We start from the raw sequence: 58,335 nt of genomic DNA on the forward strand, positions 1-58,335 counted from the left end.
AGCCTAGCTTTTAGATCTGTTTTTCCCTTGATTTTTTTAGCTCTTTATGTTTTGAGAAGAGAGAGATATAAAAGAGTAACAAAAATACAAATTTACCTATGTTTTTAATAGAGGTGGGTAACGGAAGACAAACGGAGCTAACCTTAAGTGGGTAAAATGCCAATTTTTAAACCACAGGTAGGCAAAATGTTTTTTGGGCAAACCATACGTGAGCAAAATGTAATTTCCCCATAAATGAATCATAAAAATCCAATAAAAAAAAGTAAAACCTATATATATATATATATATATATATATTTATATATGGCTTAAAACATGTGTAACTCTTACACTAGGTATAATTTGAACTCATATGTGTGTGTAATTATGATTGTTTTTAATTGTACCATACATATGCACAAGTTATACACTAGTGTTGTATTAGGACATAAACCCACTAGTTATTTAATTCAAGTTGAGGTTGATTAGGAATTAGTTGTATATGATTTGATTTGATAATGAAGTTGTCAATATTTAGTGCCTATACTATAAAAAATAGAATAGAAAAAGCTTTCAATATTGTAATTATGTCAATATTGAAGCAGCTAATGTCAAGGAAAATGGGTAGGAAAAATTTATCCAAAAGATAATGCGACCTTGAGGCATGTATTAATTAACACTATTTTTTTTAGAGAGGAAAATTAACACTATCTTTAAGGTGATAATTGTCATCAGCCATTTTCAATTTTTTTATGTAAAGAAAAATATTTTATGGTGAAATATCTTTAAGGTGAAAATATTAACACAACTCAAGGTCGCATTATATCCTGTGTTTGGTATGTAAAATATTGAGGAGTGTAAAATATTTTCAGTATTGCATTGTGGAAAATACGCTGGAAAATTGTTTCCTATATATAGTATTGCATGTAAAATCCTATTTCCAAAAAATGATTTCCTACATTTGGCTTGCCAATGTAATTTTTTTTTTCTTCTGAAAATGTAAAAAAAAAAAATCTTATAATGCAATTGTATATCCAACCATACCTCTGTGTGTGTGTGTGTGCGCGCGCACGCACATCCATTAATTCCAATCCCAAAAAGTAAACATATAAACACAACCATAATATTATCAATAATATTTAAGCCACTCTCTAGGAACATCTACCATCCAAATTCTATGAACATAACCATTACACTGATAAAATCCAAACACAACATAAAATAAACTCTACTATCACAACGCAAAAAGTTACATCATTCCCCCAAGTTTAGATGTGCCATTTGATTGAGTTGATCCTCCCCCAAGACTTGAGATGCCACTTCATTAAGCATTTTGGCATTCAACTTTGCAATTTTCATTGCATGGTTCTGATACTCAATTGTAATATCAAATTGATATTTAAATAAATGTAACATCTTCTTTACAGTAGGGGATCTTGTCTCTTGGAGGAGTACTCAAACTTGAGTTGGAATGAGTAGGACATGTACTAGATGAAGAACAATCTTGCATATTCCTATCATCATTTTGCCAGAACTTCATAAAAGCAATTTTTGCATCCCTTTTATTCTTAAATGACCTGTGTTTTGCATTGAAAATTTGATAAACTTGTTGATAGGCTTCTTCCAATGTGTCCTAAACACCAAGCACACTACCAACAAAAACCACATATGTCAAGTTTACTATTTTCAAAGTCAATTGGGTAAACAGTTTAAAGCAAATATTAATTTACAACCTATCTTTTCTAATATAAAGGGTTTGTTTGGGATCCGCTTATTTTGCTGAAACTAAAATTTTTTGCTAAAAGTACTGTAAATAAAGGTAAAAGTTAGTTGAAATAGTACAGTGAGATCCATGAATAGTACCAAAAAGTGCAGTGAGACCCATAAATAGTAGCAAAAATAAGCTGAATAGTAAAATAAGTCGGCAAAATTAAGCCATGCCCAAATGCACACAAAATCATTTCACATACCATTCTATGAGAGTGAAAACAGATGATATACAAGAAGTGTGCTTGCAACACAAGAAAGTCAGGAAAGCTATGGGTCAATGTTTATAAAGATTATAATCGTTTATATGAGTCCATTACCATACAAATTAACCATAATAAAAAAGCATTTTGTTATACACTGTCACTATCTCTAAAAAAGTTCAACAACACAACCATTCCCCAGCCAAATCAGTGTGCACATAGAACTTCAATCACTACATAAACAACCAATTATTTTGAACTATAAAAAATAAAATCTTTAATAATTAAAATCAACAAAATTGAACATTAGAAAATCAACACTATATATATATCACAATAATTTTCATAATATATAATTGAAAAAAAAATTGATCATTATAAATTCAATTCCAGGAACAAATATTATTTACAATCAAACAAAAAAAAAATCAAAAGTAGAAGGCAAAAGAGGGCAAATCAGTGAGGGAGGAAGGGAAGACGGAAGGGTAGAGAGAGAGAAGCTAGATCGGCGAGAGAGGAAAAGGGAGAAAGAAGGATGGAGAGGGAGGAAGGAGAAAAAAAGTAGGAAGAGAGAGGAAGAGGGCCTCAGAGTTTACCATGATTGGCGGTGACAGGCACGGCGACAAATGGTAGTGGACCTAAGCTCAAGTCTCGGTTAAAGTAGACTTGGAAATTGTTTGAAGGCAAAACTAAAGTGTAAAGTATTTTACACTCTAAGCATACTTATTTTACAATCAAAGAAAATAATTTTCGGTTTGACTAAATTTTCCGACCCTCCCAAACACTCCTCATGGTGTAAAATAATTTTCCAATTTCCTTTACAGCCGAAACATACACAACCTTATAGTTAAATGAATTTCATAAGTTGGCGCATTTTTGAACATTATGTTTTTTCTGCTTTATTCATAACTTTTCAAAAAAAAAAAACCATTAATCTGTTAAAAATCAGCCTTTTGTATCAAAATATAACTTCTACAAATTATGTTCTTATGTATCTCATCTTATTTTAATAAAATAAAAATCATCATCCTATCTTGATCATATGTGTCAATTGCACCACACGAAGTTCTCAATTATTTTATTTGTTGTCGTGGTGGAGTCACAATGGTTCCAAAATTTTGATATATGTTTTATTTCATATGTATATTTTACAATTTTTTCTTTCAAAAATTTTATATATATATTCAAAGTAAATAGACAACTTTTGTATGCTCATTGGAATCTAGACATAACAAAGTGTCCAAGATATTGTACTTTACACATAAAATTATTGGGTGTATATATTATATATGAGATTTTTTTTTTTGAGAAAAGTATTATATATGAGAATTGAATCTTCAATGCTATGATTTTTTGTAAAAAATGAAAAAAAAAATTACTTTCAATAATATGATATTTTAAAAAGTTTGATCTAATTTTTTTTTTTGATAAAAAGGTAAGTTGTTTTAATAAAAAGTAAACTCTGACTGGAATACAACATCCAAATCACTAGGTAGTTTTTCTATCCATATATACATCAATGTCTGTAGTTGAAATTGCTCTCCTAGCTAAGGCATGAGCCAACCTATTACCATCCCGGGAAACATGCAAGAACCTACAGTGCTGCAACGACTTCCAGGCAATCTAGTGTCTTCAATCACTTGACCAAACAAAGTATTGCAACAACCCGAACCAGCCAACGCCTGCACAACCCGAAGACAATCTCACTCAACAAACACATTGGATAGACTCAATTCTTTAGCAAAAACCACAGCTCTCCTCGCAACCAAGGCCTCTGCCATCTCCACAGATTGTGTCAAGAGAACACGTTGACTAAGAGCAGCGATGACACACCCTTCATGATCCCGAACGACGACCCTAATTCCGGTACAGTCCGGGGCCTCAAACAAGGCAGCATCCACATTAGCCTTATAACAGCCCAACGGAGGAGGAACCCAGTGAACATGTCGTTTACTTCTTGGCAATGGCGAAACCGAATTATGTGCAACAAAAAACTCCTATAGTAATTCTTTAGCGCGATCACCAATCTCATGCAAGTGCCAAGAGGGCTAATGCACCCTCAGGCGGAACTAATTTAATGTTGAGCTTTGACAATATCCAAAACTAAACCGTAGAAATAAGGAATGGCATGTTTGAAATAAAGAAATATGGAGGTAAAAGGGGATGGGGGGTCATTAGAATATATTAATTTTAATGTATTTTTAACCACCTTTCCTCTTCTATTGCCCTTTATTCATGCATAGGAGTGCATCCAAGCATAAATAAAGCAATCATACAGGCACATCATCATCAACATGAAACCCACCAAAATTTTTACTCCAAGTGTGATTTTGGTTGAGGATTGCATGTGACCTAATTTGATTTTGAAGCTATTATGATTCTAATTATGGCAAATTTAGAAGGAGTTAAATGGTTGAGGGTATATTTGAAATAAAGAGACATCAACAAAGAGAGAGGAGAGGGGATGACAAGTGATTGGAAGATACTAGTTTTAATATATTTTGTCTACCTTTCCTCTTTTTCAATTTTCCCATCCAAGAGTAAAGTAAGACAATATTAGGAGTTGATTCCAATTAGCTCAATTAGTAAAGTCTTTAATGGTTGAATAAGAGATTTGAAGTTCAATTTTCGCCTACACCAAAAACCGATTAGTGTCTTGATCAAGAGGGTAATCATCAGCAACGGACGTCATATGTTAAAAGTATATATATATTAGGTGGTGTTTGGTTTTGGTAGGGAGAAATCCACATCTCCAACATCTAAATTCCTAAGAATGAAATGTCTAACAATCTGGATGTTTGGGAATGTAAATATTTCTATATTTAGTTTGATTTGGAATCTAATAAAAATCCAGAGAATATGAGATGCTTATATTTGGTTTATTTCAAAGAATCTTATAAGAATTATTTCTTTTTCCCAAAATACCATTTGCTTTGTAAATACAATATCATGTCTTTTTTTCTTTATCTTTTTTAATTTTCCTCTAAATAAATTATGAAAAACAAAATATAAACTATAAATTTTGGAAAATTCAATAAAACTATAATATAACATTTTTTAAATGACATGTATAATACAAAAATTATTTTTTAAACCGGTAAGCAATAGGTTGGAGGATCCAGATTGGTGGAAAACTTTATCCAAAATATAATACTATCTAAATTAGAGAGAGATGGATGGATGGAGAAGAAATGGGAGGAGTGATTGGAATAGTGTAATTCTAAAAATACCACAAAATTTTCTACATAAGTTTTACAAACTAATGTATCACTAATTACAAAAAATAATTTAAATACTCATTTATTATCTTGTCGAGGTTATTAAAATTAAATTCATTATTGCATTAGTTTATAAACTTTTTTAGAGTAAAATATGTAATAATTTTAGCTTTTATCATTGTAATATACTTCAGCCACCTTCTCTTCTTCATTCATTTCCGCTCATTCAATCACAGTAATTAAGCAATTTTGCCCTATCAACATGTAAACCAACTAAATTTTTTAGTCAAAGTACAGGTGAGGAAGGTTGAATGCATTCTGATTTGATACTGAAGCTGTAAAAACTCTGGACTATGTCAACTTTTGGAGGAGTTGTTGAGCTTTACAAGACAATCTATTCTGAGTCTTTAAAGAGAAAATCAGTAGCACTATCACGAAATCTAATGTTAAGACTTTGATAAGGATGCCAAGTCAGAATTGGTTTACTTAAATATTAAGATCCAGGAAATTACAAATGTCGTTAATTCATTGGAGTTTCCAAGCACAGTTATCTCAGAAGAGGAAGTATTCACCTCAAGCTCTTATATCAGAGAACATCAGAATTCAACATGAGCCAGGCAATCAAGGGTGTCAAGGTCACAACTGCCTTGAAGTGGTAAAACTGTAAAAGAGGTTAATTACCAAGGTTTGTTATTGTTAGGACACTTGGCAGTGGAGGTGCAATCAGAAAATGACACGCAAGATCGAGTGTAAGTATCAAAGACTCAAGTAAATAGCCTACAAGAACAGTAATAGGCACAAACCAGAGCGCTTCTAAGATTAATTATTTTAAATTCTTTAAGTGATCAAGTTCTTTGTAACCAAATCAAGTAATCCTTGGACTTGTAGATGACATTATTCTTATAAGTTCATTTCCTTTGTACTTGTGTCATATTCAATCAAGTATTCAAGTAGTTTGATGCAAAATTTAGTTGTTTATTGAAATTTGATCTGATTTATTGCTTACTTTGAATAGAATTACTGTTAGAATAAACAATTAGGCTTGAATCCTGTACATTTCTTGCAATCTACTTTATTTCTAGATGAATTGCTTTGGTATGATTTACTTCACACTAGGTTACTTTGAGACTTCGAATTAATTCTCTTCATGTAGGCTTGATAATTTATGCTCAGTAACTTAGTTTTGGTAATTCAGGCTCGATAGACTTAAGTCATTTAGAAACTTAGTACGCGTTTGGATATGTGTTTCATTGCTCATGTTTGCGTTTTCTTCTTTTATTATTAGTATTATTTTATTTTAAGGACCAGCGCTTTTTGCATTGTTCATAGAACATGAAGAGTGCAAACAGGTAAATGAACACTACCTGTGCGTGAACAGTAACTTATTTTTATTATTTTTTATTGTTTTCAGTTTTCAATTATCATCAAAATAAGCGGTATCTACACGGACCCTAGTCACTTAGGATTTTTTAGTCTCATTGTTAATTTGCACATTTCTCAAAAAATCCTATTAAATTAAGTGTTTTGGAACACCATACCTTAGTCTCTTCAAAGACGAATATTTCACAAAAGCTAGAATAAGTATCTTGACATTCACTTCGAGCAAACTGAAAACATAATTAAGGAAAATTCATTGTACTCAATTAAAGTTGTGAGTATATTTTTTGTTTTTTAAAAACGGGAAAAAAAGAAAAGAAAAGAGAAGATTAAATCAAGCTCAGTTAACTGAGCTTGATTTAATTTTCTCTTTTTATGGATCCCATTTCTTGTCCTTCCCCGACGAAAAGCACAAGAGACCAGTCTAAGTTGGGATATGTGATACAGTGGTGTAGTATTACATTGGCAGCTATAGCTAGTTCTCGATCCCCTTTATCTTGCTTTTTGACCTAAAAAATGCATGTTTTTAGGTCATAATTTTATTTATTTTTGTTAAATTTAGGTCAATTTTTGAAGAATACAACAAATTAAATTATTATCCTGTAATCCTATCTGGTTGATCAGTCAAACCAATTTCTTAGGACAAATTTCCAAGAAACTAGTCAAATCAAGAGGTCTTTAACCCATTTTTAAAGTACCGCAAATACTGGCAAAGAATCAGATCACTTGCAATACAAATATAGCACAATTATTTTTATAATTTTTTCACAACTTCTTAATATGGCAAGTTTGAATTAAAATAATATATTTTTAGACAAAGTTTAACTACAACTCCATTTAATACCTTTTAATTAAATATGGATTTTAAAAAATCTACCATTGAATTGCGTTTTTTTTCTTATATTCTTTATACTTGCAAAATTTCTAGAAGATCAAAAATCAAAAATCAATAGTTATATTATTAATCAAATATTTAAATATCAAGTTTTTATAGTTTAAATTTATGCATAAAAAAATTAGTTTATAGATTAAATAGTAAATAATATATCGATTAACACAAAATTTGACATATATATTAAAAATATAAAGAGTATGCAATCTAACGGTTATATTATCAAAATATGTAGTCATGTTAAATTTTTTTAGTGAAAGTTTTAGTTATTAACTATAATCATTTATTCTTTATTTTTACATAAATTCACCATTAACATTATTTTTATTATGTGTTAATAACAATAGACCACACCTCATAAAAAAAAAAAATACACCACATCTACAATGGTGAAAAACTTAGAGACTGTTTGGTAAGTTAGTTTAAGTAATGTTGTTTGAGAATTTTTGATATACGTGCGGGTAAAAAAGTGTATTGAAATGTGTGTAAAGTTATTTAAAATGTGTTGAAATGTGTTATAGCTGATTTGCCAAACAGCCCCTTAACGTCCTAGGCCAAGACTTACTAAAACAGATGTTACTCTCTAAAAAAAACATATGTTGACCAATAAAAATAAAAAATAAAAAAAAACACTCCATTCAATTATTCCAGAGTCCTAATTTTAGAATGTTATGACAGATTATTTTTGAATATTTTCCCTTAAGAATTCAACATACTACTTTCCATAACCATGAAGGCATTTGAGTCATCATAAGAGCATTAGCATTTGGTATTGCAAATGCTATATGTAAGAGAATTTTAGAATTAATGCGCCAAACAAGCCCATCATTTAGACTTGTAAAAACAAACTATTGCAAAAAAATTTGCAATAGTGCTACGTGCAATTCTAAAGGTAGAATTGCATTGTAGTTCAATCCTAAAAAAAAAAACTAATATTTTATTCGCTTTATCAATTCCTCTCTCTGTCTCACAAGGTTTTGGGTTTTTGTTTTTATTTGAGTTTTGGAATATATTATTTTATTGTGTAGAAATATTATTTGAATATGTTGTATTGTAAAATAAAAGTTGGAATGCTGAGAAAATTGTAAAATAGTATAATATAATTGATAAGTAACTTTTTGGAATGGTAAAATAGGTTATGATAGAATTTTGGAATATGAATGATCTAACAAATTATTATACATTGCCATTATTTATTTTCGCTTTTGAAGCAAACAAAACAAGTAAAAATAAGGATATTACAAAAGTATACTTATATACAACTTGTTTTAAATATATGTTATTCGTTGAGTGTTTGCTGTTTGTGATTGGTGTCGATAAGTGCTGGACTCATTTAAATGTAATGTTGCACAAGTTATCAGATATTGTATTTTTTTAGATTAGATTAATTTTTCTCTACATATGTTAATATTAATTCGCATGTGCCTTTTGTAATTTTTCTACATATATTTCACATGTGACTATTGTAATTAGTTAGAACTAGTTAGTTTGTTAGTCTTCAATAAGTTAGTTTTAGTTGTATTTCTTGTGCTTCCTGTTATAGATGTAAGAGAAGTTGGTGGTGTGATTTACATAAAATCAATAACGCAAGAAGTTTATTTATCACACCCTCTATCTTCTTCTTCTTTTTTTAATACCAATCAAACTTTTCCACCTCTACAAATTTTTTTTTTTTTTAAGTTGAGAAATTTGTTATATTTATCGCATTACTTTTAAAAATCCAAAGCTCAAGAGATATTCAAGGTCATCCACACACTATCCTTGTCTACCTGTATTTAGTATATACTTACTGTTTACAATAATTTAGGTGTCAAAAAATCTCTATACTCACATTAATTAGTTGGGAAATTTTTTTAAAAATAGCTTAATTAAGTGCCACACCAGTGTCAAAATTTCTTTTCTCACATTAATTAGTAGGGAAATTTTTTTAAAAAATAGCTTATGCCACCCCAGTGTCAAAAATCTCTATACTCACATTAATTAGTTGGGAAAAAAAATAGCTTATGCCACCCCAATCACATAAAGCAATTTAAGACAGCTTAAACTGTCTTTGTTTCTCCAACAGGCACTGCAATCCTTGCTGTAATTCTCATACTTCCTCACAAAACCAAACCAGGTACTTACTGTTTCTTTATTCTATTGTTCTCTTAATTCCTTCTCCTCCCACATAAAGGCACATAGAGTCACATATATATATATATATATATATATATATATATATATATATATATATATATATATTCACCCAAGTCTCCCTAATCTCTCTCTCACACACACACACATGCACACACACATAAAACCCAATACCTACATTTATACAGTCCAAGTCTCCCTCTCTCTCTGTCTCTCTCTTTCTCATGAACTACAGGGCAGGAAATATGAGAGCGAAGGACGAGTTCCCAGGGTATAACAAGCCATACAGAAGGAATGGCGAATGGAGGCTCGAAAACAAGCCCGGCACAAACCAGATGGTCATGGTACGTCACTGCTTGCCAGAACAACCGCGGTTCAATAGAACATCAAAATCCACGAGGTATTCTCATTTCCACACTTCCTCGTTATGGGGCTTCAATGACCAAGAAACAAAGAGGAAAAGGCGTGTGGCCAAGTACAGGTCCTTTGCGGTTAAAGGGCAAGTGAAGGCCTCCATAAGCAGAGGGTTTCGTTGGATCAAGAACAAGTATAAGCAGCTTGTGCATAGATACTAGCTAGCTACGAAGGAGGCAGATGTGCAATAAGACTTTGTGTATGATGCATTTGACATACGCATAATTTTTCTATATATGTCTTCTCGTTTTCTCGAAGAGGGCATTGCATGTCCTCAGCTTTGTAAATCGAGGTTTCTGTTTTTTCTCATTATTATTGGGTTGAAATAATATGAGCATTTGTGTTGTGTCTTCATCTTTCTCATTTGCCTGAATGTTAATTGTGGATTAAACAGAATGTGAGGATTTTCAAAGCAATTGGGGAACATTTGAGATGACATTCGTTTAATCTATAAGATTTTCTACATTGGGAGACTAATGGAGACTTAATGTGATCCATATTGAGTTTATTTGAATCATTTAATTATCGCATATACAAATTTATTTTATTTCTCTAAAAATAAAAGTGATAGAACGAAACTCATAATATTAGTAGTCTTTTTGTGAACAAACACTTATATTTGTTTGGTATATAGATGCTTTTTGGTGAATAAACATACTTCTTGATGAAATGAGTATAGATAAAGAAGCAATGTTAAAATTGAGAGAGTTTGTAATCTAGCCTTGAAAAAGTCTGTGTGTTGGATAAAAAAGTTTCTAAGAAGAAGACCAAAGGTTAGAAGCATTCCTTCGTAATTCTCTGATTTGTGGTAAGTTTTACTCTAAGAATCACTTGAGTAACCATTACATGAGGTATGTTAATTTCTTCCGGTGTTTAAGATTTCTCACATAATCAATAAAAATAGAAAAATAAAAATTTTACAATTTTTAGTTAGGATTTCTTATTCTTTCTATTACTTTTATGATCATTTGGATTGAGTAGAAGTAAAATAAAGTTAACTGAAAATTAGTCTCTTTAATTGTCACATGGTAGGTTGGAGAGAGAGAAATACCTCCAATTCTCCAAATCAGTTTGAATAAATTTATTTTGAGCTTTCATGTCATTGATACTGAATTCAATAATTCAAAATTAATCCGATGCCTACATTTGGTCTCATGATATACTTAATTTGAAAAAGAAACTAGTTTCCATTTTGTATGTATCAATTAATCAGATTCTTCATCTAATTTTTCTCAATGCCATATTCTGTTGCTGCTTCATAGCTTGTAAACGTAAGGATGAAATTAGTAACAATAGAAATTAACTAGATATAAAATATACAGCCAATGCCTACTAGAATTAGGATGAATAATTTGTTTGGAGAACATTTTTTTGTTATTGTTAATACCTTTTTCCCCTTTAGATTTCTCAGTATTGTTTATTCGTTGGGGGAAAGGGGTTAATGGGATATTTGATTATTGGTTTGGGATTTTGAATCCACAGACTTTACCTTATGGATTTGCTGCTGGAGGAGTTGTGCCTTGATAAATTCTTTGCTTCGTTTGATGATGACAATCGGTGTGCTACCTGGAAAACACTCAGATTTTGTGTGAGTGAGTAGAATTCTATGGATTGTAATGGATTTGCATGCTGCCATAGTTCCATGCTGTATGTGTCGTATTTGGGTGGTGAAACTGTGAAAGTGCAAAAAAAGAATGAAAATTCGTGGTTTGAAATGTTTGGTATGCTAACTTTGCATTAGGGTTCTCACAAGTACCGTTGGTGAAGATTTTGAACCCCCTTTCAGCAGTTTGGATACATCTTTTATTTATAGAGAGAGGCATTTTCTTGGTTATATATTAAGGTTGAGACTTGTGAGTTATGTATTTAATGATAAAAACTGATGTCTATCCTTTACAAAATGATAATATATACGAACATAACGTAATCCAGCTGGTGGATTTAATTAAAAATATTTGATTAAGAAATATTTAGTGGTGTAATATTACTTAAAGTTACACTGAGTGTGTGGTTTCTGGCTAGCTCAACTGGTAAAGTTTCTGATAGTTGAATAAGAGATCTAAGGTTCAATCCCCGCCTACACCATCTTAGTCTGATAATAAAAAGCTATCATCAGAAGTGGACGCTATAAGTTGCAACTCTCTCTAAAAAAAAGTTATACCGGGTATAATTTAAACCCAACCCATATATAAATTAAGTTCAAATTACACATTTTTAACATCATTGATTTGTAGGAAATCTAAGGTTAAAAAAAACATATTGGCCACCTCAGTGATCCTAATTAATATAGCATCTTTTACGTTTCTCTTCCTAATTTATGACAAATTAATAATATCCTAATTTCTCTCTCTTTCTTACTTAATATAAAATGAAATTCTCTTCTTCTTTTTCTCACATATTTTCTCTCTCTTGCTTACCTAGTAAAAATCAAAATTCTTTACTTTTTTCTCTCATTGTGATTTGGGTAGAGGAAGAAAAGATAAAAACAAAATGATTTTTTATGAATTAAAAAAAATACAGAATTAAGAAGCTTGGCCAAAACTTTGCAAGAAAATAAATCCCACTAGGTCTTTTAAGCTTTAATTTTGAGTTTTTTTTTTCTCGTTTTGGAGACTTGGTTAATTGGTTTTGAGTAGAAATGTAATTAAGTATGATTTTTGAGTTATGTTTTAAATGAGGCTTTGCTCTACCGCTAGCACCTCTAGCAACACAAGCACGGTCTTGGTGAGCTGGTATGATTTTTAAATACACTAATTTATATAAGGACAAAATTTAGTTACAAAATTGGACTCAATATCTTTTTATTGGAGGTAAATTTTAACAAATTCACCATTGGATTAAATCTTTTTCATATATCCTCCATGTTTGCAAAATTTCTAGAAAATTAAAGATCAATAGCTATATCATCAATAAATTGTTTAAATTGTAAGTTTTTGTAGTTTAAAATTATGCATAAAATATAAGTTTATAGATCATATAATAAATAATATCCGATTGATACAAAATTTAACATATGTATTAAGAGTGTAAACTGTAAAGAACATGCAATTCAACGGTTAGATTTTCAAAATATGAAATAATATTTATTTTATTAAGTAAATTTGTAGCCTTAGGTTACAACCAATTTTATAGTTAAATTTTATCCTTGATATAATCATTTCATATCCATAAAGTTTTCTATCAATTGCTTTTTTTAAAAAGAGAGTATGAGAATTAGGAGATTAGGAAAACTGAAAACCCTAAAACCATTTAAAACATAGAACAAGTCTAACAAAGAAGAAGAAACATTGTCTAATAACACCCAACCAGAAAAATATCCAGCAATTTTAGGAAGAAAGGGACACCGTTAAACAACACCCTATTAGATCTATGAAAAGTAATAAATGAGGGTAAAGAAAAACAATTATTAATTAGGTAAATAAGGTGGAAAACTTCCAACCATTGGATCTATAAGAGTTATACTCGGTATAACTCTAAGCAATATTATACCACCCAATAACTTGTTATAGAATTCATATTTTGAAAATCTAACCATTGAATTATATGTTCTATATGTTTTTAATATTTATGTTAATTGAATGTTATTTACCATTCGATTTTTACGCTCATCTTTTATGCATTATTTTAAACTATAAAAACTTAAATTTAACAATTGATCGATGATATAGCTATTCATTTTTTATCACCTTGAAATTTTGCAAACATGGAGAATATACGAAGATAATGTAATCTAACGATAAATTTGTCAAAGTTCACATCCAATTAAAAAATTTTGAATGGTGTGACTTTGCTTGTGACTTTAAGCAATGTTACACCACTCAAAATTTTGCATGCAGTTAAAGAATTCGCATAAGCTTGTTCTCTTAGGTAACTCAAAATTTTATAATTTCAATATTTTTTCCTTTCCCTGCCTACCTTTTGAAGTATGGAAAAAGAAGCATCGAGATCTTACAAGTTACCTAACTTGTAACTAAAGGAATTAGTGGATAATTATTTAAATCATTACATAAGAGATTGGAGGAACAGGTTTAGGAAACAAAATAATCTTCTACAAAAAAAGTTTAGAAAACAACGAAGAGAGGAAATTTATTCTTTAACCAAAAAAAAAAAGTAAGAAAGAAAATATAATAAATCTAAAAGTTGTTTCTACTTTGTCCTTAATGACAGTCTAATTGTTTTTTTTTTTTGAGAGATTAATGTCAGCCTAATTGTAATGATATCTTTCCTAGTGTTCATGTTTATAATTTGAACTCCACTTGTTATTTTCTAACTAACTACTAATATATATTAAAAAAAAAAATCGCTTTGACAATAACATTTGCTTTTTTTAAAGTAATCATCATAATGAGCAAGTGAATGCATAATTCAAAGAGAAAAAAACAAAGCAAGGAAACTTCTTGAGTGACAAAAATTGTTTATGCATTGACAATAGCATTTGCTTTTATGAAAATAACTACTAGACAATTATTTCCTGTCATATGCTTTGTGTTTCAAACTTTCAATTGCGGGCCAGAAAAAAAAAAATAATTGCTTTGCATATGATTCTTGTCACATGCATAAGTATTAAATTTTGGGAGTGATTTCAGCATTTTTTGTGGGGTCTCAAAGACAAAGAGAGGCCCACTATGGAACCAATCTTGAATTCTGAAATAAGACAAGGCAGAAACATATGGGATGGGATATATATAAAAGCACTGAAGAATTTTCCTTCACACAAATTCGGATCTTTCTGTTTGCTGATCCGACCCTCTTGAATTTTTTTTTTGTTGAAACTCGACCCTCTTGAATTTGACTTTTTAAAAACCCTTTTGCTCATGCTATCTTCCTCTCCAGCTGATACGTACCCATATCTCCTAGGTGTAAAAGAGCCACGTCATCCTCAGAGTGGCAATTAATCCTTAGGAAAAGACCTCACAATCTGCATCTCCCAACATTTAGTACATAACAATTTTGAGTCCTTAGATTCATACAAGATATATATAATTTCATAAGTAATTTTTTTGATAAGCCGATAATTAGGTGGAAGGAAAGAATTTGAATTCTCGATATGTCTAAGTTTTAGCCCTTCACTTCTTTCAATTTAAAAAAAAAAAAATAAATTAAGGGGCCCATTCAATAAACAAAAGGCCCCAAAATTGCACCCAAAATGTCTCAAATTGTAAATTGATAACTAATTTTTTATAAAGAAAATATATATGTGAATTTTGCTTTTTTTTTTCTCCCACCTTCAAGAAGACCCCAAAAATATTGAGACAATAGAAATTCAACATAATTGAAACCTTAAATTGTTTCCAATAAAAATAAAATTGTTATAAGTTAGTTATGGATTTTTTCGAATATAATCATTTAAAATCAATTTTCTTAAATATTTGTAAAAGAGATATTAATAAAACCCAAAGCCGAAAACTATATTAGTAATTTTGAATCTTTAAAAGCAAGAAAAATTATTATAATTAAAATATAAAATTCATCGCCCTAGGCCCCAAAATGTATTAAGCCGACCATGTCCATAGTATTCATTGCATAATAATTATGCTTTATATAAGATAGTAATTGCGTATGATATTATGTAAATCTCCATTTTTGATAAATTTTATGTGAAAGATTCATAATACATTAAATGATCTAAATTTATGTGACAGAAGTTATCAATAGATGTGACAAAACTACAGTTGTGTGATCTATTACTACTTGTCTAAAGTGGCAAAAATTTGGGTTGGTAGTGGGGAGGGGGGGGGGGGGGAATTGTGTTAGGGAACCTACTATTGGATTTGATGTAGCTCCTATCTTATTATGTGACTCTATCATAGTCTAACAAGAAAATGATTTTAAAAGTGGTAGAAAGTCATGGAGTTCTTTTTCTTTTCTTTTTTTTGTTGATAATTAGATAGCAAGAAAGAGAAATTTGAATCCTAGATATCTTTGTTTGAAACACTAGAAAGTGTCAATTGAATTGGAAGATTATTAACAGAAAGTTGTAGAATTACTACTCAATATGACATGACTTATAAATAAATTTGACAAAATTATTGTCATATGTAAGTGTAACCATGTTATACCTATTGGGGTTTATGCTATAAAATCTAATTTATCGACATGTCATAAATAATTAAATTGTTTAATTATATGAGACTATTTATATATAAACTAATGAGACATTATCATAGTCCATGAGATGCATAGTATGTGATTTAGTCACAAAAGATATAAATCGTAAGTTCTTTGTAAATTCAGAATTTTAGTTTGTAGTCGGTGATGAAATTGGGCATTTCATCTGCGAATGCGAAGACTATAACATATCAACTAAGATGATTTTTCTTGATCATGGAAGTAGAGACTTCTAGTTGATATGTTGATATGTTTTAAGAGTTAAGACATATTGAACTATACCACTGTGAAATTTATTATTCTACCAACGACTGTCAATTGAATAATAAATTTTACAACTTCTATTTACATGAATTCTTAATCCTGAGAGAATAATGACCCTGATCGTGAAGTGTAAGTTGCTTTTGATATATCAAGAGTGCGATCTAAAGTCATGATCAAAACTTCAGTATATTGGGCAGCAGCATTTAATGTTGATAGAACATATATTCTCAAGATGTAATTCATAATTTCTTAACGGAGATATAAAATATTCTCTTGAGATAAGTTTAATGGATTTATTTATTCAGAGTGTTAGGCCTAACCGCTTTAGTAAGAAGTTACTAAAGTATATACATTTATGAAATTGAATTTCATAAATATATGATGAATAATTCAAAGGATTAAACCGGGTACTCAAAGATTAAGATGTAATTGATAGGCCAAGAATGTATTGACCTTTTGTGATAAATTAACCAATTAATTAGTCAAGTTAATTAATTAATTCAATCAACATGCAAAGTGCGTGGTAGCACAAACAAATCACCAACTAAGTTAAATGCAGTGGAAAATAAAATTGACACAGTGATTTGTTTACGAATGTGGAAAACCTTCAAGGCAAAAACTCCACGGGGTGATTTTAAGGTCATCACTCCCGAGAATCCATTATTATCATAACAAATAGTTACAAGTAAAGGAATTCCAGTACCTTATACCAACCTACAGTTGAACTCTTACCCCAATACATAATTAGATTTGTTCTGTAGTGACAATCTCTCATTTTCAATGCACGGCTCGTAGTACATGACTAACCAATCGGTGTGCAGATTCCAGTACGCAAAATTTTTCAGTTCATCAACACGATGAAGATCACGAAACTCCTTGGTCACAAAACCCAACATCGTACAAACACAACAGCTTCTTCAAGAGAAAGATGAAATAAGGCAAATTCTGTCTCCAGTTACAATTTGCATGAACAAAACTTTGCCTTACACTCGTGCCACATTTGACGGCCTTTAAAATAATCCTTATATATATATTTAGGGTTGTGAGAAAAGAAAGCCTAAATATGTATACACGGATTAGAGTGAAATCAGATCTGAAAAACTGATTTTCATAAATCTTGATAGATAGGTTATCTATCAAGCAACTGTCGAGTATCGGCCTAAACTGCCTTTTAAACCTCAATAGATGCTATCTGTTAAGATAGCTGTCGAGTTTTAAAATCCAGCACTTCTTTACTTGTTTCTTGGACAGATTTGCATAGCTTTAACACTTGGACTTGAACTCTAGTTCCTTGAAGTATTAAACACATCCTAGATCTACCCAATTACAAGTAAAGTGCGTTTTGTCAAAGGATTAGCCAATTCTAAATTACATATGTTCCTAACATGAATCACATATGTCCTAATAGTAATCTTTAAAAGTGGCAGTCAATATTTATGATTTTGTATTATTATGAATATTTTAATGAAGGGGTTGCATGTATAATAAAGTCTTGGGATATAATTTATTAATAAGGCCTAGAGTGCAATTATATTTATATAGTGATATTAAATATAATTAATGGTAACTTTGGACTTGTCAAGAGTTGATAGATAAGCTCAAAGCTCATTGGAGCTAGAGTCTTATTTGTTCTCTTTTTAGTCCCACTCCAAGCTACATACTAGAGCCCAATTGGAATGGCCCAAAATGCTAGCTCAATTAGATAATCAGTTATATATAAGGAAAGAAACATACAAAATTTTAAGATGGATGGTAATTCATGAAATGGTGTGTATGTGGTGTAAGTCACTCTCTTATTTTGCCTTGAACACATACGTGTAAACTAATTACGAGACCACACTTCTTGGGTCGAAGTGAAATTGGAGTGAAAATTAAAAGTTTTTCTAAGTACTTCTAATCTTTGGTTTTGAATTTCACCGCATCAAGGTACGCTCTCTATTCTTTGTTCTAGAATTTAAGGTTACATGTTATCTCTCATGAATGAAGTAGATCAGTGTTTGTTGCTTCCGCTGTGTGTTTTGTATGAGATGCAAAATTAGATTTTCCAACAATTGGTATCAGAGCAGTCTCCAATATCATGCTTATATAACATGTAATTGAGTCTTAGAATTAAAGAAAAACTGTTTTCTTGGTGTTCTAGTTCAATGTTATAATTAAAATATTTTGTTTACTAGATGAAATCCTTTAATGAAATTTATTCATAATGAGATTAGGATTACATTTTCAAGGTTTCTAGCATCATTATGGTTCTTGATCTTGATATTGAAAACCCTAATGTTTGATCTGTAAATCTTTGTTGATAAAATCAAAAGGTGTTTTGATGGAAGAACAGTGAAGATGTCAAAAATGGTTACTAGAAAATGCTGATAAAAATTCAGTTATACTAGTTTCGTTCAATCGAGAATTCCTTTCGATCGATCAAATGTTCTTTTCGATTAATCGAAGAGGAATCGAGAACCGATCGATTGAGGCAGAAACTCTATGATGAAATTCTTCTTTGCCTTGATCGATCGAGAATTCATTTCGATCGATCAAATGTTGTTTTTGATCAATCGAATAGGAATCAAGAATTGATTGAATTAAGTAGAGACTTTTTGATGAAATTCCTCAATTTTTCAATCGATTGAGTAAAAGGTTCGACTGATTGAAGGCACTGAATTTTGAATTTTCATTTGTTTTTGACTAAGTGTTAAAATTTTGATAAAAGGCAATGTTATGTGTGATGAGATAACACATGCTTCTATATAAAGTGATTAATTTTTATGGTCCTTGAAAGCTAAGGACATTTATTAATCATTATCTAACTAAAAGACCTAATGAGATCAAAAATATTAGTTAAATAGAACTCTTAGTCCTAAATAGTTTAGGACTTGTCTTTTAATAAACATTCTAATAAGATTAGAATTTTTGTAAGATTAAAAGTGCTTAATTTATTTTAATTAGTAGTTTTAATGAGATTAAAGCTTTAATTAAAAGGTATATTGTTTCTAATGAGATTAGAATATTTTATTTAGTAAATTAAGGATAGAGTTCTTTATAACTAGTTCTTGATCCATTAGAGTTTAAGAAATCCTAAATAGTTTAGGACTTCCATTTTAGTTAGTGATTCTAATGAGATTAGAGTCTTCAACAAGTGCAAGGTTATTAGTTGTGATGCGATCACAATTATTTAAAGAAAAACCTAAATAACGAGTGGGAGTGTTGAAATAACCCTTTTGTTTAGTTTATTGTAATGTGAATAGGTACCTTGTCTTGGCCTTGAGCCTTGCATTCCATGGGGAGGGTATTTACTTCGCGGATTACAAGATTAAACTTCTTTGTGATTATGCAAATGTTCGTTACGCTATTGTGACGTGACTTAGTTAGATCACATCGAATTTAAACAATTAAATACATCTGATGTGTAGGGTTAAAATTGTGATGAGATCATAATGATTTCAAGACAATCCACTTGTTTTGAAATTTCTAGTGGGAGAGAGATACAAGGATTAGATCTCACGGCCTCCATTATCGGTTCATAGTAGTGTGGGTAAGCACCTAGTTTTGGTGTATATGCCTCGCGATCCCAAAGGAAGGTGTTTATTTCATAATACTACAAGATTGAACTTACCCGTTTAAAGTAGTGTGAACAAGCATCTCGTCTTGACGTATCTGCCTTGCGATCCCAAAGGAGAGTGTTTTGTTTCATCTCCAAGTTTAAACACTATAAGGGAGATGAAATGTGGCTACACATGATTCTAGATAATGGTGTACATTAGACTAAGTGTAATGTTAACCTCCCAAAAGAGCTATGTCATTATTTACTTAGAGGCTGAAGTTAATACGGCAAATTATTTTTTTGGTAAGAGTTACCATGATAGCATTAATAATGAGAGTAGTTCTCGCTTGATCATAGTGGTTGGTATTCACTTTATGCTGATGAATATTAATTGCGGGATTAGGTTGTCGTTGCACCTAGTATAATATGGTTTTTGAGTTCCATATTATATGGTTATGGATGAAAAATTATAATGTCTTTGTATTTATGTTCATAGTCTCAAAATAAAATTGTCATAAATTTTTGTTCTCTAACTACTATTTTAATTGAATCACATTAACTAAGAAATAATTTTAAACATGGTGCTTAAAGGAGCTGAAGTACATAAACATGTTTTGATTCAGCATTGTCATAATTTCCTATACATGATGCATTTATGGAAGATAGCTTATGATGTGATCATAGTCTCCATTAAAATGCTAAAATGTGACATTAGCTTCTATCTCAATTGTGCTACAACATGAGATGCAAGAGTTAGTACTAGACTTAGACTTTATATTAAGTCTAAATGAGATGTTTGGTATGAATCATATTGAATGCTAAGAAAGGCTTAAGGAGTTCCAATTTTATATCATTTTATGAAAATATTTTATTTTCAAATGAATTCAAATTCTTGGATGTAGAGATTAAATGTTAATCTCATATGAATATGATCCACAAGTCCTTATTAGAATCATTTGATCAATTTAGATTGTTTTGAAAATAAATAAATTCTTTTTATATTATCTACGTTGATAAGTGAGTTCTATGCAACGGAAGACATCCTAAAAGCTAAGGCTAGGATCAATACAAGACATTTTTCTGCAGATAACTATTCTGTAGATAATGGTAACTTTGAACTTGTCAAGAGTTGACAGATAAGCCTAAGGCCCATTGGAGTTAGAGTCTTATTTGTTCCCTTTTGGTCTCACTCCAAGCCACATACTAAAGCCCAATTGGAATTGCTCAAAAGGCTAGCCCAATTAGATAATTAGTTATATATGAGGAGAAAAACATACAGAATTTAAAGATTAATGATAATTCATGAAATTGTGTGCATGTGAGTGTAAGCCATTCTCTTATTCTCCGTTGAACACATACGTGTAAACTGATTGAGAGACCACACTTTTTAGGTGGAAGTGGAATAGAGTGAAGATTAAAAGTGTTCCCATCTTTGGTTTTGAATTTCACCTCACCAAGGTATGCTCTCTATTCTTTGTTCTAGAATTCAAGGTTACATATTATCTCTCATGAATGAAGTAGATCTGTATTTGTTGCTTCCGTTGTATATTTTGTATGAGATGCAAAACCAGATTTTCCAAAAATACCTTACTCAAATTGACAAATAAATGGGGGGGGGGGGGTGGAAAGACATAGGTTATTACATGATGTGTTGAAGTTATCATTGGGTTGACGTAAAAACTATCATACGTGCCTTTGTCATAATTTAATAAGAAAATAAAAAGTTAGAACATTGTGGAGCTATTGTTCAATGTGACATGACTGACAAGCAAATATAACAAATTTACTCGTGTCATGAGAGATATCATACCCTTTGTGAGCGAGAGAGGAGAGGGGTGGGGAAGGGGGATGGGTGGGTGTACAATGAGTGTTGCGGGGGCAGGGGAATTGTGCGAGCTCAATAGTTTGTAAAATGCTTTTCTTTTTCTTAATAAAACATTTTATAAAATTTTACAAAGGATATTACAGTTAATTAAAAATGTTTTCAATTTTGACCAACATTTTACAACAAAAATTTTGGTAAAATATTTTACAAAGAGTTTTTGGTTAATTGAAAATGTTTTTAATTTTGACCAACATTTAACAACAAAGCAAATATTGTTAAATGCATAATATTTGACGGTGAAATAAATAGGCGCTAAATATTACACAACCAAGAGTATTAATACAAAAGAACCTAACTTTTATAGTAGTAGTCTGGGATTATAAGGATTGAAATTCTAACACACAATCAACGTAGGATAAACATCTTTATTTTTTTTAAAAAGAAAATTGTACCTAACTCTAAAAATTGCAATCATTACTTAAATATTTTCATGCATTTTAAACATCCTCAAAGCTTAAATATATTGTACTTAACAGAATAGATGTGTATGTTATCCACAATGGTAATGGTATTAATATTATAATAATATTTATACTCTGGTAGTACAAATACAATGGATTGTAAAGGTAAAATAAAAGTTTTACAAAAATGAGGTTGCCTTGTTGTCTCCCCACACCAACGTACAGCCACCTGTAACTCTATCATGCTCTCTCTTCAAGGAAAGGACCACTCCGAATTTGGAATTTGAAATCTCTCCCTCTCTCTCTCCTCTCCCAGAGAGACGTTATAAACTTTTAACCTTTTAATAATACCTATCTCTCATAAAATAAATAAAAAACACATTTTAAACTATTATTGTTTTTATATATAATTATTTTGTTTTCGAAAAACACATTTTCATTCTGTCTCCATTTAATGCTTGAACTACGCACGGCCTTTCTCACTCTTTCTTCTCAGTAATAGTAGCGCTCTCTCTCTCTCTTTGAGTCTGACCCAAAAATCTCAAATTCTCAGTCTTTCTTTAAATCTCTGCAAAAGTCTTAATTGCTTCACTTGCTTCCTTTTGTGTGTTTAAAACGCAAACTCCACTACCAAAAGATTTTGGTGCATTTATAGTAGTGAGAAAGTCAAAGATTTCGGAAGAAATTTAAACAATCTTACTATTATTGTTTCAAGGTAAAGTTTTTTCTTTACCTTTCTATGTTAATGTTTGGATTTTTGAATCTGGGGTTGTGAGATTTTAGATTTGTAGTTTGGTATTGGTATTTTGTGTTTTTTTTGGCATTATTAAAATCTGGGTTTTGGAGGGTCCTGTTTGGTTGATGAGAAAATGTGGGAAAGATTGATGTTTTCTCAACGTGATGGATTGGTGAAAGTGGGACTTTTGATCTTGAATTGTGAGATTTGTGGGTTGTGCTTTGTTACTGGCTTACTGCTTTTGCCTAATTTGAAATTTAGTTAGTGAGGTGAAGTTGTTGGTATTGATCTTTCTGTTTGTTACAATTTTTTGTTGTTGGCTTTGTTAGATTCTGTGTTTTGTGGAGGGCTGTTTGGTTGATGAGCAAATGTAGGTAAACTGGAAAAGATTGATGTTCGTCAAATTCATACTTTGTTGAAATTGGGACTAATAAAACTAGAAATCTATAACGGGCTAGATTGTTTTTGTGGTTTATCTGAATAACTTAAATTTAAAAACCAATGCAATAGATTAAAAAAGGTGTTGACCTTTTTGGGTACATATAAACCTTGGAGTTTCTCAGTCAAATCAAATGGAGGATTATGCTCCATTTTTTGTTAAACTAGAGATGTTTGGAATTGGTGGTTATTTGTTTTTCTGAATTAGGGGATGCATTTAGTTTTGTTAAGTTAGCTGATCCCAAAGCTTTGGGATGCAGGCTTTGTTGTTGTCTTTGTATTTAGTTGGTTAAGTTGTTGTCTCCCCTCATTGATTTAGAAAGTTTAGTTGCATCAAGTTCATTGAATGTTGAGCAAATGCAGATCACACCGTATTGATTTTGAAGCAGATTATGGTTTTCAAATAAGGAGTATGAAAGTAGAAAAATTTATGTGCAAATCATTGTTTCCTTTTGGTGACAGTAATTCAAATTTAATAAAAATTAGGGTCCTGTTTTTTGCTTCCAATATATTTGTTTCCTCTTTCTGTGCTTGTGTCAATAGTCTCAATTTTGTTTTTGGAAAATGCTAAAGTTATTACCAATCTTATTACAAAAATCTTACAAACATGTCAACAATTGTGATTGGTTCTACATTAGCAACGTAATAAAATTTCTTATTTACCTTTTCGTTTTGTGTTTAAAAGTTAATGCATCAGTTTGTACAGCTTATGTAGTATACCTAACTTCATTCTTTGTTTTATAACATTTATGACCTATTTCCACCACCATAAGAATAGATTGGAACAAGTAGTAACAGTTAGGCCAATTGTAAAATTCTAGGCGAGCTGACAAAAGGCTATCAGTGGTTTACAATATATATGTGTGGTCTCTGAAAAGTCATGATGCAAAATTTGCCCATTGAATGGTGAAACCAATTCGATTCGAGTGTATGAGTTGTTCGGTGCATGAGTCACATTTACCAATCAGAAAAGGAAAAAAAAGTGTTTTAAGATTAAAAATTTTGTTCTGTTTGATCATGTTGCAGATGGATTTTGGTTGGCGAAAGGGGATTTGTTGCTTGCTCTTGCTTCTTCAGTTTTAAACATTGAATTGCCTTTTATTTTCTGTGTGAGAAAAATGGGAGTTGAGAAAGAAGGTTCGAAAAGTGGAGGAGGTTATGTAGGCAGTTTCTTTCACCTGTTTGACTGGAGTGCCAAATCTCGGAAGAAGCTATTCTCAAGCAAGTCAGATTTATCTGGTACAATTATATTCCATGTGACTAGAATATTCAATACCAAATTTTAGTCCCTGTGTAGATTTAATGTTGCACATATGATTAGTGTCTTCCATTATTGGTTTTGGATTTATATTTTTTCTTCATTTTGTGTAGAGCTTTCCAAACAGGGAAAGAAATGTGATGGGAACTTGCCAATGACGCGGCTCCATCTGGTGGGAGTATGGTTACTTATTGTTTCTGTATTTAAGATCTTATTACTTGGTTTGTAAAATTTAATCTAAGACATTAGTTGGATTTTTTTAACATGTCCAGGTAGATGATGATGACACCAGAGCAGGGTCAAGCATTAAAGGAAGCGATTATAGTTGTGCTTCATCAGTTACAGATGAAGAAGGGTGTGGAACTAGGGCTCCTGGGGTAGTGGCCAGGCTTATGGGATTAGAATCTTTACCCACATCCAACTCGCCTGAGCCCTACTCCACGTCATATTTTGATACTCAGTCTCTTCAAGATGCTCCTTATCAGAGGAAAGATTTTGATTATCATCATGACCACCAAATCATGTATTCTGGAAATATACTGAATAAGGTGGATGGCCCTGCCAGGAACTTTGTGGAGTCAAAACCCCTGAAGATGCTAAACAGGCCGATTGAGAAGTTTCAAACTGAAGTTTTGCCTCCTAAGTCAGCTAAATCAATTCCGATTACTCACCATAAACTTTTGTCTCCTATAAAGAGTCCTGGCTTCATTTCTACAAAGAATGCTGCTCACATAATGGAAGCAGCTGCAAAAATTATTGAGCCTGGACCTCAAGCTACTACCAAGACCAAGGTGCCTCTGGTAGGTTCTTCATCAGTACACTTGAAAGTTCGGGATCTCAAAGAAAAAGTGGAGGCTGCTCAGAAAGTGCCTGTGGTTGGGTCTTCTTCAGTAAACATGAAAGTTCGAGATCTAAAAGAGAAAGTAGAAGCCACTCATAAAACATCTAGGGTTGCTGATACTTCTCAAAGGCCAGTTGAGTCTAATGCTACCAAGTATCTAAAGGGACAATCTATGAACAAGAGCTGGAATGGATCTGCAGATACGTCGTTCAGGGCTTCTCCTGACATAGAAGAAGGCTCTTCTGGTTCAAGGAGTAAGTCAAAGTCCATTTCACTTGCAATCCAAGCAAAGGTCAATGTCCAGAGAAGAGAAGGAATAAATTCAAGTGCCAGTAGAAATTTGGTAAGCCAGAAAGAACAGAGTGAGGCTAACATAAACCAGCCCTTCAAGAGCCAGCCAATTATTCATAAGAATTTGAATAAGAAATCTTCCATACATAATGCTTCAGGAGTTCTAAGGCAGAATAATCAGAAACAAAATTGCCTTATGGACAACAAATTGCCCTCCAAACCTTTGGGTTCAAACTCGCATAGTAGAAAAGTGATGTCTGGGGACTCATCTTTTGGGCGTCACAAAAGTTCAAATAAAACCACTGGGAACTCCAGACTTGGGTCCAGAAAGTTAGGCGTGGAGGCAGCTGATGGTGATAAAGACACATATTCTAGTACAAAGAATTTCCCTAGGAAGAAACGAACAATAGATAGGGAATTTCACTTTGAGAAAAATCAGACTGTTGATAATGTGTTGAATGACAAAAATCAGAGGCCAGGTCAATCTAATCTGGCTATGGACAGGGACTTTAGTTGGGCTCAAGATAGCAGAAAGAAAGGCATGGATGTTATTTCTTTTACATTCACAGCCCCACTGGCACGATCAATGCCTGGTTCTGACACCTCTTGTCAGGCTGCACAGAAAAATAATGCTATTTCCATGGATCATCGAAGTAAAAGAGCGTTGCTTGACTCGGATAGTATTAAGTTATCTTCACTGGGATACAATGTGATAGGGGGTGATTCATTGAGTATGCTTTTGGAACAAAAATTAAGGGAATTAACGTATGGAGTTGAGTCTTCTTCCAGTGATTCCTTGAATGTAGGGTCAGCTTCTAGTTCTGCGTCATTTTCCTCCTCTAATTCTTCTACCTTCAGATGGAAAAATAAGTTTCAGGTATATAATTTTTCATTAATTATTTTTGAGATTTTTTTTTTTGTAATTATTTATCTTCTGTTTATTTGGACTTTAGACTCCGAGTCATGCTAGATACAAACAATCTAGTGTTATTCATGCTAGATGCACTGAACTGATTCTAGAAATGAGTGGAATGGGTGTTGGTATAAGTGACAGGCGTGCTTAAGTGAACATTTTAAAAAAAATGTAATAAATTTGAAAATAATTATTAATGGACGATATAACAATTAACTAATAAACTAATCATATAAAAGTGAAATATAATGTTTTATATTATTTTCTTGTGCTTTACAAAACCTGCACAATCATATGATATTTTGATAGTCATGATTAAAATGAAGACTTAAAGTACATGGTTGAATCACGATATACCCAAAAGGCCAAGGCCAAAAAGTACTGGAATGTCAAGTAAGGATTTCTATGCCTAACTAAAGCAATGCAATGCAATCCTAAAGCATATAATCATCATCCTTGTTAAGCATCATCATTGTCATCACAAGATTTGTAACCCTTATCATTTTTCTCATCTACTCCATCTAAATTAATAGTATATCCCCCGTGGGGATTATGTTGTGAGCTAGAACAGGAACTTGTTGCCCTCTCTAATGACATCATTCTTGATCTCATGTTGAATCTTTCTTCTTCAACACCAGCAGTCCTATGTCAAATAATCATCATTAAATACAAGATCATCTTTAGCACATTCATTGGGTTCTTATATTCTTCCGGTCAACCACTCATTGCTGTTGTCTATATCATTCAAAGAAATTGGATCAATTGTGTCATGTACATGGTTAAAGTGATAGCTTGTCTTGGTCAAGTCTCCTTTGCTGAGAATGAGTGGTGGAGTGTGGTCCTGAATGGAAGTTTACATCTTCTAAAATCTGTAAAGGGTGGAGGGGTGGGTGGGCTTAGGTGTATGAAATCATACCATAAACTTGACTATTGTATAACAAATCAACGGCGTGTCAACAACATCAGATTTGGTCACTACATTTCACTTTTTTCTTGAAAAATAACAAAGCTCCAAAAAGCATGCTTCTGCAAATGCATCTTGCTTTAGAGGCAAAAAGCGCGAAGTTCTGGCAATGTTTTTCGCACTTTGCAGTGTGCTTTTACCAACACTGTTTAGAATTGCTCTGTTTGGTACTTTGGTTGAACTGCAATTGTTATTAATGCTAGATTAATTTATTTTTGGGTTATATATATTGTGGCAAATGCCGCAAATCAATCTTTAATTCTAGAAATGAGAGGAGTCGATAGAAAAATACTGTACTGTTTAGAATGAATTGGTTTGGTTGAACTGCAATTGTTCCAAAAAACTAGCAAGATATAGCCATTTGGTATGGTTCACTGTCCTGACTATATGGGGGCCACTTTAGCTGATTATCAAGGTTCTTGAGTGCTTAAATCGTTGCATTTTACATGTTTTGTAAAATTTAAGTGCAGATGGGCATTCCAGTCTTAGTTTAACTCTCTTTTTAGAAAGTTGAACCTGTAGCAAGTCAAATAAACATGGGTTTCTTTTCATGTCTAGTATAAGTGTATAACAGTTAATTATCTAAAAAAGGGTCCATGTCTAATATAACTTATTATATAGAGGTCTATTCTTTGTAGTGATACTCCAACTTTTAGGAAACTGTGAAAGTTAAAAAGAGGTCATCCTCCTGGTGTTCCAAGATTGTGAACTTAATTGTATAGCAGTAGCATTATATTGGTGAAACTTGCTTTCTATTGTTGAATTTCTGACTTGATTACGCTTTTTTGATTTTTTATTAATATTTTGTGAACCCTTTTGAGCAAATTTGATTGGTGTTTGTTACTAATGATCCCAAGAATTGCTGTGAAGAGCCACCATGCCCCCTACACCATCCCCAATTTCTTGCAGTTTCAAAATTTAATTTGTAGCAATTATCCCTGTTTCATCTAACGGTAGTTGATGCAAATGCAATATCATTAGGGAGCCGATGAGATGGATGGATGTAGCAGCAATCATATTGAAGCTGGACCATTGGTTGGTTGTCGACATCCTAGTCCAGTCTCTGTTCTTGAGCCTTCCTTTTCGACTGAAAGTTGTGACTCTTCAATTAGCACTGATAGTAACAGTTTGGAAGGTAAAAAGAATTATATCCTTTATGCATACAGATTCAGTTGTTTAATCTCTATGTAAATGTATCATTCAGTCAGCAATGCTAAGCATTCAAAACTTACTTTCAGGAAGCAAGTTGTTTTCATCTGTTCTAGCTCAGGAGGTTATTGGTTTGAATTCTTCAAAGAAGTTCAGTTCAGTAGAAGCTGATACAGAATTATCAGATTCGGCTTCTTCTACATCATATGGAACTATGGCAGAGAAGTATGCAGGCATTTCTATTTTGACAGGTCATGTGAGTTCAACCAAGTGGGAAATAGAATATGTGAAGGAGATATTGTTCAATGTGGAATTGATGTATAAGGACTTTGCATTGGGTCGGGCCTGTGAGGTCATAAACCCTTATCTCTTTGATCAGTTGGAAAGTCGAAAAATACAGTGGGGAAGTAATAGTGGTGAATCTAGGCTAAGACGGAAGGCATTATTTGATTGTGTGAGTGAATGCCTGGATTTGAGATGCCAGCGATATGTGGGTGGGGGTTATGGAATGTGGGTGAAAGGTGTAGCAATGGTGAGAAGAAAGGAGTGGCTAGCAGAAGAAGTGTACAAGGAGATTTCTGGTTGGAGAGGCCTGGGGGATTGTATGGTTGATGAGCTTGTGGATAAGGACATGAGCAGTCAATATGGAAGATGGCTAGACTTTGAAGCTGATGAATTTGAACTTGGGATAGAGATTGAGGGTGAAATATTTGATTCTTTGGTTTATGAGGTGGTTGCTGATATCTTGCAGCTTTAATGCATTAAACCATTACTTTTTACTCCTGATGTAATTCCCAACGTGTGTGAATTTTTTGGGGGGATACTGTTAAATCCTCATTATTCTTCAATTTATAGTTTCATTTACTGTATTCAGATTCATAATGTGTCTCTATAGATCCTAATCAGGGTTCTGCTTCAAATTACAGCTTCATTTACCATGCCGCTCTGACCCTAATTTGGAAGTGTATACCATAAATGGCAAGCCGGTAGAACATGTGTTATATTTTTATCTTATCCCTACAACCTGAAGTTTTATGACATTGAAAGTAAAGAAATAAAGAAAAAGAGGATTTTCTCAAGATTTTTGCTTCTACTATTTTATATTGAAGGAAATATCACAAACCACAAAAATTAGTCAGAGAAAGGCCACACATTCAAACTATCCAGAGGCAAATCAATTGGTAACTCATCATGAAACGCATAAGCTTAAGCAAAGACTATATTGGTGAGGTGTCACTTCAACAACCTTGTACATTGTCATTGCTTTGTCCTTTCCTTCCATGATCTCATCTTCTTTGAACTCTATCTTGTCACCTAAATACATCACCTTCAATCAAAGTATACTTGCACATAAAATTCTCTCTGTCAAGTGCATGTATCCAGTGCTTCAAGTATTTGAAGTGAGTGGTTACATTTTGAAACAAACAAACAAGAACATGTTAATATTTAAATATATGATCATTGTCAGTTTTTAAAGAATCCTAATTTGTGGCTGACTTTTAATTACCAGTGAAGTTTGTTTGTATGATGCTTCCAAATTCCAACCCACAGATTCAATGCTCTTATAATTGACTGTGGCATATATGAGCTATGGGACCAAGTTGTGGGATTCAAGGATCAAGGCCTTAAACATACTAGCAGGAGCAATAGCAGTTGGGAATTCATTGGTCTATGTAATCGCTTACTTTAATTTGGTGACTGAAACATATAGGGAGGTTCCATTGCCAGATTTGTTACCCGACGATGCTAAATTTGAGGTGGGGTTGGATGGCTGCCTTTGCATAACTCAAAATTCCAATTAATGTGCTTCGAGATATGGGCAATGAAAGAATATGGGGGGGTAAAGGAATCTTGGTCTAAATTATTTGTCATCTCGCAATAGTTTGAATCCTTGATTTCATTGTGTTTCACAAGGAATGGTGATATTATAATGCAGGTAAATCGAAAGAAGTTCTCATCTTTAATCTTAGAGAAAATATTCAGGGAATCATATGTTGTGTAATAATAAGTTGTCGAATGTGATTGCATATGTGGAGAGTCTAATTTTTCCAAAAGCACATGGCAGGAATAAAAACAACAAGAGATCCTAAATATATGTGGTGTTACCTATGGAGCTTTTGTTTCTATTTTTACTATGTTCCTTTACAGTCAATGTATTTATAAACAGTAACTTTACCCAGAAATTTTCTACTTAGGAATAAATCATGTCTAGTATTTCAATTTCAATCTTGTTTTGGACTTAATTTTATTCAGTTCATAGATTATGATATGTTTATTTTTTGGGTTGCTCAAGGCATAGAGTATGATATTAGTGATATTATTGTTTTAGTTTTTCATCTAATTGTGTAAACATATGGAGTTAAATGAACTTTGCTCCTGTTCAATTTAGTAAATCATATCCTGTATCATGCAAGAGCATGGTTTATTCAATTGGTTAGTTTTATGAGAGGATGGTTTATTCAATTGGTTTGTTTAATGATTGAAGTATATATGTAATCTAATTGTGTGTGTTTTATTTATTATTAGTAGTAGAAAATTTGACAATTTGTTTTTTTGTTAAGTGAAAAATGAAAATTGTAAATGAGATTAATAAGTATTAGTCTCAAACTCTTCTAGATATGATGTGATTATTTTCCAACAAAATATAGTTGGTACATTTTAAATTAAGCTATCTAACTTTGTTATTTGAAAGTGTTTTAAATTTTATAAGTTTTTTTTATTTTTTTAAAAGGAAACATGATGCATTTACATTCAATTATTATATATAAAGTGAGATATTTTGTCAATAATGTAATGTGGGGTTAAAATTTGTTTCTAGCATCCCTTACAAACGCTTCATCTTCTATACATTTTGAATGACTAAAAAAGGAAGTAAATATAGGTCACTTCTATTAGGAAAAAAAAAAAATACAAGACTTTAATAACATATAAGAAAAATGTAATTTCATTAAGAACCTACCAACATTACAGTGAGAATGTGATATAATTGTCAATGAAATAATACATTTTTGTACACAAACCTCTATCCCCAAAGTATCATCGACATGGACCGAAAAGACTAATTGGACTGAAGTAGATCGAATAGACTGAAGTGGACCAAATAGACTGAAATGACCTAAGGGAATTGAATGGACCGAAGTGGACCGAAATGTACCTAAGTGGACTAAATGGACCAAAATACTACATTGATATGACTGAACAGGAATGTAGCAACAATGAATGCTATTGAAATAGAAAACAACTCAATCTCATACCAAGCTAAATAAGGAAAATCAAAATATATATAGTTTTCCGACTCATTTTAAGATTTATACCAAACATAGAAAAATGAATTTTTTTATATATAGAAAATACTTATTTTCCCAAAAATGCTAATGTGAAACAAAGGAAAAATTGTTAAGTTTTCCCCTAAACCAAATGACATAGAAAAGAATGAGTTTGCAACACAATGAGTTTAGAATATGATTATTTCTTGTTCTCAGTTGTTTGTTTAAGATGATTATTTCTTCCAGAATTCACGTTGTGCTTATTTTTCTTGTTGAGAAAATCATGTATTTGTTTTTTTGAGAAAATCATGTAGTGTCTTGAGTCCTTGTATTTTTCCTTACCCTATTGATATTAAATATAGTTACCGTTATATTGAAAATTTCACCTAGTTCTCTTTTTACATTTTGATTATCTATACTATTAATAATAGGATTCTGCCTATAAAAAAAAAAAAAAAAAAATTCTCTATTTGGGTTTCCACATTTTATGTATTAAAATACCCTCACACACACACACACACATATATATATATATATATATATATTGATAGGAAGACAAACATTTATTCATGAAATATTAAAAACACATACATCCTGAGCACATGCAGCTTCAATTGGACTAGGACATTCCTCTAGCCGAGCGACATAGTCATCAATCTTGCATGCAACTGGGCCAATACATGGGCTGTGACATTTCCCTGCCTTTTAATATGTGAGAAGGCAAAAGTTCTAAAACCTTGAACTTGTTGGAGTACACCCGTGACGATGTTTTGAATAGCTGAAGACGCCGTGCCAATACCGTGGACTGCATTAGGGGTGTCAAGTCGAGTTAGCATATCAGATTCGTGTCGTGTCGAGGTAAGGGTATTCGACTAAATAGCTCAACTCTAACTCGACCCATTTAATAATCGTGTCATGATCCTTCAACCATAACCCGACCTGTTAATAAGGCGGGTTGACCTGACCCAACCCATTTGACACACTTATTAAACAAGTTGTGTTGGGTTAACATGAATGTAATACAACCCATTTCAACCTGCATAATATTAAATATAACATCCATATAAAAATAATTTTTTTTTACATCCTAAAATGTAGTGCATACACTTCAAGTCTTCAACCCAAATTCAAAAGAATATAGTTCAACAAAAATATAATATTCATCTAAAAATAAGTTCTTTACACTCCAAAAGAAGTGCAACACTTTAACCAAAATTCAAAATAACATAGTTTAACAAAAATAAAATAACACAGTTTAACAAAAATATAATATCCTTGGAACTCGGCTGAAATTAAAAAAAAAAAAAATTATAAGAAGGTTTAGAAGTTTAGGGTTTGAAGGGTTTAGAGATCTAGGATTTGTAAAGTTCAATTTCCAATTATATCTCTTGTAAATTTTTGTAATTACTCACTTTTCTTTTTAAATTTAAAATATATGTTTGGATATAAAAGGTATTTGACAAATCTAAAATAAAATTAATATTTATTTGTTATACGAGTTAAATGAGTTGTGTTAAGTGAGTCATTTCGAGTTGACACAAATAAATTGGCGTGTCAAACGTGTCTATTGCGGGTTATGCGGGTTGACCCGCTTATGACACATTTCTTATCGTGTCGCTTTCGCGTTGACCCGTTTATGACCCAAACCCATTAAGGCCCAACCCTAACTCGAAAAAACCCGTGTCGGGTTTGTGTCGTGTTCGCGGGTTGGGTCGAACATTGACACCCCTAGACTGCATTGTAGACCGACCTTCACATAAATTCTTAAACTCTCTAAAATACTCATATCTTTTAGTTAAATAATTTTAAATTAAAAATACACAAATGGCTTAAAAGAGTAATTTACTATTCCTAGGTTTTAGACTTTTTTCTTTGTCTTTTCCATTCAGCCTAAAACTTAGGACACTATCTCTATCTCATTTTTAAACATTATAATACTAAACCAAAAAAAAAATAAATAAAAAAGAGCATTATTCCCATAAAAAAAAGAGAGCATTATTGTCTAGTTTTCTATAGGATAGTTCAAATTAACCTATACCTTGGTCACAATTACCGACTTTAGACTTAGAGGAGAAAGTATATAGTGTTTCAGAAACTCCAACTCAGCACACATGTGGTGTTTCTAAGACCAATAAAAAATTGACACTTAGCTAAAAAAAAGACACATAGTGTATTGAGCTATTTAAAATAGAATGACTAAATTGGCCCTGAAAAAATTTCAAACACCCGCCATTTACTCTCTCTGCAAAACCAAAAACCAATTACTTTCCTCTTTTCAAAATCAGATCTCTCTCTCTTCCCAGTCCCCACGCCACCATAGCCCCTGCTCTCTCTCAGCCCCAAACCCTGATAGCCACTTCCCAGCTGCAGTGTCTCCGGTGGCACAATACTGCCGAACATTGCAAGTTCCAACGAAACCGGCCTTTGCCTCGTCAGAAAACCTCCAAATCTTCTTTTTCTAGCAAAACCATCTTATGCTGGAAGCTTTCTTGCTCCCCTCACGTATAATATTTTGTTCCTCTCCTTCTCTCGCTTACTCTATCCCAGATTAATTTCTAGCCTCAGTCCCAGAGCTAGTCCCAAAAAACCCTAAGAATAAAATTACCCCAAATTGAAAACATTGAATTCGGTCTCTCCCTCAATTCCAGATCGTGTGGAGAAATAATTTTGTGTTTTCTCAGGTAATTTTCTTCCTAAATTTTTTCTCAGGTTTCTCTCTTCACATCCCTCAGTCTTCACTGATAAGCCGCCACACGAGCTCCAACCTCTCCATCTCTCTTTATTTTTCTTATCTTATTTTCTTCTCTCTCTTTTTCTGCTCAAAGGTCCCTCCTTTTTTTTTCTTTTTTTTTTTTTTTTGTCTTTGGGTTTGGAGATTGAAAAATGGGATTTTATATTTGGGTCCAAGTGTGGAGATTTGAAAATAAGGGATTTTTGGGATTGGTATTTTGGCCGCGGGTTTGGTTGTTTCTGTGGGGATTTTCTGATGTGGGTTTGGGGATTGTTATGGCTGTGTGTTGTGTATTGTGCTGATGTTGTTGGTGTATGCATGTGAATCTCTGTTCATGTGATGGTTTTGCAATGGATGTGTGTGCTTGTTTAATGTAATGCTTGTGAACTCACCAAAAAAAAATTGTAGCTTGTGTGCTGTCTTGTGATCATGTACAGAGAGATGAAAATGCACTAGGTATGTAAAGCTCAAGCAGAACTAGCAACACATGAGAAAAGAATGGATATTACCCTTTTAATGCAAATTGAAAATTTCTACGTGATTTACTTCACTAAATTAAATTCCAAATCTATAAATGCATAATCTTCTTACCCAACTATTATTTTGTTCTTCATGTTAACATACATTTGCATATGGCAATCTGAACTGAGGCAGTAAGCACAAAGAGTGACCTGACCATACTTCAAATATTTTTACTTCTTAATTCCTTACCAGATTTGCTAGATAATTATACTTTCTTATATATTAGTTTGCTATTTTTATGGTTGTTCGCACATTGCCTGCTTTGTCTTTTTCTTGGTACTTTTTCATCATAATTGCAGTGGAGTTTTATTTACCTACCCAAAAAAAAAAAAATCTGGAATTGTTGTTGGCTATTCTAATTATTAAATTTTGTTTCTTGTTGGATTATTGTAGGGGGTCATCAACTATGTAAGATTTTTCATTAAAGCGATGAAGATGTCAAATATGAAGCAGTGAGATACATTGAAGCTCTGAAGTATCAATCAATGATGGATAAATACAAAATAGTTGTGAAGAAGCTGAAGTAGGCATCAATAGGGTCATGGCTATTTTTTGTAGTTTGTTTTGGTGTGTTTATGTATGCTGGCAAAACAAAAAAAGCCTATTTGTTGTTACCTTGATGTAACTTTTTGAATAATGATGCCAATAATAGTGATGTATCAAAAAATTTATCTTTATGTTAGCTTGTGCTTTAGTAGACAATTGTAGATTAATATTACCTTTTGTTGAGTTTATGAAGTTCAATTAAATTTAGCTTTATGTTAACTTTGATAATCATTGGGTGCTAAAGACAAACAACACCACTTGGGGATTACGGCAAACAACGACACAATATATATCATCTAAATTCTAGAATTGTGTGCAGAAAAAAAAAATCTTACTCACAAGATAGGTATTTCATTTTGCAATGATATATTTTCAAGTTTGACAAAATAGGTATTCTCATAAGAGTTTCCATGCTATTAACGTAACAACATAGTCATGTATATCACCTAAATATACAATCTGTAAAATTGCAACTTTATTCTGGATAAATAGATGAAAATTATCACCTAAAGCTGCAGAATTATATTAAGGACAAAAAAGAATTCCAAAATTATTTGTGGGTACATAATCTATATCACCTAAAGCTCCAAAATCATCACCACCAATTGTATGTGGATGACATAAAATAGATTATTGTTAATGCCTAGTTATATGTTCTCAAATCCTCCAAGGTTTGTTCTTCTTCTTGGCCTGCATCCTTTGAATTTGAATCTTCAGCACTTGCAACAACTATTGAATCTCCAACACTTGTAGCAGCAGCCCTTGCTTCTCCGGCCCTTGTAGTAGTTTCAGCTACAAAAACAGCACTTGTAGTAGCAGCAATTCCATCTCCAACACTTGCTGTACTTGTAGGTGTCTTCTAACCATTGGTAGACAATGTATCCTACATTAAAAGTTTATAACATACAAAAAAAATATATACATAACCATCAAAATATTAATCCCCCTAAAAATAACATAGAGCACAAAGCTAACCTTGCCTCATTAAGATTCCTGAACCTTCCCCCATGGTGAATCTCAAAATTTAAATCAATAAACTCAACAAAAGCAATACAAAGGATGGGATTGGTGTCAACAACCTTCACACACAAAATGAACTTGTGTGTGAAAATTCCAAGTAAGCCAACACATATTGCAAACTTAAATGCATCTAAAGGAAACCATCTTTAACATGAATAGCTGAAAAAGAAAGAAAAAAATCTAACAAATAAATAATGCCTGAAAATCAAGCACAACCATCAAATACACTAAATCAACTAAACAAAGAAAGAAGCTTCATTTCTCTACTTACAAAACTACATCATACTAACCACTTTTAATATAATCCAAAAGAACAATTTTTTGAAAAAAAAAAAACCTTTTACTGTATTATGAGTGTATCCATCCTCACTGAAGCATTTTATCAAACACTACAAGTTCCCTTTTTACATAAGAATGTATATGTTAATTTTTTTTATTTTTAAAAGGCACATATATAAGCGGAAAAATCCAGAAAATAAAATGAAAAAAAGAGTGAGGATAACCCTTCTTGCAAAGTCAGTAGTCGAAAGCGGTGAGAAAACTTTCGGCGTCATGGTTGGAAACAATAGAGAGACAATTTTGGGTGTTTTCCGTCGAGACAAAGGTCGGCCTCGTCGGAACTGATGATGATCGGCGATGCTAGGTAGTGGCTGTCAAGGTTTGGAATTGATAGAGGGAAGATGGAGGTGATGGTAATTGGTGTGCTACGACGGTGCGAGAGAAACAGAGAGGGCGTTTTCCGACGAGACAAAGGTCAGTCTCGTCGGAACTGATGATGACCGGCAATGCTAGGTTGTAGCTGTCAAGGTTTGGAGTTAAGAAGGGAAGATGGAGGTGCTGGTGACTGATGGAGGTGCTGGTGCGAGAGAAACAGAGAGAGAGAGAGAGAGAGTGCGTGTGAGAAAGATGAAATATTTTGTTTTGGAGAAGAAGAAAAGGAAGAGTGGCGGGATAGTGAAAATTTAGAGGGTATTTGTGTCTTTTTATTTTAAATAACCTGGGTTGCTGAGTTGTAATTTTTAATCCATGTGTCAATTTTGTATTGGTCTTAGAAACACCATATGTGTGCTGAGTTGGAGTTCCAGAAACACTATAGACTTTCTCGACTTAGAGACCTAACATAACAAACGTTGATTACTAATGACATAGAAGTTTGTTTTATCCAAAAAAAAAAAAAAAAGATAGAAGTTTGTGAAACCCTAGCCCCCCAAAAAACCCTATCCTCCATCACATTAATCTCTACCTCAACCGAATTATAGATCCAAGAAGGTATCAAAGTTCCCTAGCCTCCATAAAAGCATAATTCAGCCCTCCCATCAGATATAATATAATAGAACCACAAAGAAAAACCCTAGCTCACTAAACAGCTATCCAGTGTCGCAGCACTTTCCACAAGACCTATTGCTTGATATAGTGCTAAGACTACCAGTCAAGTCTCTACTACGATTCAAGTCTGTAAGAAAATCATGGCGTTGCATGATTACAAGCCAAGGTTTTGTTGAAGCACACCACAAAGAGAGCTAATAAGATCGACCGTGTCACCCTTTTAGAGGTGCACAACTTTCTCCACCTGGCAACCCCTATATCTCTCTCTATACCATTGTTTGTAATGCTTCCAATCATGAAAGTGTAAAGCTTGACTATTGCAAGGATACTTTTAATTTCACATTGAATCGACCATGTAGGGCTAATATATTGGGTTCTTGCAATGGTTTGCTACTTATTAAAGTAAAAGACAGGAAGCATTACTATAATAATGACGATTACTTTCTCTGGAATCCATCTATCAATTAGTACATGAAGATTTGCGGTTTGGAATTAAATCAACATTCTGGTGAAGAGTATGTTCTCTCTGGACTTGGCTACAGATCCACCACTGATAACTACAAGTCAGTAGTTATATCTAAATCTGCTAGTCCACCAGGTTCACCAATAAGTGGTTTTAATTATGAATCTACTAATTTCTCAGTCTGTAATTTCAATCGCAATTCATGGAGACATATGCGTAGAGAATTCCCATATACATTTTTATATAGCAGTATAGGGGTCACAGTGAATGGAGCTCCACATTGGGTTGTATGGTCTGTCCTGCATAATTCATTGGCCTATGTAATCGTTTACTTTGATTTGGGGAAAGAAGAGTTTAGGGAGGTTCCATTGCCAGATTGGTTACCCAAGGCCGAGTATGCTAAAATTGCGTTGGGGTTGGGGATTTTGGATGGCTGCCTTTTGTTGTGAAATTTTAAAGTATCCACAAGTGTACGTATCAAAGTATAGTTTGACAGGAATGAGGTTGAACTCACAGGGACTTGAATGAAAATAGGAAAATTACTCAAATCTTAAATTGGTTTTTTTTTTTTTGTAAAAAAAAAATTTGAATATACTAAGCAAATAATTAAACTAAGTAGTAAAGAGATGTAAACAATCTTGAGAAAGAAATTAAGGTTTTGGAATCTGTCTTGTTAATTCATATTAGCATATATTTATGATCATTAATTTTTCACAACCACTACATGATAATCTAGAAATCAATCTTGCTATCATAGAAAATATTCTCATTAAAATCCTTATTTTAAAAATCTTAAGCATGTTCTTCTTCGCTTCTTAAGTATAAAAATCAAACCATCGTTTGTATCCGTTGACAAACAAATCACAAGAGATATCCAATTTTATAATCAAGAAATAATAAACCTCAATTAATTAAGATAAATCTTAAATCATGAGAAAAACATGATTGAACTCATATCTAGAATCTCATCTTAGTCAATTGATATGAAACAAGAACAATTTAAATCATTAAAGAACAACTATTGTGAAAAATATCAAATCACATAAACAATACTGATAATCCTTAACAATGTTTCATCCTCAACCTTAATTATAAATTTAGCTACTCATAATAACTGAAATAAAATATAAGAATAAAATACTAAACATTAAAATAGACAATTAAAATAGAGAAAGAAATAGTCACAATGCTATCATGGAGAAAAGCTATAGAGAAGCCACATATGGTGTATTGCCTCTTGCTTTAATTTTTTGTTTTGCATTCTAGCCCTAGCACTAGCTTTCGCCTCCTCTGAATTTTGCCCTAAAAAGCCTTTAAATAGGTAAAGGAATCCTATTACAAGTTGAATTCTCGTTTGGAGAAAATCCCAAATTTTTAGGCTTCACTTAATAGATGATTTTGGCCCATTTTATGTCAGAATTCGGACTTTTGGTGAACTACAAAGTTGTATTCCTTTAAGTTAACTTTTCAGCCCAACTTGAATCATCTTGATTGGATGTCTGAGTCGAAAGTTATACAAAAAATACTAACTGATGCGCAAGCTGGAATCATAATCTGAATTGGACTTGGATTTGGTGCAAATTTCATTTGATTCCTTGCTCCAATTGGACTTAAAATTAATTGGGTTGGTCTTCTTTAACTTCATCATGGCCTTGTAAAATTAAAGTCTATTAGTTTTCTTCTTTGCACAAATCTACTTATTTAATTCCGTTCTCCTACAAAATTATATTCATGCAATATAATTTAATTAAGCACAAAATTGATTATTTAGCATTATTCCAAAACCAAATTTAAAATGCATGAATTAACTCAAAATAAGTATGATAATGTTTTCTAACAATGATAAAAATATGCAAAAGTAAGCTATTATCAATGCACATCACCTTTACATAACTCATAAGTGCAATAGAAGGAGATTTGAGACATGGGCAATGAGAGAATATGGGGTGAAGGAATCTTGGTCTAAATTATTCATCATCTCAGAATCATGTGTATCCTTGACTCCAATTTGTTTCACAAGGAATGGTGATGTTATGATGGAGGTAGATGGAGGGAAGTTAGTCATCTTTAATCTTAAAGAAAATACTCTGAGAATCATTCATTGTATGATCACAAGGATAAGGGTTTGAATGTGGTTGCATATGTGGAGAGTTTAATTTTTCCAAAAGCACATGGTGGGTGATAAGGAATTGTTAAATGACACCATGAAGCTGAAGGGTTCATCCCAAAGCTGACAGGTCTATCCCAAAACTGACGGGCGTGACTTGAGATCCTTGGTACCTTTATGTGACGACCATAAGACATAAACAGAATGACAAGTTGATGAATTGAAGCTGACGGGGGCAAGACAAACACTTGACGGGTCCAGTATATACTTTACTTGAGCTCCAAGCATGAATATATAAGGAAATATTTTGTGCCCCATGATAAATCCTAACCAAAAAGACTCCTACAAGGAAAGGATTCCGCAAGATACGCAAATTAAAGAAGATCTCTCCTACAAGGAAAGACTTTTTGGGCCAAGAAATGAAGGCCAACCCTATGCTACTATAAAAACCCTAATACCCTTACAAGCCACAGTATGCTTAATTTACCCTAGCTCTGACACTTTAGAGTAGTGAATAAGAGATTTCTCTAACTTGATCGTCGGAGGGTCTTTGGCCGGTACCACACCGGTACTCTTCGTAGGTTTTTCTTCTTCTCTTTGCGTTGCACAGGTCTCGCTTGGAGTGCGTAAGGACCGTGTGGTTCACTGACGATTTTTAGCATCATCAATTAGGGCCGTCTGTGGGAACTTAGCGACTTGTAAAGCCATAATATCGCTTTCTGGACAAAGAGTTGCATGGTTTTATTTGCTCAATGACGACCACCAACAACGCTTAAGGAAAAGAGCCACGCACAACCGCACTCGAGAAGTAGGTCCAAACTCTAGCCGCCACTGTGGAGCGCCTCAACAAATAGAACCATGATTTGGAGGAGCAGCTACGCCAAAAGAACGCGGGCGCTAACACTCAAGAGGAAGACCTAGAAGGCACCAGCACTGAGAGAAGGAACCAAGAAGGGCCGGAGGGTAGCAATGCACCAAGCAGACCGAAACGATGTGACACGAGCCGGCCATTCATCACTGACACGGTTCGATCTCACATAGTCGCCGAGATGCAGATGATGAAGGAACGGATGGACCTTATGATGAACACCCTTAGAGGACGGGTGTCTAGCGACCTCGATGACTTGGTCCATCGAACTGATTCGCCATTCACAGTGTCTATCACTTCATTCCCCTTTCCATTGAAGTTTCGTATGCCACAGGTGGAAAATTACGACGGATCCAAGGACCCCTTAGATCACTTGGAGTCCTTCAAGACCTTGATGCACCTTCAAGGGGTTTCGGATGAGATCATGTGCAGAGCGTTCCCCACTACGCTGAAAGGACCCGCAATAATTTGGTTCAATAGGTTAACGCCTAACTCCATTAGTACCTTCAAGGAGTTAAGCGCCAGGTTTGCCTCTCACTTTATCGGGGGGCCCAAGTATAAGAAGTCCACAGCATGTCTGATGAACATTAAGCAATGGGAAGACGAGATGCTGAGGTCTTACATAGATCGTTTCACCAAAGAGGCCCTCTTAAGCGATGAAGCTGACGATAAGATACTCGTGGCTGCTTTCATGAATAAGCTACAAAAGGGTAAATTTCTGTTCTCCCTATACAAGAACGACCCAAAAACTATGTCAGATGTGTTGTATTGGACAATCAAGTACATGTATGCAGAAGACGCGTTGTTGGCTCGAGAAGAAAGGCCTAAGAAGAGGGAGAGACAGGAAGACGTACAGTAGGATAAGAGGGTGGAAGATGGCTAGGACAGAAGAATAACGGGATGACAGGTGTCCCAAGCCCCCCGTGGGAAAGTTCACAAGTTTTACCCCGCTGACTGCCCTGATCGACCAGGTCTCAATGTAGATCAAAGACATAAGAGCTCTGACATTTCCTGCAAGTTGAAGGGAGATCCCAATAAGAGGTCTAAAGATAAGTATTGCCGCTTCCACCGTGACCACGGTCATGACACGGCCGAATGCTATTATTTGAAGCAATAAATAGAAGCTCTTATAAGACAAGGAAAGTTGTAGAGGTTCATTAGCACAGAAAGAACGGGTCCGCCACAAGAGCAGATCCCCCGGCGAGAGAATGAGTGTCCTAGGCCGCCCATAAGAGATATAAGAATGATCGTAGGGGGCATTGCGGCCTTTGGTTCATCCAAAAAGGCCCGTAAGACTTGCCTAAGGATGGTTCAAAACGTCCAGCTAACAGGCCTCATACCCAAGATGGCACAGATTGATAATCCTGTCATCGAATTCTCAGAAGAAGAAGCACGATGTCTCTACCACCCGCACGATGATGTGCTCATCGTTAGCATCCGGGTAGGGGACTACAACATACACCGAGTCTTGGTTGACAATGGCGGCTCAGCCGACATCCTGTACTACCCGGCGTTCTAGCAGATGAGAATTGACAGAGAGCAAGTACTTTCGATGAATGCTCTGCTCGTTGGTTTTGGAGGAACAAGGGTATTCCCCCTTGGTGTCGTCACTTTGTCCGTAACGGTAGGCAACTACCCCCAGCAGATCACTAAGAATGTAACGTTCCTTGTGGTTGATTTCTCGTCCGCTCACAATGCCATCATATGACGACCTACCCTCAATTCGTGGAAGGCTATAACCTTGACCTACCATTTAATGATCAAATTCCCTACTGATTATAGAGTAGGAGAATTGTAAGGAGATCAGGTGCCAGCACGCGAATGCTATATAGCTATGATGGAAATGGGCGACCATCTTTAGGCCATGAATATAGAAGAACATCAGGCGGTGGTGGAGCCCATTGAAAGACTTGAGGAGATACGACTTAACGATTCTAGACCCGACCGAATGACTAGGATTGGCACCTTTGCCAGTCTACCTATTCGCCAAGCACTCACAACTTTTCTCTAGGAGAATCAGGATGTCTTAGCCTGGAGTTATGAAGACATGCCTGGGATTGACCCCTCGGTCATAAAACACAGTTTGAATGTGTCGCCTACCTTTCCACCTGCCTAACAGAAGAAGAGATTATTCGCCCAAGAGCGGGACCGGGCTATAGCAGAAGAAGTCCGCAAATTGCAAGACAAAAACTTCATCAAGGAAGTATATTACCCCGATTGACTAGCCAACGTGGTGATGGTCAAGAAAGATAACGGGAAGTGGAGAATGTGCGTAGCTTTTACGGACCTGAACAAAGCATGCCCCAAAGACAATTACCCGCTGCCGCAGATTGATGTTCTCGTAGACTCTATAGCTTGCTACCAGTTGCTAAACTTCATGGACGCTTTCTCTAGCTACAACCAGATCAAGCTAAATGAAGCTGATCAAGAGAAGACTTCGTTTGTCATAAGCCAAAGGTGATTCTGCTACAAAGTGATGTAGTTTGGGCTTAAAAACGCGAGCGCAACGTATCAAAGGCTCATGAACAAGATGTTTACACATCAGATCAGAAGGAACGTCAAAGTCTATGTTGATGACACGCTGGTGAAAATTCAGAGAGAAAGTGATCATTTGAACGACCTTAGGGAAACATTCGACACCCTCTGCTCTTACAACATGAAGCTCAATCCGAGCAAGTATGCGTTCAGCATGACGGTCGAAAAATTCTTGGGATTCATGGTATCATAGAGAGGTATCAAAGTCAACCTCGACAAGGTATGGGCCATTATGGAAATGACACCACCAAGGAACATGAAGGAAGTCTAGAGCCTCAACGGCAAAGTAGCAGCGCTAAATAGTTTTGTATCACTAGCAACGGACAAATGCCTACCTTTCTTCCATACATTGAAGAAGTCTTTTGAGTGGACCGCCGAGTGTCAACAGGCGTTCGAGGATTTAAAAACTTACCTCTCTTCCCCACCATTGCTAAGCCCCTCCAAGCCTGGGGAAGAGCTGTTCCTTTATTTGGCGGTATCCCCTGCTGCCGTTAGTGCGGCCTTGGTCAGGGAGGAAAATAGGGTACAAATGCCCGTGTACTACACCAGTTGAGCACTCCAGGGCGCAGAGGAAAGATACCCACCAATGGAAAAACTTGCCTTTGCTTTAGTTACTGCAGCCCGGAAGTTGAAGCCATACTTCCAAGCGCACATTATCATCGTCCTAATTGACAAGCCTCTACAGCGAGCAATGAGTAGTCCCAAAGCCGCCGGCCGAATGGCACTATGGGCAATTGAATTAAGCGAGTTCGACGTAAAATACCGCCTGCGCACTGCCATAAAAGGGCAGGTAATTGCCGACTTCATCGCGGAGTTCACTAATATGGAAGGCCAGGGGGCAGAAGAACATCGTCAATAGAGCATCCACACGGATGGGTCATCTAACAAGAAGGCTGGAGGAGCCGGTGTAGTGCTCCATTCCCCTGAAGGAGACGAAGTTGAGTGCATGGTTCGCCTCAACTTCCCAGTAACAAACAATGAGGCCGAGTACGAAGCGTTGGTGGCGGGACTAGACCTTGCTAAAGTTGTAGGAGCAACTAGTGTGATTGTACACTGCGATTCTCAGGTGGTCATCAGTTAAATAAATGGCGACTACAAGTGCAAGGGAGAAAGAATGAAGAAGTACCAAGAGCAAGTGCGGTAACGAGCGAGTGAGTTGCACGCCAGGTTCGTTCAAATCCCAAGGGAGGAGAATGAACAAGCTGATCGCCTTACTAAAGCCGCATTAGCAGAACATATGCTTATCTCCGAGAAGGTACTCTTTTTTATTCAGCTTTCACCTTTGATCAATGACATTAATATACCGGAAATAAGCTCGGGAAGCAACAGGACTACGCCGATAGTCTCCTATTTGAAAGATGCAACACTACCTGACGGTAAGGAGGTCGCGAGGAAACTGAAGGTCCAGGCGGCACGATTCGTCATATTAAAAGACGTGCTTTACAAAAGGGTTTTCTCTTGCCCGTATCTAAGATGTTTAAGCCTAGAAAAAGCAGATTATGTCATGAGAGAAGTACACGAAGGGATCTGCGACAACCACTGAGGGTCGCGGTCATGGGTACATAAACTAATTCGGGCTGGATATTACTAGCCCACTATGCAGAAGGATGCCTATACTTATGTCAAAACCTGCGACAAATGTCAAAGGTTTAGTAACATCACCAGACAACCGACGGAAGAACTAACCCCAATGACAGCTCCGTGGCCATTTGCCCAATGGGGACTGGACATCATGGGCCCATTCCCAGTAGTAGTAAGACAGTTGAAATTCCTAATAGTTGGCATAGACTACTTCACCAAATGGGTGGAAGCTGAAGCCCTAACCACCATCACAGAGAAGAACGTATGAGGCTTCGTTCGGAAGAATGTTGTTTATAGGTACGGGATCCCTAGGGTCTTGGTCTCAGATAACGGGAAGTAGTTCGACAATGACTCCTTCAGGGACTTTTGCTTACAGTTAGGAATCAAGAACCACTGTTCCTCCCCTGCCCACCCTTAAGCAAATGGACAAGTTGAGGTCATGAACCGATCCTTGCTTCGAATCATCAAGACTCAGCTCGTGGGGGCAAAAGGTGTATGGCCAAAAGAGTTGCCCAGCGTACTATGGGCGTACAGAACGGCAGCCAGAACCCCCACAGGAGAAACGTCGTTTAGACTGGCATACGGAAGCGAGACAGTCATCCCAGCTAAGGTCGGGCTCACAAGCTACAAGGTGGACAATCACGACGGGAGGAAGAACGATGAGGCCTCATACGTCTACAGCTTTACCTAATTGATAAAGTTAGAGCAACAGTTGAACAGAGACTCACACGATACCAGGACCTCCTGGCCAAGCACTACAACTCCCGGGTTAAACACTGAGATTTCAAGGTGGGAGACCTCGTCTTGAGGAAGGTAATGGGTGTCGCTAGAGACCCCGCACAAGGAAAGCTTAGCCCAAACTGGGAAGGACCATACAGAATCACGTCATGGCTGAGGAAAGGCACCTATCACCTAGAGACACTTGACGGGCAGAAATTGCGCCATCCATGGAACGCCGAGCATTTCAGGATGTACTATCAGTAGAAAACAACATGAAAGACGCTACTCCTCATTTCTAGTTTATTTTCTTTTTGGCATTTCTTTTAGTCGACTCTTATCTGTAGTACTTTCTAAGCCCAAATGGCTGAGTTTTATTCTTTTTGGAACAATTTTCTACTTATATATACACTCACCACAATAAGAGGAGTTATTCAGATATAACCTATGTGCATATTTGCAACTACAAAACTGCAACTTTATTACTAAGTCCACAAAGTGGACGAGCTCATTACTAAATCCACAAAGTGGACGAGCTTATTACTAAGTCCACGAAGTAGATAAATTTATCATAAGTCCACAAAATGGGTGAATTCACAGCTAAGTCAACAAAGTGGACGAGTTTATTATAAGTCCACAAAGTGGGTGAATTCACAACAAAGTCCACAAAGTGGACGAGTTTTGTGCTAAGTCCACAAAGTGGACGAGCTCATTACTGAGTCCACAAAGTGGACAAGTCTTATATTAAGTTCACAGAGTGGATGAGTTTATTAAAAGTCCACAAAGTAGTGGGCGAATTTATAAATCCACAAAGTAGACGAGCTTATTAAGTCCACAAAGTGGATAAATTTATTATAAGTCAACAAAGTGGGTAATTTTACTACTAAGTCCGCAAACATATTACTAAGTGGACGAGCTTATTAATAAGCCCATGACGTGGACGAGGCTAAGTCCACAAGAGGACGAGGCTAACGGGATAGTCCTAATATCCAAAAAATAAATGTACATAATCCTTAAGAAGGACACATTCACATGACAGAAAGCACATCCAATTAAGACACATATACTCGTCAAAAGTGCATAAAGATCAATTAAAGCAATGGATAAAAGGTGTCTACAATAAAAAGCCCAAAAAATAAAAAGGGGCATTAACATCGTCTAGAAAAGGGACAGAGTACATAGTAAGTTATGAAAAATAAAAAAGCTAAGGGTCTTGGACATTTTGGGCTAATGGGTTCTCATCATCTTTGGTAGGAGGATCCTGGACAACTTGAGTGGTAGGATCTTCAACATCTTGAGCTTCATGGGACGAGGTTAAAAGAGCATTAGGCTTCCCCACAACAGGTTGAGCGAGAATGACGCTATCATCCTTTGGATCCCACTCTGACTGGGTAGAGTCGTCTTTCTCCTCAGGGATAGTGTCGCCAGCTGGAGTAGATGGCAGGGGATCATCCATGCTGACCTTGGAAAAACCAAGTTTGGGTAGACAGACTGGGCCTGTTTTAGGCAGTCCTCAAACCCGTCACAATAATAGACATCACAAGGATGAATAAATTCCTGCGAAGCCTTGAACTTTGTCACGGCGTCAGCCCTAGCCATCTCCACCTGCTTATATAGAGCCGTTAGCTCTTTCTCCAAGTTTGCCCTTGCCTTTTCGGCCTTCTCTTTAAGGCTGTCCTCCTCCGTCACCTTCTTGTTTAAGTTTTCCACCTCCTTGTTCCAAGTACGAAGGGCCTCCTTGTACTGTGCTTGCTCGTCGGTTAGGATATCATTACGCTTCCTGAGGCGATGGATCACCCCTTCCTCGGTAGCACACCTTTCCTGGAGGGCCTTCATACGCACCATCGCTTGCAAAATGAGACAACCGTCAGCTAGAAGATTGAGAGTCATAAGGTGTATGCATCTAAGAGAGAGGATGTACCCCAGAAAGGTAAAAAAGACCTGACGACCCTAGGTCCTCGGTCTCTTGATTACCATAAGGATCTAAGGCCGTCTCCTTGATGATTGATTCAACCATCTCGACGATGTAATCCTTATAAGTGAGGAGGCGACGAGTTTCTTGGCTAACGGGGCCAGTTGCCGTCATCAGGCCTTTGCCAACCCCGTGACCTTGCTTGGGAGGTGACGACAACTTCAACCCCCCGTCAGTTGGGAGGGTAGCCTTGCCTTTCTTAGGAGGACGGTCCTCCTTCCCTTCAGCCTTGCATTTAGGCAGCCCCTTCCCAACGACTTTAAGAGCTGACGAGGATGCCACCTCTTTACCCCTCTCCTTTTCCTTCTCTTCTTTTTTGCAGGCAGCAGCTACCCTCACTGAGGCTCTCATTCTAGTTGCCTCCATTTCTGCAAAAGACAACTGATGAAGTTAGATACATAGGTGATATACAAATAACAACAGGCCAAATAGGGATCGAAATACTTATGTCTACGAGAGTAATTGTTTAGTCTACGTGCTATTGGCGTTGGCTTCAGACCAGCACAATAGGTGTGTAGACTATCAAGAGTAATCAGGTCCCTGCACTTCCGTTGCTCAAAAGGAACTTCAAGGACCTGACGGATAAACTCCTCTTGCTCTTCAATTATACGTGGGCAGACACTGGCTGAAAAAGAAGCAGACGACATTATCAAAACTAAAAAGTAGTTAATGATAATGGTAACAATTTCAAGAAAAAGTGAAAGTAGACGGCACTAAACCTGATTCCTTAACTATGCCCCAAGTGTTGTCAAAACCATGTGGCATGGTGACCCACTCTTCTGAACGACATACCCAATTCGTCTCTTGTAGAAAAAAATATCTACTCTTCCACTTCCTATTAGAGTCAGGCATGTCTAACACCAGCCTAAGTGTTTTCTTCCTTGCTGCAAAATGGAAAATTCCTTGTGACGAGATGAAGTGCTGAGGTCGATAGCACCAGAAGAACTCGTCCAATATAAGCTGACAGTTTTTCCCGCTAAGACGACCCTAGAGGATTTTAGCCCCAATGAATATCCTCCAGGCGTTGGGAGCAATCTGACTGACGGATATCCCTAAAAAATTGGCCAACTGACAGTGTAACGACGTCAGCAGCAGCCTCAACCTAACAGCAAAAATGGCATCATACATGCCAACATTTGCAGTTCTCCCTGAGTAACACTTCTCAAACTTCTCGGGGGAGACGGATTGGGATATTTTCAGGGATTTGGTAATGGTCCCTTAAGTCCTTATAGATATTTTGTGTCATTGTTGACATGAAATCGTTGACGGTTCATATTTCGGGCAGGATAAAGGGACGAGTATGGCCATCCTTTGGGCTTCCTGAACTATCTCCCTCAGTAGCCTCCTCGTTACCCTCAATCTCTTCCACGTCACCCTCAACCTCGTTCTCGTCATCTTCCTCTCCCTCTTCTCCCTCACCTACCTCTCCATCATAAATTTCTTCTTCGTTAGGAGAATGGGCTGACGAATCCCTCTCTAACGACCAGGTGAGGCCTTCGGGCTCATGACCTGACTGAAAGACTTTGTCGTAGCCCACTCCCTCACGTTCTGACGACTGCTCACTCATCGCTTCTCTAGACATCTACACCTACAAGCGACGGAGGTATTCTAAGAACCTAAGTTGACGGCCTCTCTAAGAAGTGACGACCAAACTACAAAAACAAAGTGTAAAATGAAATAAAAAAGAGAAGGGAGGGGGGAGACTTATGAAAATTAGTAGATGGTCCCTTGTAGAATGATGGCCTTAGCAAGACAACGGCAGCAAAAGCGACGAGGTCAGTAGGATGACGGAAGAAAAATGACAAGCTCTCTCTCTCTCTCTCTCTCTCGAAACAGCAAGGTTGAAATAAGAAGAATGAGGGGAGGGAGTGAAGGTTATATAGGGTCAAAGGTGCACGGAAGACGAAGCGACACCCTTGTCTAGAATCAAGGCCAACTAGCTTGAGCCACGTGTCTTGACATTTAATGATGGCTGCTTGAGGAATCAATCAATAAATTCTCCTTTCCTTGAAAAACGCACTTGTGATAAACGAACGACAAATCAAACTCCACAATCCCGTCAGCTAAAGCTGACGGGATTATGGAGTAGGGGCAGCTGATAAGGAATTGTTAAATGAAACCATGAAGCTGAATGGTTTATCCCAAAGCTGTCGGGTTCATCCTAAAGCTGACGGGTCCACCCAAAAACTGACAGGCGTGACTCGAGATCCTTGGTACCCCAAAGCTGACGGGTCCACCCCAAAGCTAACGGGTCCACCCCAAAACTGACGGGTGTGACTCGAGATCCTTGGTAACTTTATGTGACGACCAGAAGACATAAACAAAATGACAAGCTGACGACTTGAAGTCGACGGGGGCAAGACAAACTCTTGATGGGTCCAACATATACTTTACTTGAGCTCCACGCATGAATATGTAAGGAAATATCTTGTGCTCCCCACGATAAATCATAACCAAAAAGACTCCTACAAGGAAAGGATTCCGCAAGATACACAAATTAAAGAAGATCTCTCCTACAAGGAAAGATCTTCTGAGCCAAGAAACGAAGGTCAACCCTATGCTATTATAAAAACCCCAATACCCTCACAAGCCACGGTACGCTTAATTCACCCTAACTCTGGCACTTTAGAGTAGTGAACAAGAGATTTCTCTAACTTGACCGTCGGAGGGTCTTTGGCTGGTACCACACCGGTACTCTTTGTAGGTTTTTCTTCTTCCCTTTGTGTTGCACAGGTCTTGCTTGGAGCGCAAGGACCATGTGGCTCACTGACGATTTTCAGCATCATCAGTAGGAATGAAAACAAGAGGAAGCGATTCTAAATAAATATCTAAGGAGTACCTCATGGAAGATTAATCTTCGTTTAAGAAGCTTCTTTATTTACCTACCATTTAATTCTTGTTTTAGACTTAATTTTGTCAGTTGATAGAGTATGATATCATTGATATTGTTTGATTATTTTCCTATCCCATTTTGTGAACACATGGAGTTATAAGGAACAATTAATGCTCAAAGCATCTTTAGGCAAAGAGTTATAAGTAAAACAAAAGGAGCAATGATACCCCTCTGGTAAAAGCCACTCAGTATCACCTTCAATCAAGTATAATTGCACACAAAGTTCTCTCTGTCAAGCGCTTCTATCTAGTGCTTCAAGTATTTGAAGTGACTATCTACATTTCGAAATAAGTAAACAAGAGCAGGTTAATTTGTAGTATATGATTATTGGCAATTTATAAACAATCCTAATTACCACCGCACACTCTTGGTGCGATGGTTACTCTACAAGTATAAGTGCTTGTGGGGTGTGGGGGCAAGAGCCGGGATTCAAGTCTCCAGGAGGGAGTTTCACACACATATACACTTAGATTAGGCTAGAGTAGAATTCTATCTTTGTATAAAAAAAATAAAAATAAATAAACAATCCTCATTTATAGCAGACTTAATTAACATCAGTGAAGTTAGTTTGTTTGATGCTTCCAACCCACAAATTCAATGTTCTTAATTGACTGTGGCATGAGCATTGGGACCAAGTCGTGGGAGTCAAGGATCAAGGCCTTAAACACCCTAGAGCAGCAGCCGGATTTTTTTCATACAATTCAGTATCTGTACTTTCAGTCTTAACTTTATTTTATTTGAGATTTTATTGATGCTTTAGGTGGCTCGTTAATTATAAAGATTGCATTATTTAAATTGGGTAAATGTTTGCTTTAATTACAATCAGTGAAGTTAGCCTGTTTGATGCTTCCAACCCACACATTCAATGCTCTTAATTGACTGTGGCATGAGCATTGGGACCAAGTTGTGGGAGTCGAGGCTAGAGCAGCAACAGGAGTTTTTTCATACAATTCAGTATGTGTACTTTCAGTCTTAACATTATTTTATGTTAGATTTTATTGAAGATTTAGGTGGCTCATTAATTATTAAGACTGCATTATTTAAACTAGGATTTTTTTTTCTTTAATTTGCATATTATTTATTATACCAAATATTAAAAAACACTCGGGCTAGACTCAAAGAAACGGGATTGAAGTGAACCTAGAACTTGCACTAATTAATGAAAATAGTGAATTCTTATGAGTTTAACTTATATAATATAGTTTTTTTAATAAATAAAAATCCGTTATTTTACTCTGATCTGATCTGATCTCATCCTTTTATTTTTTATTTTCAAAAAGAAAGAGAAGGATAATTTTACCTAAGAAAGAAATCCTAATAAAAACCCATTTAGTACCATACTTATTAAATTTCATGTTAAATTGAAATAGAGAAAACGATAACATTAAAGTTCAACTTAATTTTTTCACTAGAAGGAAAAATAAAAAAGGAGAAAACAAGAGTAATTCTTAGATACTCTCAGAGGACTATAAATGGTATTCCCTCCTCTCACATTCATGGTGGGGTTTACTAATTAAATTCTTGGAAGGGTCTACTATAAATGTGAATGGAGAGAACACAATTTTGCTATACTTTGAGAGTACCCAAGTATTTCCTAAAAAAAAATGTGGATAGAGTCAATTACATTAATCTTTTTTAGTAATTAAAGTGGTGATAGACTCTACTACTACAAAAGGTTAGACCCTTTTGTTGCAGTATTCTAGTTATGTATATATTGTAAACCTGTTTTAAAAACTCTATATACTACTTTCGTGTTTGTGTGTTCTAATAAGTATTACTGTTTCCTCAAAAAAAAAAAATGTGATAGGCTAAAACAATTTAATTTAATTAGTTGATGTTCCATGTGATGCGTGAAAACTTTATACTTTTATTTTGAAATAATTTCTAACTATTCTTTAAGGCCTTATAACACTCATCTTATGTTCAATTATAATATACATATCATGAGGAAAAGAATAAAAAGAACCAAATTTATTATGAATATACATAATTAAGAATATGAATATATATAGCCTAAATGAATTTCCCAATTATTTAATTATTTTGGCTAATAAAAGTGTACAATTGTCTTTTACATTCCTTGAAAGAGAGTGGACAATGGGGCATATAATTTGTTGGCTTTAAGAGTCTTCTACATTAGAAATTAAAACAAAAAACAAATTGAGGGAATTATTGTTTCTATCATATAAATTGTTTATTTATTTATTTTTAATAGATTCCATCATATAAAAGAAGATGATGTAGAAATAATCCATTTTTGTGCAAAAATACTATCAACCATAGGAAGAGGAAAGAGCGTCAATCTTAATAATAAGAGTCATATCCAGAAGATTGTAGAGAGTCTTTCAAAGTGTGTGTCCTATTTTATTATGTCAGCCCATATTTTGGAGAATGTGGGAAAAAGTTAATGTGGAAGGGTTAGGCCTAGGTCATAATATATAAGGTAATAAGTGGGTTTAGGCTTTTCATAAGATTTGGTTTGATTTTTATTTAATTTTGAACTACAGCTCTTATTTTAGATAACAGTTAAAAAAAAATTTAATGTGATCTTTTGGATAAAAAAAAAAAATCTTAATGAAAAGAGGTTAAAAATACTAAATGAAATATTAGAATGCTACATGGCAAGAGCTCATACATTCTCGCATGAGGTCTCTACTTTTACATATATGTTAATTTGATTCTTTTTCATCCTTTTGAAATCATTTTTTTCCTTATTAGATTATCTTTTTCCCTTTACTGTGTGTTTGGACAAGGGATTTGCAAAATGCTCAAACTTAATGATGAGATATTCATAATCCCACCATTTACAAATTCTTTTGTTTGGCTCTAATCTTTTTAGAAATTTGAAAATGGTGACGTTGGGAAATTCTAAATTTTAAATATAACTAGATTTCCTAAAATCCTTCACCGTACAGTTATGTTGATTTTATTGAATTTCATCTTTGGTTAATGTTTGAGAAAAAAAATGAAGAAAATAAATAAACAAATACCCAAGGTACCCATAGTTGGAAATAGATCTATAAATATGAAAGAAACAAAAAGAAGAGAGAGAAGGTGGAAATTTTGGGATTTTGTGGTGCCAAATGAGGGATTTGATTTAGGGGTGGCAAAATCTAACATGACCAGTGAACACGACATGACACGACACCAATATAGCAAGTTAGAGGCTGAAGCTTAACGAGTTTGTGTCATATTTAAGTTAACACGACCGACCTATTAATAAATGTGTCGTGTTCGTATCCTACTCACAGAACTTGTTTAACCTGAATTACCCATTTAACTATAATCATTATACCCTTCAAAATTCTAGGAATATAAATTTATTAGTTTTTGTGATTTGTTTTGTTTGACATATTGTGATTTATTATTTTTATATTGAGATATGCTCTAGTTTTAAATGATTATTTGTAATATAGTTACTCGTAAGTTTTGAATTTTATATTAGAATATCAATTGGTTTGGCTTTTCATAATTCAAATCAATTCGTTAATATTAAATTTGTATTTATTTTTTTGCTTTGATAAAATCTGATAAACGGGTCAACTAGACTAAATCGTTTAATAAATAGGTCGTATTAGGGTTGAGAAATCCTAACCCATTTACTGTATGTGTAGCTGACCCACATAGTCAAATTCACGAGTTGATATAACATGAATCCGATACACGAACAAAAATTGGCACCCATATTTTGATTAATTCAAATCAGGAATAATGACTTTCACCATATTCAACCACAAGTTCCTTATCCAAATCCCAATGTAATATTGACCAAAACTGACTTTAGACTTAAGAGACCTAACAAACTTTGATTACTAATTAATTAATGATATATCCAATCCAACAAAAAAAAAAATAATGATATAGAAGTTTGTGAAACCCTAGCCTCCATCAAAACATTGTTGAGATCCAAAATATTACAAGTATTGAAATAAAAAAAAACTAATGAGCCCTCAAGGATAGGAAATGCCCAATCCGTGAGTCAAGGCCCATTTAAAATGGGTAAAAGGAAGCCCAAGCTTATGAATGGGTAAGCTTTGGGGCATTGAAAAGAAAGAAAAAAGGAAGCTCAGCCCAGCCTTTGTAAGGAGAGTTTTCTGGGAGCCCAGAAAAAGACTGAACCAGGATACCTTGGGACTGCCAGAACCATAAGATCCTTGAGAAATACTGGAACAATCAGTTGGGAGTTGGACAGCTTAAGGAAGCATGCTCATGGGCACAAGGAATGAAGAAAGACATGTCTCATCAGCCGCCAGTGACTCAGAAGAAAAGACTTTGGAAACAGCTGATGACTTAGTAACCAACACCTATGACGGGAAGCCTGGTACCTCAGGAAGAGTAGTAAGGTGAACCATAAAGGAAGGTGGCTGGGGATCTTTCAGTCTGACAGGGGGAATTTGCCTATTTAGAGAAAAAAGACAAAGGATGAGGTAGCCAAAAGGGAGGATCTAAAAAGCTTCTTTAGAAGCCATGAAAAAAGAAGTTAAAAGTCAACCCCTAGGACCCCTTAAAAAAGGAAGGTCAGCTGTGGACTTTTTGGAGGGAAACCTCAAAAGAAGAATATGGTGAGAAAATGAAGAAAGGACCAGCCACCAATGTTGCTAACACAACATTAGTTTTGGTACCTAGAACAGTAAATGGAGGGAATTAGTGGTACATCAAAAACCCTAGGAAGGTACTATAAAAGGGGTGAAGCCATTAGCAAAAAACGATTTAGCAATAGTGAATTAGAGTAAAGAGATCCTTTAGAAAACCCCTTTAGAATTCAAAAAAGGGAAAAAAAAGGGGAAAACTCCGTGAGGGATCTTGAGGCAGACGCTAGAGGATACACTTGAATTCAAAGGGATTCAAACCTCACAAGTCTTAGAAGCCTCAAAGGGCTATCTAAGTCTGTGACTTTCAAACTTATTTGGACCTTGTAACACATCCCAGTGGAAAAAGGGCCTAATGTACTTAAAAACTCAAGAAATAATGAAGTATTACTCATCATTCTGAAGATCCCTAACGTTTTAAATTGCCTTTTAATTACTGTTCCTTTACTGTACAATATGTATATATTTTGTATGTATGGATGTGCATGTGTTGTAGGATCTATGTTTTGTGCATAACTTGGTTTGTAATCAGCCCAAAAGATCCTTTATTCTAGCAAGGTTGAGTACACCCTTAATTCCAGCAAAGTCTAGGAGATCTTTGACTCCAAGAAAGCAAAGCCTAGGAGATCCTTGATCCCAGAAAAGCTGATGAGATCCTTTATTCCAGCAAGGTTGAGTACACCCTAGATTTTAAAAAGCCTAGGAGATCCTTAACTCCAGGAATGCAAAGTTTAGGAGATCCTTGATCCTAGCAAAGCTGAGCAGATCCTTAATTCTAGTAAAGCCTAAGAGATCCCTGACTCTAAGAAAGCAAAGCCTAGGAGATCCTAGATCCCAACAAAGTTGAGGAGATCCCTAATTCTAGCAAAGCTGAGCAGATTCTTATTTCCAAAAGAGATCCTTGATTCTAGCAAAGTGGAACAATTCCTTGGTTCCAGCAAAGGCGAAGTACTTCCACGTATCCAGTAAAGTAAAATGGTTCAAGAAAAAATGGAGGCATCATGAAAGTGGATAGAAGTTCCATAATAGCATTAAGAAAAGGTGGATCAAGCTTGATTCAACAACTGCCTTATGTCCTGGGGACTAAAGTCTATTGTGTGGTGGACCTTGAAGATACTATGAAGAAAATCAATAGAAACACTGTATTGCAAGTCAGTATCAAAATCAATAATATTGAAAGCTCAACAACTATACGATGCATCTATCATTTATTACAGCTCAACAATTGGGGTCACCCATGAGAATAACAAGATTTGGAGGAGCCACAGAGCCCACTGAAGAACACCTACAACTAGCTCTAAGGACCGACCATGGCATCACAAGTATTGCCTGATCCTCTCAATGTACCACTGATACATGAAAGTGGGATTGAATGGGAAGTCCACAAAAATTTCTACCAATCCTAGTCCCTTCATCCAACACTAAGTAAACTTTGTGGAAAATAGATTCTATGATGAGTAAACTCCAGTTAAAGAATATCACATCTCCAGAATCTTGGGAGGCTCCCATCCCAAATGGAGAAGAAGCTTGGAGGGAAGGCAGAATATTGCTTAGGAAGGTACGTGAGACCTGAATGTAACCTGTAAGAGGATCCCAGACCACCATCTTATATGATAGCCTAGGAAAAGATCTTGGAGGAACTTAGGGATACCATAAGTCAGAATATCCCATCCATTGTTGGATGAACTGAAAAACTTTGTAGCCAATATCTTCCTCAAGTTGGTGTGTTAATCACGTACTTGGATCCGTGCATTGATTGGTTAGTCACGTACTGGGAGCCGTGCATTGAAAGGAGAGATTGTCACTACATCACAAGTCCAATTGGATATTGGAGTAAGGGTTCAACTGTAGGTTGGTATTAGGTACTGAGATTCCTTTTACTTGTAACCGCTTGTTTTGATAATAGTGAATTCTCGACAGTGGTGACCTTAAATTCACCCGGTGGGGTTTTGTCTTGGTATTTTTTCCCATTCATAAACAAACCACCTATGTCAAATTTATTTTCCGCTGCATTTAACTTAGTTGGTGATTTGTTTGTGCTACCACGCTTATTGCATATAATTGAATCTAATTAATTAACTTGGCTAATTAATTGATTAATATACCAAAGGGGTCAATACATTCTTGGCCTATAACCATCTCTAGGATCCTAGGGGGTTCCCATCCTAGAAGGAGAGGAAACCCAGAGGAAGGGCAGAATATCGCTTATGAAACTACTTAGGACTTGAAGGTAGCTTGTCGAGGGATCCTAGACCATCATTTTACATGATGGCCCAAGAAGATATCCCGAAGGAACCTAAGGATATGGAAAAGGAGCAACAAATCCTACCAAAGGAAGAACTAGAAGAGGTGAACTTGGGGGCGGACCTAGGGAACCTAAGCCCTATCCTCATCAACAATCAGTTATCAGTATAAGAAAAAAAAAAGCAA

General features: G+C 34.9%; 3 protein-coding genes across 4 annotated transcripts; all 3 read left to right on the top strand.

The window, feature by feature from the left end:
- Window positions 1–22,629: 22,629 nt before the first annotated feature.
- On the top strand, window positions 22,630–29,689 carry LOC142623621 (uncharacterized). 2 transcript variants are annotated; one of them, XM_075797061.1, is made up of 6 exons: window positions 22,630–22,894; window positions 24,380–24,592; window positions 24,725–24,789; window positions 24,884–26,620; window positions 28,602–28,755; window positions 28,859–29,689. In XM_075797061.1, the coding sequence occupies exons 2-6, from the start codon at window positions 24,472–24,474 to the stop codon at window positions 29,524–29,526; spliced, it is 2,745 nt and encodes a 914-aa protein (XP_075653176.1). In that variant the 5' UTR covers window positions 22,630–22,894; window positions 24,380–24,471; the 3' UTR covers window positions 29,527–29,689. The 2 variants fall into 2 exon arrangements, with proteins under 2 accessions (XP_075653176.1, XP_075653177.1); XM_075797062.1 differs by having other exon boundaries at window positions 24,725–24,783.
- A 7,845-nt stretch (window positions 29,690–37,534) lies between these two features.
- LOC142624893 (F-box protein CPR1-like) lies at window positions 37,535–39,092 on the top strand. The gene is made up of 3 exons (XM_075798624.1): window positions 37,535–37,607; window positions 38,230–38,346; window positions 38,695–39,092. The coding sequence occupies exons 1-3, from the start codon at window positions 37,535–37,537 to the stop codon at window positions 39,090–39,092; spliced, it is 588 nt and encodes a 195-aa protein (XP_075654739.1).
- Window positions 39,093–41,799: 2,707 nt separating this feature from the next.
- On the top strand, window positions 41,800–42,477 carry LOC142624894 (uncharacterized). The gene has a single exon (XM_075798625.1). It carries the CDS (start codon window positions 41,800–41,802, stop codon window positions 42,475–42,477), a length of 678 nt encoding a protein of 225 aa, XP_075654740.1.
- Window positions 42,478–58,335: the final 15,858 nt, after the last annotated feature.

Source organism: Castanea sativa, chromosome 2 (assembly GCF_040712315.1).
Source record: "Castanea sativa cultivar Marrone di Chiusa Pesio chromosome 2, ASM4071231v1".
In the NCBI taxonomy this organism is placed as follows: domain Eukaryota; kingdom Viridiplantae; phylum Streptophyta; class Magnoliopsida; order Fagales; family Fagaceae; genus Castanea; species Castanea sativa.

Excerpts from the sequence above, each read along its gene's own strand:
- LOC142624893 (XM_075798624.1), top strand. The coding sequence starts at position 37,535 with ATGGAGGTGATGGTAATTGGTGTGCTACGACGGTGCGAGAGAAACAGA. Across the intron at positions 37,608-38,229 it reads CGTTTTCCGACGAGACAAAG|TGTCGCAGCACTTTCCACAA; the intron begins GTCAGTCTCGTC and ends ACAGCTATCCAG. Across the intron at positions 38,347-38,694 it reads TTGCATGATTACAAGCCAAG|AGTATGTTCTCTCTGGACTT; the intron begins GTTTTGTTGAAG and ends ATTCTGGTGAAG.
- LOC142623621 (XM_075797061.1), top strand. The coding sequence starts at position 24,472 with ATGGGAGTTGAGAAAGAAGGTTCGAAAAGTGGAGGAGGTTATGTAGGC. Across the intron at positions 26,621-28,601 it reads GATGGAAAAATAAGTTTCAG|GGAGCCGATGAGATGGATGG; the intron begins GTATATAATTTT and ends CAATATCATTAG. Across the intron at positions 28,756-28,858 it reads TGATAGTAACAGTTTGGAAG|GAAGCAAGTTGTTTTCATCT; the intron begins GTAAAAAGAATT and ends ACTTACTTTCAG.
- LOC142624894 (XM_075798625.1), top strand. The coding sequence starts at position 41,800 with ATGCAGATGATGAAGGAACGGATGGACCTTATGATGAACACCCTTAGA.